Here is a 72,089-nt window from a genome sequence, read left to right on the forward strand (position 1 = left end):
GCAAAAGCGGAGAAATGTGAGTTCGAACAACAGAGCACTCAATTTCTGGGGTTAATTATCTCTGCAACAGGCATCAAGATGGACCCACAAAAAGTTTCCGCTGTTCTGGACTGGCCGGTACCCGTGGACAAGAAGGGAATTCAGCAGTTTGTGGGGTTTGCGAACTTCTACAGAAAGTTCATCAGGGGGTTCTCAGCCATAATTGCACCCATCACGCAGTTAACCAAACAAAATACCCGTTTTTCTTGGAACCAATCTGCCCAAGACGCCTTCGAAAATCTCAAAAGATTATTTACTTCAGCACCTATCCTCAGTCACCCTGAACCATCTCTACCGTTTATCTTAGAGGTTGATGCCTCCGAGATTGCGGTAGGTGGGATTCTTTCACAACGTAAAGGTAGCAAAGAGATAATGCATCCTGCAGGGTTCTTCTCCCGTAAACTCTCCCCTGCAGAGAAGAATTATGACGTTGGTGACCGAGAGCTTCTCGCCATTAAGACTGCACTGGAAGAGTGGAGGTACCTATTGGAAGGGGCTATGCATTCAGTGCTAATTTATACTGACCATAAAAACCTGGAATACTTACGATCTGCCAAGCGGTTGAAGCCTCGTCAAGCCTGCTGGGCTCTGTTTTTCTCACGTTTCTCTTTCCATATCATGTACCGCCCAGGTTCAAAAAATATTAAACCGGATGCATTATCACGTATGCATGACAATCCTAAGGACTTATCCACTCCTGACACCATCTTACCCGCAAACAGTTTTTTACTGCTACAAACAGATTTACTTTACCTGATTAAGGAAGCATCCTCTGAGTCAGCCAGGCCTACTGGGATTTCTTTAGTAAGAAGAGATGGTCTGTTCTGGAAAGGAAGCCAAATTTTCGTTCCTGAAGATATTCGGGTCAGGGTTTTGACACTTCTCCACGATCATCCATTGGCAGGCCACTTTGGAGTTCGTAAGACCCTGGACCTAGTACAGCGTACATTCTGGTGGCCCAATCTGAAAGACTTTTGTGAAAGGTATGTCAGTTCCTGTTCCATCTGCATTCAGAATAAGTCATCCAGGAATCGAGCTTGGGGCCTATTGAAACCGTTACCTATACCCGACAGACCATGGAAAATGATTTCTATGGATTTTATTGTGGAGCTTCCATGTTCTGAAGGGTGCTCAGCCATCTTTGTAGTAGTGGACCGTCTAACCAAAATGGCTCATTTTCTACCGTTAAGGGGAACCCCGTCTGCCACCGAAACAGCTTGCATATTTATCAAGGAGATCATCAGACTTCATGGAGTACCTGTAAACATAATTTCTGATAGAGGGGTTCAATTCACCTCTCGTTTCTGGAGATCCCTGTGTGAAACCCTAAAGATTGAATTGGCCTTGTCCTCGGCCTATCATCCTCAAACAAATGGTCAGACAGAAAGGACTAATCAGACCCTGGAACAATATATCAGATGTTTCACATCTTTCACACAAGATGATTGGGTATCTCTACTACCCTTAGCAGAATTTGCGTACAATAATGCCAAACATTCTGCTACCGGTCAATCTCCTTTTTTCGCCAATTACGGCTTTCACCTAACCTTTCTACCTGATTTCCTTTCAGAGTCTTCGGTTCCAGCAGTACAAAGTACAGTGGAGTTCCTCAGTCACAACAGCCGGTTGTTGCAGGAAACAGTGTCCAAGGCTCAGGCAGATGGTAAGAGAATCTTCGACCGGAAAAGAAGGGGGGAGCTGAACTTACAAATTGGAGACCAGGTATGGCTTTCTACCGTTAATATCAAATTAGCATGTCCTTCTAAGAAGTTGGCACCTAGATTCATGGGACCCTTTCCAGTTAGAAGGAAAATCAATGAAGTATCTTATGAACTGACTTTACCTGATTCATTTAAAATTCATCCAGTATTCCATGTGTCTCTGCTCAAACCTGTTGTACCTGATCCCTTTCCTGCTAGAGGGACAAGACCTCCTGAACCTGTTGTAATTAATGGCAGCGAGGAATTTGAAGTTGAGGCTATCCTTGATTGTAGAAGAAGGGAAGGGCAAAACCAATTCTTAATCAAGTGGAAAGGCTACGGCCCAGAAAGTAACTCGTGGGAACCGGACAGTAATGTGCATGCTAGGCGTTTAGTACGCGCCTATTTTTCCACTCACACCCGCGTTCGCGTCAGCGCCGGTTTGGCGCCATTTAGCACATAAAAGTTCTCCTGTTCCATGGGAACATCGCTGCTTCGTCTCAGCTCTGTGATTCTGCTTGAACCTGCATCTGATTGTCTGCTACCTGATTTGACCCGGCTTGTTTGACCATCCGACCTGCTCCAATCCCGACCCGGCTTGCCTGACCATCCAGCTGTCTGTATCTGCTACCGTTGCCGACCTCTGCCTGCTCACTGACTCTGCCTTTGCCTGCTGTGATTACCTGTGCCAATTACCTGCCAACCCGGACTGTCTGACTCTGCTTGTGCCTGCCGCTCTACTTGCTGTTGCACCTTCAGCTTCAGCTCCTGTGATCCCTCACCTCCAGTGTGTCAAGTCTGCTGCTGTTCCAGTCTCCACTCACCTGCAGTCCTGCCATCCCAGGAGGGATCTCTGCCTCTTCATCAAGAGCCTATACTCCAACAGGCACTCCTACCCCACTGCGCTCAGGAGACCACTGTCCCCACTCCAGTGGCTCCTGAACCAGCGTTGTATGAGAGGTCTTCTCCTACAGTCAGGCTCTCCTACCAGGTACCTAACACTGCCACCAGACAGCCGCCTGCAGTTCCCTTGGGGAGCCACATCCCGATTTGAATAATGTAATTATTCAGGTTGTTAATAATAATTCACAACCCGGACTGTCCGGGTGAATCCTGGATAGGTGGCATCCATTGTGTACAATTGTGTTGCTAGCTGTGATTGGTTGCAGTGATCACATGGTACAGAAAGAGCCAATTACAGACCATCTGTACCATGTGATTAGCTGTGGCCAATCACAGCTATTCACAACAAACCAACTGAAAACAAACTGAATGAATCAATTTCATTCAGTAAAATGTTTGTATATAGCACCCCCACACCAGTTATATGATAATGCTGTACTGCACTGGTGACTGTAGGTTTAAAAAAAAAAAAAAAAAAAATTTGATTTGACAAAAAATTATTACAAAAAATGACAACTTCAAAAACATTCCATGTTCTCTTACTAAATACCTTGGATTGTCTACATTCCAAAAGGGGTCAATTGGGTAATATTTGTACTGTCTTGACATTTTTCGGTCGCAAGAAATGCCGTCAGTACAATATATATATATATATATATATATATATATATATATATATATATATATATACACACACACACACACACGTTTGTGGACTCTATAACTTTCTTATAGACTAAATAATGAACACTGATTTGGATTATTTTCACCACACAAATGTAGCAGAATACATTTTGGCCTAAGAGCCCTTGCACACTGGGGCGGTTTGCAGGCGCTATTGCGCTAATAATAGCGCCTGCAAACCGCCCCGAAAGTGCCGCTACTTTCATTCCAGTGTGCAAGCCCCGAGGGCTTGCACACTGGAGCGATGCGCTGGCAGGACAGTAAAAAAAGTCCTGCTAGCAGCATCTTCGGAGCGGTGAAGGAGCGGTGTGTATACCGCTCCTTTACCGCTCCTGCCCATTGAAATCAATGGGACGGCGCGGCTATACCGCCGGCAAAGCGCCTCTGCAGAGGCGCTTTGCGGTGGTATTTAACCCTTTCTCGGCCGCTAGCGGGGGGTAAAACCGCCCCGCTAGCGGCCGCATACCGACGGTAAAACGCCGCTAATAATAGCGGCGTTTTACCGCCGACGCCGCCCCCCGCCCCAGTGTGCAAGGGCTCTTAATTTATGAATAAGGTTATTTATTTGCATAAATGTTTATAACAGAAAACAAATAATTTTTTTTTTTTAATTGTCAGTATTTTTTTTCATTTAGCAAAAAATAGAAACCCCAGTGGCAATTAAATACCACCAAAAGAAAGCTCTGTTTGTGTGAACAAAATGATTAAAATTTAGTTTGGGTACAGTGTTGCATGACCGCACAATTGTCAAAGAGCAACAGTGCTGAAAGCTGAAAATTAGCCTGGGCAGGAAGGAAGTAAAGTGCCTGGTATTGTAGTGGTTAAACAGTATAGGCAATTATTTGTAATGTTTTACATAGCTATACTTGCAAAGGGGGCCAGCATGAAATGATCTAGCAGGACTCAATTTTCTGAATAAAGTATCACTTTTAAGAGGAGGTCCAGCCCCCCCAGGAAAAAAATTAAAAGTCAGCAGCTACAAATACCTGCGAGAAGCACGCTGCTCTTTCTGGAAGGCCCGGCGGCGGGGGAAGGAGGAGGGGGACCGAACTTCAGGGGACCTCGCCGCATCTCGCTGCAGCCAGGTCTCCCGAAAGTGGGGACGGGTACCTGTCAAAACCAGGTATGCACTTGCAGAGGGCAACAGCAAAGGGGGCATGGTCTAGCGCCGCTCTAAGATGGATGCTTGAGAAGAACTCTCCTGCACACCGGAGCAGCTTTCACCAGCTTAGGGTTTCCACCTGTCCAGGATTCACCCAGACAGTCCGGGTTTTGAAACATGTGTCCAGGATCCAGACCCCCTGAAACCCGGACAAAATATTCAGACTGGACTGTGCCCCCCCCCCCCCCCCCAACTTAGGTGTGCCTGAGCACACCCTAATCACCCAGGGTGGTGCAGATTCCCCCCTGCTGCCTGGGTTGCACACACCTATGCTCCCCAACCAACCAAGTACCACAATCGCCAAGTGCATAGGCCCTCTTCCTCCATTCTCCCTCCTGCCTCTGAGCAAATGAGTGCACTATGGTAAGGGGGACTCAGATGTAAGGGGTGCTTTGCTAACTATGATTTAAGGGGGAATGCTGGGAATTCTGATGTAAGTGGGGGCTTTGGTGTAAACAGTCCACAGCGTTCTCCCTTATCTTGCCATGGGCAACCCTAAAGAACCGGGTCTGCAGTCGGTGGGTAATATACCCACCATGCTCCGTTTATCACAGGGAGAGGGCCATGCAGCTGCGGCCCCAGCACCGCCATCACAGCATGTAACACCACTTGGAGGCTCCTGTCCCCTCACAGACTCTGGACACAGCCCCACACAGAACTTCAGCCTGTCGGAGTTCCATATGATAGCCATGGACATTAAATCCACCCTATCAGCAACAATTACAGACCTCAGAGCTGACATACAGGCTATAGCATCCAGGATGGGGACAGTGGAGCAGGCCTCAGCACGCCATGCGGATGCCATCAGGCAAGTACAAAAATCCTCTGACATACATCTCTCACACATCATAGAGATACACAGACACCTAGAGGATCTCAACAATCGTGACTGTCGCCACAATATTCGCATTAGAGGAGTCCCAGAAGCAAATCGATCAAAATCCAATCAAGCAAACTGCTTCAAATATATTCAATGACCTGTTGGGCAGATCTGCAGATTCCCCTATAGTATTTGAGAGAATTCATAGAGCCCTTAGACAAAGAGGAAGGGACATAAAGTTAATGGGCACAAATCCGTAATCGGTTGGGACGTTTTTGAGCCAAAAAAAATTAAGGAATGAAGGTCAAGTTTGTAAATTTTCTGCCGAACGAATGATAAATTGAAATGGTTGAAAGGTTAATGTGTTTCCTGTCAAAACTGTTTGCACTACATATATGTGAAAAATCTAAAAAAAAAAAAAAAAGATTTAATTTATGTTCATTGAATGATTTATCTGTCATTACATGATGGAACTATCGAATAGTTGTTTTTCGAAAATGGGTTTTAACGAGTTTGAACAATTTTTCGTATAGTGTATGGCCAGCATAAGATAAGCATTTCATAATGTGCTAGTATGCATACTAGCCCAGCCCCCAAATATTCCACTCACCTGCTCGCATTTTGCGAGTGGAATTTGAGGGCTGGCGAGGAAGTGCTTCCTGGGAGCGGGGGGGTGGGGTGGCGAGCACCTGCCTCCCGAGTTCCAGATGACCTGTCCAAGGCTGGATCTAAACAGAAATTAAAATCTCCTGCTAAAATCACTTCCCCCTCTTTAAATTCCAACAAACTATTCAAGGTCCGGGAGAGATATTTAATTGGGTCTCTGTTCGGACAGTAAACTTTGGCCAATGTAAAGATCCTATCCCCTAGTTTTACCTTTAAGAATAAAAAGTGCCCCTCTATATCCACCCTCTTCTCTATCAGTGTAAATTTGGTCCGTTTCGAGAACCCGATAACCACTCCCTTTGCCCTTTTGATGGGTGTATCACAGTATATCCAGGCCAGAAAATTTATTGAGTCCAGCTTAATACCTTCCTCCAGCACCAGATGCGTCTCCTGCAAGAAAACGATATCTGCACCATACATCTGTAATTTTTAGTACTTTACGCCTTTTCCCAGGAGAATTTAACCCTTTAACATTATAAGACAAACACTTAACTTCCATCCCCACTGATCTTTAGTATTACTCCTGTATCCCTCGTGAGCGCCTCAACCTTTCCCCGTGTTTGGCCCAAAAACCTCACCAGGGAAAAAAAAAAATAGAAAACATCTGCGGGAACCCCTCCCCCCCTGCCAATACCTGACCTTGGGGCCGCGGCGTCCAAGTCACCACCATCACCGCCTGCGTCCCCCCGTGCAATAGGGTGGAGCTCTCACAGTGGGGCAAGGTGTTCCTCCCTCTTCCCCCTAAACCAGGGGAGGAAGGGAGCGGAGGACTCTTTTTACCATTCCCACCTCACCACCCGCCCCCACCGCCCCCCACCCCTCATCTAATCAAGGAATCGCCTCGCCCAAAATAGATGGTACCGCTATATTTAAATTCCTGCAGAAGTCCTGTAAGTCCTCTAATTGATTTAATCTACAGCTTCTCCCCTCTTTTATTACAATTAGTGCTAAAGGGTAACCCCAGCTATACTTCAAGTTAGCCCCCCTCAAAGCGTCCAGTAGAGGCCTTAGTTGTCTTCTCCTTGCTAAAGTTCTGGCTGATCGATCCGAAAAAAATTTGAATTTCACCATTGTTGTATTTCATCGATTGGACACCTCTCAATTTTCTCCAAATCTTTGCATTGTCCTCGGATTGGTGAAACCTTACAATAACGTCTCTGGGTGTATCCTCTCTTATGCTTGGGGGTTTTCTTATCCTGTGGACGCGGTCCAATTTTAGATCCTCTTCTAAATTTCTTCCCAGGAGTGGATTAAATATTTCTTTCATTTTGGAGAACAAATCTTCCCCTCTTTGCTCTGGAAAAGATCTAATCCTTAAATTCTGCCTCCTGCTTTGATTTTCCTGTTCCTCCAGTTTGAGAAGCAACTCCCGCTGACCTGACTGTAATTTTTTAACTTGACTTTTTAGCTCATCGATCACGAGCACTTGTTGTTCTGATACCTCCTCCACTGTTTCCACACGCTTCAGGAGGTGCCCCATATCTGCCCTTACATTAAGGATCTCTGCCTTTAGTTTAGTTCTCTAGTTTAGAAAATATGTCCTGCATCTCTGTTTTTGTTGGTGGTGCATCCATATTTACTTCTATACTTAAGTCTAGGTCAGGTCCCGGAAGAATCTCACCTCCGGGGGGTCCCCCCCAGCGCTCCTTTATGTTTTGTGGAATCTTTCTTCTTATCTTTTGTGCTTTGTTGCCTATTGTCCATAATCGGGCTTTTAGATTGCACTTCTTTTAAATATTTTTGAATGGTACTTGAGTTTAAGCTGTCTCTGGGTTTTTTAGCTTCAGCTGCCTTGTGTGAGCGTCCTTTCATATTCTTCATCCCCCCGCTCAGCGCCTCTCCTTTATTTCTTGCCTGTGGGACCTTTAAGCTAATGTACTACTCCCAGCATATGACCTCCAAGGTATACAGGCACATACTCTTTGAAATAAAATTCAACTTCAGCTGATCCTGCCTGGGGTCGTCCTGTCACCAGGGACAACAGGCAATGTTCCGAGCTTTTCACATGTGCAGCCAGAATGGCAGGGGTGATCTCTGGAGCGGCTTAGGGCTCAGCAGACTTCCGTATAGTCTCCACTCTGTGCTTGAACATGCGGCAGAGAGCAGCTGACCGTAGGTCTCTTTCCTTCTGCGTCTGTGGGTGAGAGAAGAAGGGGTGGGGGCGCGGGCCCGAGCAGGGACAGGGAGCCGAGACGCGAGCGGGGGCCGGGAGCCAGGCTCCGGGGAGATGTGTCCACGAGGAGTGTCAGTCCCCTCGAGGCAGGCCGGGAGCTTTACCATGAGCCTCCCTCCTGTGCTGTCTACATCCCGGATCGTACCCGCCGGCCTCCTCTTCGGATATACCGCTCCTGCCGTGTGGTTGTGGCGGTTTAACGGGACCAGCGCAAGCTCTCACCCCACGCTGTCCCTCCCGCCATCATCTTTCACTCCTCCGCTCACCTCCACCACCCCACCGTCAGGCCCCTCCCCCAAACCGAGCACGTCACATCCTGGGCAGATCCATCGGGCAGCCACGGACCCTGCCAATTTTTGTTTTTGAGTTAACTGCTGTAGGGCTAGTTCACACCACAATTCCACATTTGTTGTGCATTTCCACATACACATTTCCATACAGCTGTAATGTGTTTGCATTGCGTTCCAGTGCATTTTTCCCTTTTTTTTCAGTTCAATCTTCAGAATGATAATAGACACTTTGTGTGTATGTGTATTCCAGTGTGTTTCTGCATTCTGGTGCAAACAAATGCATGCTGCTAAAAACCATATATGTGAAAAACAATCAGCACAGTTATACATTTATATTTATCAATATTACCAAAAATATGATTACTGCTAAAACATCACCCAATGTTTTCAACTACACCTCTAAATACATATATCATACATCTAGATGTAGCTCCGGGGCTTTTTTTTCAGCAGGAACATGGGGGACTGCAGTTCCGGCACCTCCAGCACTGACTGTATGTAATGGGAAGAGGTGCTGGGGTGTGCTGCAGGGTCTATTGTTGCTGGGGATCTATTCTAGCTGAATGGGATCTATTTTTGCAGAGGGGTCTATTGTTGCTGGTGGGGGACCTACTGTTGCTCAGGGTTGGTCTTATACTGCTAGATGGGTGGTCAATTGTTGCTGGGGGAGTCTACTGTTGAAAAAGGGGTCTATTGTTGCTGGCTAATGGAGAGTCCATTGATGCTTTCTGTGGAGAGATCTGTTGTTGCTGCTGGAAGTCTATTGTTGCCAATGAGGGGAATTTTGTTGTGGGTGGTCCATTGTTGTTAAGGGAATCTAATGTTTCTGGCATGGGCCCTATTGTTACTAGCTGCAGAGGATCTACAGTATTTTACTGCTTTTCTTGTTATGACCAAATTCCATACAAATTACTTAGCACCACATAATGATAATTGGTTCTGTATTTTCTAAATTGCAGTACTGGGAGGTCGGTAGGGGGTGGAACCAAGGGATGGTGCTCAGAAGTGGGCAGGGGGCAGAGAAAAGGGGTGACTCAGAAAGGGGGAGTTCCTGCACCAATTCTCAGAGAAAAAGAGCCCATCTGTGGCACAAGCCAAGTACTGTAAACTTAGAAATAACACAAAAAACAAGAAGACAGAATGTCCTGTCTTTTAATGATATCACAAGTGACCATAAAAGTCCCCCACCAATGTGCCGTAATCTTAACGTTTTTTTAACGTTAAGACACGCTGTGCTAATGCACGGAGCCCAGTGCCAGGGAGCAAGCTCCAGCACTGAGCTTCAGTTCTCTGCCTAACAGGGCGTGTCAGCATGGGCACTCAGGACATCTGCCCTGCATCTCTTTCAGGGTGCCCGGTGTCTCACACGCCACGATTGCCCCCTCTATGGCAGCTAGCATGTCTCCCCGCCGACTTCCTGCACAGCTCACAGACCTCACTGAACCTGGACCCTGGCTCCGATGTTCTCCTGGATACAGAAAGGAGGAGGCGGGGTGGAGGAGTATAGAACTGTAAGAGGCGCGCTGCTGAGGTCTGTGATGTTTCACTGTATTTAGAGGAGGGGGACATTAGTAACTGGGAAAGGGGGGGGGGGGTGTAATATGAAAATATACCCGGAGGAGTGATAATTGGGTGGTAAGAGGACAATTGACACCACACCTTGTAAGTCCTGTCCCCTCCCAAAGCTCCCCCCCCAGCACATATGCTCTTACCCCTCCAATCAAAGAGATGCTGCCTGCCTTAGAGGGGGCAATTGCAGTGTCTGGACCCCTGGCACCCTGTAAGATGGGGGGAAAGTGCCCTGTGTGCCCACTATGAAAGGTTGAGGGGGAAGGGAGGATTTTTGCCACGCTGGTGTGGTGTTGAGTGAGGAAGGGAGATGGGGGGGTAAGATAATTTGTGCTGCAGAGAATTAGGGGAGTTTAGAGAATTTGTTCCAGGTTGAAAAGGACAGGGGTGTATGTACAGGGGTCACAATTGCAGCGTATAGAGGAGGGGCAGTAGGGATGGCAAACAAAGCAACCAATACCCTCCATTTTCCTCCTGCAGCTCTTCAGTGGCTTCAGGAGGAAAATTGAGGTGATCAGTTCCTCTAAATGCCACCCCACTGCCTCTCCTATCTACCTCCTGCTACCCCCAGGCCCCTGTGTACTCCCTTGCTCCCTCATCCCCCCGCAGTGCTGCCGTCTTCCCTCTCCTGTCTCCTGCCAACTGCTGTGGGAGATGTGTCAGGATGCAGAGTGGGGAAAGGGCCCTTTCCTTGTCTTAATGATTAGAGTCAGTGATCTGTATTGATCACTGACTCTGTATATTCAAAACTGAGGCATAATAAAATGTGTTTACTATGCTTCGAATGAATGGGAAGCCTCTGTACAGAGCTATTCCTGTTCATTCATTCTGTGCAGCAGAGATGGAGATTGAGGGCTGTGTCCTCGGTCTCCTTTCTCTGTCTCAAAGGTGAAACGTCAGAGGTCTGCTTAGACCCCTAATATCTCACCAAAGCCCCCCAACAGGGTTCCTAAAAAAAAAAAAAAAAATAGTAAAAAAAATAAATAAATAAAATTGTAAAAATAAATAATGGTCAAAACGAATAAACAAATAAAATAACAAAAATAAAAAACTTACACCATTGGTGGAACTACCAGGGTCACAAAGGTTGCGATCAGGCCCTGGTGTTTAGCCATGGCGGGGGGGCCCCGACCTGAAGTCAGGGGGGCCCTATATGATTTCTTGCACTGGGGCCCTGAAAGTTCTAGTTACGCCTCTGATCAAGGTCATAGCATGCTTATCACCCCGCCATGGGCTATAAGGCATCTGCTCTTCTGGCCTTTATTCTGCAACAGCAACACTCCATTCCCAGGTGGATATGGATACAAAAACAAAATGGGACAGAACATAGTGCTCTCTGTATAATCCTTTTTTATTAAAACTCCAATAAAAATATGTAACGTAGCTATATGAGTAGGTGACAATAATAAGGATAAAGAAAATAGGCACCAACATCCCTGTAATTAAATGTAGAAAAGGGAGATTTTTTTGGCGGGACTTTCAAGGTGCCAACGAGGAAAAAAAAAAAAAAAAGGCGTTTGAATCCATACGTGAGCATTTGAGGATGGCCATGTTAGTCAACAGCTCATTCCAATGTATCATTATTATTATTTAAATTCTTTGTATTGTGTTTTTAATCCATGCAACGTTCTAATTTTGGTTTGGTTTTATGCAGTGCTACAACTAATTCTTTTTTAATCATCCCCTGATGAGCCCAGAGGGGCGAACCATGTTGGGACCATCACTCCAACGCCATCTCCGAGTGATTATAAATTGTCATCTACTTTGAATTTTAGATGTATTTTTGTACTTGTGCACATAACTCATACCAAACCTTATCATGTTCTGTATATAACATTAATACATTTGTAATTTTTATACCTAGTATGGAATCAAACTCCTTGTTTTTTTGTTTTTCTCGTTGGCACCTTGAAAGTCCAGCAAAAAAATCTCCCTTTTCTACATCCAATATAAATAAACTCACTTAAAAAAAGCACCTAAAGTGCTATGATAACAGCATGATAAGATAATGCATCCACACAGATATATAGCTCACCAGTGTGGCACCTGCTCCTATACATGTTACGCTCCTATCAAGAGCCTCTTCAGTAGGCTACTGAATCTCATCATGTTGTTATCATCGCACTTTAGCTGCTTTTTTAACGTGAGTTTATGTATTTACTATGAGTTAGTCAGCATAGGTGTTAGAAGGGGGAGAGAACATTTTTAAGACTAATTAGGCCTAAAGTGGAACTAAAAATTCTGCTGTGACAAACAGTAAGCAGGTAGGATTTTATTGCAGAAGAGCATGTAATGCTTTGCAGTAAAAAGAAACAAAGAGATGATTCCCTCGTACAGAGCCCTGTGTTGATTGTTAACACAGGGCTCTGGGCTGTGATTGGAAACAGCCAATCAGCAGGCCCCAGCCAGTCATTGTTTGAGATCTGGGAGCAGGCAGGCAAAGGCATACGCGTGCACGCAACCTCGAAACATTCAGCGACATACAGGTATGTCGCTGAGCCTGTAAGAGCCGCCCCATCCCAGTATAGTACTGCTGTGGGTCGGAAAGCCGTTCATTCAGACAGACTCTAGATCATCTTATGTTGTGTTAACTACAATAATAGTCTTATTAGTTCACCATTTCACTTGGATCGCAACTACAGAACATGTTAAAGCAGGACTCCACCCAAAAGGGAAAGTCCTGCTTCAAGTCCTCCTCCCCTCCTTCTCTACCACATTTGTGATGACAGTGTGGCTCGCAAATGTGCAGTGGGTTGCCGGTTGTGAAGCTGGAAGCAGCATATCCTTCTGCCCACAGTTAGGATGTTAGCACCAGGAACCCAAAGGCTAGTGAAGATCAAGCCCTGGTGATGACAAAGCTGGATCCCTGGACAGGTAAGTGTCTGTTTAATAAAAGTCAGCAGCTACAGGAATTGTAGCTGCTGACTTTTAATTTTTTTTTTTCCAGAGTGAACCTGCTCTTTAACCACTTGAGCCCCGGACCATTATGCTGCCTAAGGACCAGAGGTCTTTTTCCAATTTGGCACTGCGTCGCTTTAACTGCTAATTGCGCGGTCATGCAATGCTGTACCCAAACGAAATTTGCGTCCTTTTCTTCCCACAAATAGAGCTTTCTTTTGATGGTATTTGATCACCTCTGCGGTTTTTATTTTTTGCGCTATAAACGGAAAAAGACCGAAAATTTTGAAAAAAAATGATATTTTCTACTTTTTGTTATAAAAAAAATCCAATAAACTAAATTTTAGTCATACATTTAGGCCAAAATGTATTCGGCCACATGTCTTTGGTAAAAAAAATGTCAATAAGCGTATATTTATTGGTTTGCGCAAAAGTTATAGCGTCTACAAACTAGGGTACATTTTCTGGAATTTACACAGCTTTTAGTTTATGACTGCCTATGTCATTTCTTGAGGTGCTAAAATGGCAGGGCAGTACAAAACCCCCCCAAATGACCCCATTTTGGAAAGTAGACACCCCAAGGAAATTGCTGAGAGGCATGTTGAACCCATTGAATATTTATTTTTTTTGTCCCAAGTGATTGAAAAATGACAAAAAAAAAAAAAAAAAAAAATATTTACAAAAAGTCGTCACTAAATGATATATTGCTCACACAGGCCATGGGCCTATGTGGAATTGCACCCCAAAATACATTTAGCTGCTTCTCCTGAGTATGGGGATACCACATGTGTGGGACTTTTTGGGAGCCTAGCCGCGTACGGGGCCCCGAAAACCAATCACCGCCTTCAGGATTTCTAAGGGTGTAAATTTTTGCTTTCACTCTTCACTGCCTATCACAGTTTCGGAGGCCATGGAATGCCCAGGTGGCACAAAACCCCCCAAAATGACCCCATTTTGGAAAGTAGACACCCCAAGCTATTTGCTGAGAGGCATATTGAGTCCATGGAATATTTTATATTTTGACACAAGTTGCGGGAAAGTGACACTTTTTTTTTTTTTTTTTTTTTTTTTTTCATAAAGTTGTCACTAAATGATATATTGCTCACACAGGCCATGGGCATATGTGGAATTGCACCCCAAAATACATTTAGCTGCTTCTCCTGAGTATGGGGATACCACATGTGTGGGACTTTTTGGGAGCCTAGCCGCGTACTGGACCCCGAAAACCAATCACTGCCTTCAGGATTTCTAAGGGTGAAAATTTTTGATTTCACTCTTTACTGCCTATCACAGTTTCGGAGGCCATGGAATGCCCAGGTGGCACAAACCCCCCCCAAATGACCCCATTTTGGAAAGTAGACACCCCAAGCTATTTGCTGAAAGGCATGGTGAGTATTTTGCAGCTCTCATTTGTTTTTGAAAATGAAGAAAGACAAGAAAAAACATTTTTTTTTTTCTTTTTTCAATTTTCAAAACTTTGTGACAAAAAGTGAGGTCTGCAAAATACTCACTATACCTCTCAGCAAATAGCTTGGGGTGTCTACTTTCCAAAATGGGGTCATTTGGGGGGGTTTTGTGCCACCTGGGCATTCCATGGCCTCCGAAACTGTGATAGGCAGTGAAGAGTGAAATCAAAAATTCACGCCCTTAGAAAGCCTGAAGGCGGTGCTTGGTTTTCGGGGTCCCGTACGCGGCTAGGCTCCCAAAAAGTCTCACACATGTGGTATCCCCGTACTCAGGAGAAGCAGCAGAATGTATTTTGGGGTGTAATTTCACATATTTCCATGGCATGTTTGAGCAATATATCATTTAGTGACAACTTTGTGCAAAAAAAAAAAAAAAAAAAAAAAATTTGTCTCTTTCCCGCAACTTGTGTCGCAATATAAAATATTCCATGGACTCGACATGCCTCTCAGCAAATAGCTTGGGGTGTCTACTTTCCAAAATGGGGTCATTTGGGGGGGTTTTGAACTGTCCTGGCATTTTATGCACAACATTTAGAAGCTTATGTCACACATCACCCACTCTTCTAACCACTTGAAGACAAAGCCCTTTCTGACACTTATTGTTTACATGAAAAAGTTTTTTTTTTTTGCAAAAAAATTACTTTGAACCCCCAAACATTATATATTTTTTTAAAGCAAATGCCCTACAGATTAAAATGGTGGGTGTTTCATTTTTTTTTTTCACACAGTAATTGCGCAGCGATTTTTCAAACGCATTTTTTGGGGAAAAAACACACTTTTTAAAATTTTAATGCACTAAAACACACTATATTGCCCAAATGTTTGATGAAATAAAAAAGATGATCTTAGGCCGAGTACATGGATACCAAACATGACATGCTTTAAAATTGCGCACAAACGTGCAGTGGCAACAAAATAAATACATGTTTAAAAGCCTTCAAAAGCCTTTACAGGTTACCACTTTAGATTTACAGAGGAGGTCTACTGGAAAAATTACTGCACTCGATCTGGCCTTCGCGGTGATACCTCACATGCATGGTGCAATTGCTGTTTATGTTTGACGACAGACCGCCGCTTGCGTTCGCCTTAGCGCGAGAGCAGGGGGCGACAGGGGTGTTTTTTTTTTTTTTTTTTTTTTCTTTATTATTTTTTTGCTTTTTTAATCTTACTTTTAAACTGTTCCTTTCATATTTTTTTTTTTTAATCATTTTTATTGTTATCTCGGGGAATGTAAATATCCCCTATGATAGCAATAGGTAGTGACAGGTACTCTTTTTTGAAAAAATTGTGGTCTATTAGACCCTAGATCTCTCCTCTGCCCTCAAAGCATCTGACCACACCAAGATCGGTGTGATAAAATGCTTCCCCAATTTCCCAATGGCGCTATTTACATCCGGCGAAATCTAAGTCATGAAATACTCGTAGCTTCCGGTTTCTTAGGCCATAGAGATGTTTGGAGCCACTCTGGTCTCTGATCAGCTCTATGGTCAGCTGGCTGAATCACCGGCTGCATTCTCAGGTTCCCTGTTGAGACAGGAGAGCCAGAGAAAAACACGGAAGACGGTGGGGGGGGGGGGGGCATTCCCTCCCACGGCTTGTAAAAGCAGTCTAGAGGCTAATTAGCCGCTAGGATTGCTTTTACATGAAAGCCGACCGCTGGCTGAAAAGAATGATACCAAGATGATACCTAAACCTGCAGGCATCATTCTGGTATAACCACTCAAAGTCGTGAATGGCGTACCTGAAGACAAAAAAATGGTTAACAATGGTTAACAATAAAGCACAGTAAACAGTAAAGTATAAATAATTACACACCTGAAAAACAAACATGATAAAACATAATAACAATAACAATAACAATAAAACATTGCAGAATAGAATACAGTAAAAAAGAGCAGAACAATAGAGAGAGAGAATAGAGAGAGAGAGAACAATAAAACAACAACTATTTTTTTTTATTTCATATTTTTTTTTTTTTTACACTTTTTTTGTAACTAACTTTTATAACGGTAACCGGTTCCAGGTTCGGGTCTCTCAAAATGCGATGGCATCTTGGGAGACCCTGTGAAAGCGTGCCTAGTCTGTGCAATGCTGTACCCTACGCTAATACTCAACTAGTGAATGGTAGCGTTCAAAACATTCACCAATGCAAAGACCAGGATTGTCAGGACAGGAGGGACAATAATAGCGGGTGTCACGCCTATATCCGCGCTCTTACTGCAGACACGACATCTTTTTTGGGGGGTTCGTTGGGTAGGGGTACTCGGGAGGACATAAAAATGCCTCTCATGCAGCCGACTGCATTTGGTTGGGGATGTGAATGGGGGAAGTACGGGCGCTGCAGAAGTGGTGGGTTCCCAATTAGGATTGGCGAATGCAGCAGGAAGGGCACTATGGGCACGATGGGCCTGTGTTTGTCTTTTTGGTGGCAGCGGGACACTACTTGTGCTTGCCACCTCACCAGCTTCAACTGCACTTATGGGACTCGCCACGTCACCACGTGTTACTGCAGTGCTGGTTTGACTACGACCGGGGTGTACTAGGCCGCTGGCGCTTGCCAGTTCACCAAAACGCTACCAAAAAACTGTTAGCGATCGCAGGGATCAGGCCTGACTCTGTGAACGCTGCAGTTATGCGTTTAGTGTTTTGTAAGTGTCAGTGATCGATCGATACTGCACTTGGGTGGGCTGGGCCGGGCCGGGCGGAGGGGCAAAACGCAGGTGCTAGCAGGTATCTGGGCTGATCCCGCTAACACTGCGTTTTTGGGAACCCTAAACTGCTGGTGACGCTAGTATAGATCTGATCGGATCAGATATTGATGCGATCAGATACTATACCACTAAGGGAGGTGTACGGTGCGTGCGTGGGTGTTAGCGGTACTGGCGCTAATCTGACGCTGCCTGGGGCTGGTGCTTGCCAGTTCACCAAAACGCTACAAAAAAAACTGTTAGCGATCGCAGGGATCAGGCCTGACTCTGCGAACGCTGCAGTTATGCGTTTAGTGTTTTGTAAGTGTCAGTGATCGATCGATACTGCACTTGGGTGGGCTGGGCTGGGCCGGGCGGAGGGGCAAAACGCAGGTGCTAGCAGGTATCTGGGCTGATTCCGCTAACACTGCGTTTTTGGGAACCCTAAACTGCTGGGGACGCTAGTATAGATCTGATCGGATCAGATATTGATGCGTTCAGATACTATAGCACTAAGGGAGGTGTACGGTGCGTGCGTGGGTGTTAGCGGTACTGGCGCTAACCTGACGCCTGGGGCTGGTGCTTGCCAGTTCACCAAAATGCTACCAAAAAAACTGTTAGCGATCGCAGGGATCAGGCCTGACTCTGCGAACGCTGCAGTTATGCGTTTAGTGTTTTGTAAGTGACAGTGATCGATCGATACTGCACTTAGGTGGGCTGGGCGGAGGCACAAAACGCAGGTGCTAGCAGGTATCTGGGCTGATCCCGCTAACACTGCGTTTTTGGGAACCCTAAACTGCTGGGGACGCTAGTATAGATCTGATCGGATCAGATATTGATCCGATCAGATACTATACCACTAAGGGAGGCGTATGCTGCGTGCGTGGGTGTTAGCGGTACTGGCGCTAATCTGACGCTGCCTGGGGCGACGCATATCACCGCCGGGCGATCAGGGGGCTAAACCTTTATTCGGTAATAAACGGCGGGTGCCCTGACACTATAAAAAATAAACGAACTAACCAGCGTCATCCGTAATGGTTATACGGTGATCAGTGGTGAAAGGGTTAACTAGGGGGCAATCAAGGGGTTAAAACATTTATTAGGTAGTATATGGGGGTCCCTGACGCTATAAAACGCTGACGGCGAACCTAAATATTTACCTCACTAACTAGCGTCACCAGCGTCACTAATACAGCGATCAGAAAAATGATCGCTTAGTGACACTGGTGACAGGGGGTGATCAAGGGGTTAAAACTTTATTAGGGGGGGTTAGGGGGGTACCCTAGACCTAAAGGGGGGTAATACTAACTGTCCCAACACTGTAAATGTCACAAACTGACACTATGCAGTAATCAGAAAAAAAAAAAAAAAAAAAAAAAAAAAAACTGCTGGTGTCAGTTTGTGACAGGGGGGGGGGGGTGATTGGGGGGGGATCGGGGGGCGATCGGGGGGGGGGGATCGGGGTGTTTTGTGTGCCTGGCATGTTCTACTGTGTGTGTGTGTGTTGGTGCACTCACATAGATGTCTTCTCTCCTCGGGCCGGAACGGAAAATACCGACCCGAGGGGAGATGACATCACTTCCTTTGCTGCTGTTTAGCATACAGCAGCAAAGGAGTGTTTTCATTGGCCGGCGGCGATCGCGAGGGGGGGGCCACGAACGGATGGTCTCCCCCTCATCACCGATCGCCGCTGGACTAAAGACGACCGCCTCGGGCACCGGGGGGGGGTCCGATCGGACCCCCCACCCGCGGAAGGCAAATCACGTACATGTACGTGATTTTGCCTGTCCGTGCCACTTTGCCGACGTACATCGGCGTGAGGCGGTCGTCAAGTGGTTAAAGTCTCCAATAAGGAGATTTAACTGCTCTTTTTTCCTGTTTACCATTATCATTGAGAATTGAAAAACAGAAATGTAGGGAAAATCTTCCAATGGGAACACTAGACTTGGTGATCCTGGTGACAACCACAGCTTCCCTCACTTTTGGAGGGAATTCCTCTCACTTCCCGTTTTGGGTATGGAACAGGAAATGAAGGAAAATCTCCCCAATGGGACACAGATGGCAAAAAAGGACAGGGGTTAAACCTCTATCCAAAATAAAAAAAAAGTTTTACCTTTAAATGGAGCTCCACCCAAATGGGGAATTTCCAATTTAAGCACTCCTCCTCCCCTCCTATGCCACATTTGGCATGTCATTTTTTTTGGGGGGGAGCAGGTATCTAGTTTTGACAGGTACCTACTCCCACTTCCGCTAAGACTGCCTTGGAGAGGGGAGGGAGAGAATTGATCGTTCGGGCGGCCACATCGCTGCATCCTGGGACAAGAGAGTGTGTGTTTTTTAAAAGGCAGCAGCTACACTTTTTGTAACTGCTGACTTTTAATTAACACAAAAATGACTGGAACTCCACTTTCAGTTCCACTTTTAGTATGGTTTAGCCAAACACAATCTCATAAGAACATATTTACACTTTTTTTTTTTTTTTTTCTTTTTAAATTAATTGTCAATATTCATAAATAAGTTCATAAGTTTCATAAGTTTAAAAAAAACAGTTACTTTCCAGGCATACAGGGAATGTAACTGTCACATTTGCTTGTGCTCTCAACCAAACCATCAAATGGCTAGAGTCATAACTGATCAATTGTGCAGCACCATGGCAGTTGTAAATCAAACAGAAGATGAAAGCTTCCATGGCTGAAAAGGATAGAAGGGTTTAGTTCCTCTTTAAATGTTGTGTTTCAACCTTCTAACTGACACTTTTTCTGGACAGCTTGGTCTGTTTAAAGGAAGTTGAAAGATAACAAACTTACAGAGCTCACCAGGTGAAAAGAAAAAAAAGATGTAATATAATAAAATTTTAGTTTTTGATTTTACTGCTTTAGGGCTAATTTAGATCACAAATTTACATTTGTTGCACGTTTCCACGTGTACATTTCCACACCTCTGTAATGTGTTTGTAATGCGTTCCAGTGCATTCTTCCCTTTTTTTTTTTCACTCAAATCTATAGAATGCTAAGAATCCCCCATGTGTTTATGTGTATTCTGGTGTGTTTGCAAGCATTCTGGTACAAAAAAAATGGATGCTGCTGTGCTTTTTTTTGAAAACCCTGGAACCGAACGCAGTGGTGTGAACTCGGGTGATTGGAGAACAATGATTTTACAGAAAAGCATCCTAAAAGCATCTGCTGCGAAAAAGCCTTTAAGTCCTCTCTGGATCCCACCAACATGAACAACTTAAGACCCATCTCATTGCTCCCATTCACTTCTAACCTTCTAGAACGCTTGGTCTACAACCGTCTTAGCTCCTACCTCAGTGAAAATAACCTTCTTGACCCCTTACAGTCTGGCTTTCGCTCGCAGCACTCCACGGAAACCAATGGTCACTACTCCATACTCTTACAACTAGACCTCTCTGTGGCCTTTGATACTGTTGACCACCTGCTCCTTTTCAATAAACTCCATTCCCTTGGCCTCCAAGGTTCTGCTTTATCCTGGTTCTCTGCCTACCTATCACAGCGCTCCTTCAGTGTTACCTGCAACTCTGTCTCCTCCTCTCCATTGCCCCTTTCTGTGGGGAACCCCAAGGCTCTGTTCTTGGACCCCTTATCTTATCTATCTACACCTCCTCCCTTGGTCACTTGATAACTGCCCACGGCTTACAATACCACTTATATGCAGATGACACCCAAATCTATCTGTCTACTCCTCACCTCACTCCTTCAGTCTCCTCTCGCATTACTAACTTACTAACTGAGATATCAGCATGGATGTCGCACCACTTCCTTAAACTAAATCTCTCTAAAACCGAGCTTATTAATATTCCCCCCCGCCCCGCCCGTGCCCCCCTCCATGACATTTCCATCAAAATCAACAATGCAACCATCAGTCCCTCTCCACATGCCAGGGTACTAGGTGTAATTCTAGACTCTGACTTGTCCTTTCAGCCTCAAATCCAATCGCTGCCAAAAGTTTGTAGAATTCACCTCCGTAACATCTCTAAACTTTGCCCCTTTTTAACAAATTAAACCACCAAGTTCCTCATTCACTCCCTTGTTATATCTCGCCTTGACTATTGCAACTCCCTTCTCATTGGCCTGCCTCTCCATAGGCTAGCCCCTCTTTGGTCTATCATGAATGCTGCTGCCAGGCTTATCCACCATTTAGTGTCTGCCAGCCTTCTCCCCCAATCCCTACACTGGCTCCCAATCGCCCAGTGAATTAAATTCAAAATACTAACCACAACATACAAAGACATTCACAATTCTGCCCCGAGCTACATCACCAATCTTGTCTCCAAATATCAACTAAACCGTCCTCTCTGCTCCTCCCAAGACCTACTACTCTCAAGCTCCCTCCTCTCCTCCTCCCATGCTCATCTCCAGGATTTCTCCAGAGCCTCTCCCATACTCTGGAACTTGCTACCTCAACCTGTCCGGCTATCCCCTACTCTTGCTACGTTCAGGCGATCCCTGAAAACTCATCTCTTCAGGGAAACCTATCACGTCTCCAACTAATCTTTTACCATTTCCATCAACTCATTCCCCAGTTACAAACTTTTGTACCACCTGCCCCACCCTATTAGATTGTAAACTCTTCTGAGCAGGGCCCTCTTAATCCTCTTGTATTTTATTGTATTATAACTTTATTGTCTCCCTTTTATATTGTAAAGAGCTGCGTAAACTGTTGGCGCTATATAAATCCTGTATAGTAGGGGTGCAACGGATCAAAAAACTCACGGTTCAGATCGTTCCTCGGATCAGGAGTCACGGTTCGGATCATTTTCGGATCAACAAAAAAAATATCTCCCCCACTGTAATATCCACAATCTCCCCCACTGTAATATCCACAATCTCCCCCACTGTAATATCCACAATCTCCCCCACTGTAATAATATATTAGCAGGGTATGGCAGAGTATTGCAGGGTATTGGCAGAGTATTGGCAGAGTATGGAAGAGTATTGGCAGTGTATTGGCAGAGTATTGGCAGGGCATTGCAGAGTATTCTCAGGGCATTGCAGAGTATTGGCAGGGCATTGCAGAGTATTGGCACTGCTGCCATCCGAACTCTCCCCTCCACTGTACAGATCAGTACACAGAGGGGAGAGAGGAACCGGCGTCATGACATGACGCTGGTTAGTTACAAGTGATTGCTCCGTCATTTGACGGAGCGATCACGTGGTAAATGACCGCCGGGTGTACCAAGATGGCCGCTGCTCCGGAGCTAGGCCGAAGCCACGGCCTTTCCTATGGCCGACACCCGTGATCCGCGGAGGTTGATCCGTACGGATCACGGATCATTGACGATCCGTTGCACCCTTACTGTATAGTAATAATAATAACCACTTGCCTATAGGGCATTTTCACCCCCTTCCTGCCCAGGCAAATTTTCAGCTTTCAGCACACTTTGTATGACAATTGCACGGTCATGCTACACTGTAACCATGTGAATTTTATTTAATCATTTTCTTCACATAGAATAGAGCTTTCTTTTGGTGGTATTTAATCACTGCTGGGTTTTTGGTTTTTTATTCTTTATTTTGAAAAAAAAAAAGTTTTCTTAGTTTCTGTCAGTAAATTTTCTAAATAAGTAATTTTTCTCTTTCACTGATGTGTGCTGATGAGGTGGCACTGATAGGCAGCACTGGTGGGCATTGATAGGCAGCAGATGGGCACCGATGGGCAGCACTGATAGCCAGCACTGACTGGCATCACTAATGGGCACTGATTGGTGGCACTTGTGGCGCTTTATTGTAATCAGGGCACTGATGATCAGTGCCCTGATTACATGTTTTGATGTCCCCTGTGAGCAGATGCCGCTGATCAGCTCTCCTCGCCACACACTTTGCCATTGCGAGGCGATGAGAGCCGATTACCAGCATTTCCATGTTTACATGTGACCGGCTGTGATTGGACACAGCCGATCACATGGTTAAAGGGCCGTGGCTGTGACTCTTTACAGAGATCAGGGTCACGCCATGTCCTAGCAACAACAGACCTTTGCACAGATCTAAGCTTAAAAGACTTTGTGAATGAAACCTTACATAATGTCCTTTCTATAGGAGTAGGCCATTTATGTACCTCCCAAAGCCCAGACAAAAACTCCCAGAGATGGCATCATCCCATTATGCCTTGTTGCTAGGACTTTGCTAAGACATTTCCAGTCCATTCAAACCCCTTTGCATTCGCTCGCTCTCTCCTCCCTGTCGTAGTAGCTCTGAGCTCAGAGATGCTGTAATGGGAGTAAGTAGTTGCCCACACATCCATGGGGGTTTGAGAGCTCACTTCTGTGAAGGTGGGGATGAGCAGCAACAGCTGGTAGTGTCTTAGCAACATCCTAGCAGCAAGACAGGATGGGATGATGCCATCCCTGGAAGATTTTCAGCCAGCTTTCTGGAGGTACTGTATGTAAATGGACAGTACTAATGGACAATACTTACCTATTTTCAGGCTGCTCTGGTCTGGTGACATGATCTTCCCTGTGTCAGCCAGCGCCAGCCGCAGGGGAGAGGAGAGAGCGTTGGGTAAAGCCTGGAGCGGTGACATCACCCATAGGCTTCAACGGCCCATCTCTTGTCGCCGCTCCCTCCTCTCCCCTGCAGCCACTGCTGGCTGACACAGGGGAGCCAGATCACATGACTTGACCAGGGTGGGCTGAATATAGGTAAGTATGTAGATCTTTCTTGCACAGGTTAGTCAGCATAGGTGTTAGGAGGGGGAGAGGACATTAAGTCTAATTAGGGTGAAAGAAGAACTAAAAGTTTTGCTGTAACGAACAGCAAGCAGGCAGGATTTTTTTTGCAGAAGAACATGTAATGTCTCTTCTGCAATAAAATCCACCCACCTGCCTGGGCTTGCTGTCTTTTCCAGTGATGTAAACTGAGCCTGCATGAGTAGGAGTGATGTCATCCTATGTCAGCCAAAGAAGACGGACGAAAACCGGCACCCTTAAGATGCCGACCCTGGTGAGGAACGTGATGGTTAGGTGAAAGGTAAGTTTTCATGCTTTTAGTTTAGTTTTAGAGGGTCATATCCACCTTTACCAAAAAACTGCCTATGCAGATCAGGGGTGACTAGATAAAAACAAAACTGTGCAGCTCTGACTAAAGATGAATAATGCCGTTGCTATAGGCCATTTACATATCTTCCAAAGCCTGACTGGAATACTTCCGGGACTTTGCTAAGTGAGGCCTAGTCATCACTGCTCACCTCCACCATCACAGGAGTAAGATCTTTCGCTGATTCCAGGGGCGTTGCTAGGTTGCAAAAAGACCAGGGGCTTCAGCCCGAGGTCCGAATCCAGCACCGGGGGGAGTTACCTACCTAACGTGCACTGACCCACACACTGACCTACCGTCAAATGAAGAGCCTTTGTGCCTGTCAAATGCAGCCATCATGCCCATGAAAAGCAAGAAAATCACTAGAGGGAGAGAGGGAGGGGGAGAGGGAGAGGGGGAGAGGGACCCCAGAAGCACCTTAATAGCTTTATCTTCTCTTCTGTCCCACTCCCAGCCACCTCGGCTGTTTCTCCCGCTGGCTGCTGCCCATTATACACAGCGTGAGGCAGCAGGGGGCATTGCCGCGCCGGCTCCATACAAGGGAAATCGAGCGCCGCCGTTCTCCTAAACTCCTGCAGCTTTCCTCAGACCACAGCAGCATATGACTCCACCATTAATATTGCAGTGGGCGGCGCCGCATTAGACAGCAGGAAAAATGCGGCCGCCACCGCTGCTGACTCTCGGGGCCATTGAGCCCACATTCGGGGCTCCAGCCTCAATAGCCCAGTATTAACAATGCCTATGGCTGATTCAGAACAAAATATTACAGCGCACACATGCAAAAAAGACATTTACCTCCAGCAAGGCTATTTAAAACACCTAAACATTTTCAAAAAATACAGGGATTTAGTCACACCATATTGCTATATGGTGCTTAAGCCCACTTACTGCAACAAAGTACCCCATAGTTAGTGGATCCTATGCTATCCATAGAACAGGAGATCCTGCTTCTCTGAACCATGGGAGCAATACACTCCTCTATATGGGAGAACTAAAGGACTCCACCTATGACACAGGTGGACACTAATGAGATGCAATGATTAGCGAGTGGGGTGCTCCAGCCCAAAAGGATTTGGTCAGAATCCCTACAATAGACAAACAAGATATTTGGGGGGCACACCCTAAAAGATGCATTAAAGATGGTGCAGCCATAAGTCCATAGAACAGAACAAAATATTACAGCACACACATGCAAAAAAGACATTTACCTCCTGCAAGGCTTATTCAAAACACCTAGACATTTTCAAAAAATATGGGGATTTAGTCACACCAAATTGCTATATGGTGCTTAAGCCCACTTACTGTGACAAAGTACCCCATAGTTAATGGGTCCTACACTATTCACAGACTGGGAGATCCTGCTTCTCTGAACCATGGGAGCCATACACTCCTCTATATGAAAGAACTAAAGGACTCCACCTATGACATAGGTGGACACTAATAATATTATTATTAGTGTCCACCTGTGTCATAGGTGGAGTCCTTTAGTAGGACCCACTAACTATGGAGTACTTTATTGCAGTAAGTAGACTTACTCACCATATAACAATATGGTGTGACTAAATCCCCGTATTTTTTGAAAATGTTTAGGTGTTTTAAATAGCCTTGCAGGAGGTAAATGTCTTTTTTCATGTGTGCGCTGTAATATTTTGCTCTGTTCTATGGTCTTATGGCTGCACCATCTTTAGTGCATCTTTTAGGGTGTGCCCCCCAAATATCTTGTTTTACTTTCTCTGATTCAAACCCCCTCACATACTCTTTCTCTCCCCTGATGCAGTAGCTCTGAGTTCAGCATTGAAGAGCTCACTCCTGTGATGGTGGAGGTGAGAAGTAATGACTAGGCCTCACTTAGCAACATCCCAGAAGTATTCCAGTCAGGCTACGGGAGGCATGTAAATGGCCTAAATCTAAAGCAAGGCCATTATTCAACTTGAGTCAGAGCTGCACAGTTTGTTTTAGCTACAGATGCCCCTTATCTCCATAGCAGTTTTTTTGGTAAAGGTAAACTAACCCTTTAGGGCCCTTAAACACGGCTGTCCAATCAGGTCCACCTATCAGTTTTTCAGGCGGACCTGATCGGATCCTTCAGTCTCTCCTATGGAGTGGATGTGTCTGCTGACACCCGCCTCCATCCGATCAAATCCCGCCTGCAAAAAACAGACAGATGATGGTCCTATTTTCCATTCGTACAGCGGATCAGATTGGAAAGGACAGGCGGTCTGTTTCCATCCAGATAGAGGAGAGCAGGTCTAGGTCTGCTCTGCATAGCGGAGCGGACACAGACCTGTCATCCGCCTGTTCAGCAGGAATCAGCAAAGCACTCCCCCACTGAGCAAGCGGAGTCCGCTACATGGAAGTGCCTGTGTGAAAGGGCTGGAATTCCACTTTTATCGGTGCAGCGCGTTGCAATGTGGTGTGGAATCTCACAACGCGCCAAGAAAAATGTATCCTGGCTTACTTTGTTTCAGCTCACACCGATGATGTGACATGAGGCATATGGGACTGGTATATATGAGGTACATGGTCTTGTCTCTATGGGACTGGTATATATGGGGTACATGGCCTTGTCTCTGTGGGACTGGTATATATGGGGTACATGGCCTTGTCTCTGTGGGACTGGTATATATGGGGTACATGGCCTTGTCTCTGTGGGACTGGTATATATGGGGTACATGGCCTTGTCTCTGTGGGACTGGTATATATGGGGTACATGGCCTTGTCTCTGTGGGACTGGTATATATGGGGTACATGGCCATGTCTCTGTGGGACTGGTATATTGGGGTACATGGCCTTGTCTCTGTGGGACTGGTGTATATGAGGTACATGGCCTTGTCTCTGTGGGACTGGTATATATGAGGTACATGGTCTTGTCTCTGTGGGACTGGTATATATGGGGTACATGGCCTTGTCTCTGTGGGACTGGTGTATATGAGGTACATGGTCTTGTCTCTGTGGGACTGGTATATATGGGGTACATGGCCTTGTCTCTGTGGGACTGGTATATATAGGGTACATGGTCTTGTCTCTGTGGGACTGGTATATATGAGGTACATGGTCTTGTCTCTGTGGGACTGGTATATATGGGGTACATGGTCTTGTCTCTGTGGGACTGGTATATATGGGGTACATGGCCTTGTCTCTGTGGGACTGGTATATATGGGGTACATGGCCTTGTCTCTGTGGGACTGGTATATATGGGGTACATGGCCTTGTCTCTGTGGGACTGGTGTATATGGGGTACATGGCCTTGTCTCTGTGGGACTGGTGTATATGAGGTACATGGTCTTGTCTCTGTAGGACTGGTATATTGGGGTACATGGCCTTGTCTCTGTGGGACTGGTATATATTGGGGTACATGGTCTTGTCTCTGTGGGACTGGTATATATGGGGTACATGGCCTTGTCTCTGTGGGACTGGTATATATGGGGTACATGGTCTTGTCTCTGTGGGACTGGTATATATGGGGTACATGGCCTTGTCTCTGTGGGACTGGTATATATGGGGTACATGGTCTTGTCTCTGTGGGACTGGTATATATTGGGGTACATGGCCTTGTCTCTGTGGGACTGGTATATATGGGGCACATGGTCTTGTCTCTGTGGGACTGGTATATATGGGGTACATGGTCTTGTCTCTGTGGGACTGGTATATATGGGGTACATGGTCTTGTCTCTGTGGGACTGGTATATATGGGGTACATGGTCTTGTCTCTGTGGGACTGGTATATATTGGGGTACATGGCCTTGTCTCTGTGGGACTGGTATATATGGGGTACATGGCCTTGTCTCTGTGGGACTGGTATATATGGGGTACATGGTCTTGTCTCTGTGGGACTGGTATATATGGGGTACATGGTCTTGTCTCTGTGGGACTGGTATATATTGGGGTACATGGCCTTGTCTCTGTGGGACTGGTATATATGGGGCACATGGTCTTGTCTCTGTGGGACTGGTATATATGGGGTACATGGTCTTGTCTCTGTGGGACTGGTATATATGGGGTACATGGTCTTGTCTCTGTGGGACTGGTATATATGGGGTACATGGTCTTGTCTCTGTGGGACTGGTATATATTGGGGTACATGGCCTTGTCTCTGTGGGACTGGTATATATGGGGTACATGGCCTTGTCTCTGTGGGACTGGTATATATGGGGTACATGGCCTTGTCTCTGTGGGACTGGTGTGTATGAGGTACATGGCCTTGTCTCTGTGGGACTGGTATATTGGGGTACATGGCCTTGTCTCTGTGGGACTGGTGTGTATGAGGTACATGGCCTTGTCTCTGTGGGACTGGTGTGTATGAGGTACATGGCCTTGTCTCTGTGGGACTGGTGTGTATGAGGTACATGGCCTTGTCTCTGTGGGACTGGTATATATGGGGTACATGGCCTTGTCTCTGTAGGACTGGTATATTGGGGTACATGGCCTTGTCTCTGTAGGACTGGTATATTGGGGTACATGGCCTTGTCTCTGTGGGACTGGTGTATATGAGGTACATGGCCTTGTCTCAGTGGGACTGGTACAGATGGGCCCTGACTGCTCTGTAAGGCACCTTGCTGGTGAACAAGGTGGAGCCTTTATGAATACAGCATGTGACTATGTGTAATGCACTGTAACCAGGGAACATTTCTCCATCTTTGTACAGCCAGGTGCTGCAAGCTCTCGAGGAAACAAAGAAGCCTTCCCCCACCCACACGCTATTGTCCATCTCAGTGTTCACCTCCTTCCGCTGACAATAAAGTTGCGTGAAGGGCAGGCCGGTGGGAGGGGACTGAGCTCTCGCGAGACTTCCCTGTGATCACGCCCCCCGGTGAAGAAGAGGCGTCGCGGCCTTGTGAACTCTTTCCTCGCGGACGGCGGCAGTGAACGGAAGACCTATCACAGCGGAACCATGGCGGACATCGACCAGCAAGATTCCCAGGACGCCCTCAACAATGGCAGCGACAACAACAGCGAGTGCGACGACCAGTGTGACGCCAGCATGGCGGAGGAGAGCCATTCCAACGGCATGAAGAAGTAGGTGTGAGAAGAGGGGAAATGGCGGCCCCTGGAAGGAGCGGGGGAGGGGGTCAGTGAGCGGGAAATCTTCCCTCAGCCGGGTGTGCGGGGACGGTGAGGAGGAGAGCTCGGGGGCCGCTTTACTTCCCGCCATCCTCACAGGCCGCACTGGGCGCCATTGTCTGTACACAGCCCGGGAACCCGCACCGCCTGCACTACAGGCCCCAACCGATCACTCCTCCCCTCCCAACCACACAGAAGAGCCCGATACATTGTCTGAGTAATTCATTTCTGTAGGAGTAGAAATCAGACATCTACAATCTGATGCAATATACAGCAATCGTTTGCAACAATACACTAGGCAACCAGATTGATGTTGGAGTGGATTGTCCAATCTGATTGCAGGATATAGGAGGGGAATACTGGAGCGGATTGTCCAATCTGATTGCGAGGACGTGGGATCGGATTGTCCAATCTGATTTAGATTCAAAATGAGATAATGAGTCCGGCCTAAACAGCCCATTCAATAATATCCAATCAGGCAGGCCTTTACAATGCCTAGTTCTTGGTAGATCCAATGGAGATTGTATGATCAGGTTGTAAAGTGTGTGTTAAGAGAAGGTTGACAATCTCCTTAAAGCGAAGTTCCACCCATTTAAAAATCGGCAGCTACAAAAAAGTGTAGCTGCTGACCTCCCCTCCTCCTCCTTCCTCTTTTTTTTTTTTTTTTCCCTTTTGGACATTCACCTGTCCCAGGGTCTAGTGATGCGGGGGAATGAAGCTCCTCTCCCTCCTCTCCTCGGTGCCGGCATTGTAACCGTGGGCGCCCGGCTTTGGCTTCACAACCCGGCATGCACTGTGAACAGAACAACGAAAAAGTAGATCCTCTTGCACACAGGTGTGTTGATTAGGTTATCCAAAGATCAGAGTGGACAATAGCTTCCAGCCTTGCTGCCCTCCAGGATAGGGATATCCTAATGATAGACAAAAACAAAGAAAAGAGGGCACACCAGCCTTGTGTATTATCCTTTAGTACAAAAAAAAAAAAATGTGAATAAAAACTACTCGCAAAAGGTAGAAAGAAAATCGCGCTTGTAACAATCTTTGGTATATAGCAGTCTGTCAACTGATGGCAGTCTCCAAGTCTTAAAGGGGAGGACATGCGAACCGCTGCTGGCTAACGTGTTTTGAAGGTTAAACCTTCTTCCTCAGCCTCTGAGGAAGGTGGTTTAACCTTCAAAACGCGTTAGCAAGCAGCAGGAGGGGGGATGTCCCCTCCCATCGCAGAAGTTGCTGCTTCTGTGCAGTTGGTTTTGCACAGAACAGCCCCGATCCTCCTCTTCTCTGGTCCCTCTTCGGCGCTCCTGGGCCCTCCCTCCTGTCACCGTACAGATTGCTCTGGGAGCCCCCAAGCAGTCTGGTTCCCGAGCCGCGGCTCCGCGTGTCCATTCACACAGCTGCGACTCAGGCCTCACAGGTCACATTCATTCCTGACCTGTAGGCAAAATGCCTGCACTTTGTACATGCAGTATTTTTAACCACTTCAAGCCCACGGACATCATATGACGTCCTGGGCTTTGAGCGGGTATATCTGAATGATGCCTGTAGTTACAGATATCATTCAGATATTGCCGGTTTCAGACGGCGAATCTCTACACCATAGGAACGATCATAGCGGCCGTTCCGCCGTTTGATCGTTCCTATGGGAGGCAAGAGGGGACGTCCCCTCCCGCCGCCCTCCGGTGCTTGCTCCGACTCACCGTTACGATCGGTGAGGCGGAGAGTGGATGCGCCGGATGTAGATCATAGAGATTTCCGGCGGACCAGATGGTCCCCGGAGTCTCTATGATCGTCGGAGGCCGGGCGCGATGTTATGACGTCACGCCCGGCCTCTCCATTCGAAAAACGGTGCCGCTTCGGCTGGGAAGCGGCGATCGTTTTTTTTTCTTTCTTTTTTTTTTTTTTTTTTTTTTATTTCAGGCTTCCCAGCCTAGTGGTGAGATATGGGGTCTCACCACTAGGTCTTATTGACCCCATATCTCACTATTAAGAGCACCTGACGTGTCATATTGCTATTACAAGGGATGTTTACATTCCTTGTAATAGGAATAAAAGTGATCAATTTTTTTTTTTAAAGTGTCAAAATAAAAAAAATAAAATATAATTAGCAATAAAAAAAAAAAAATTTTTAAAGCGCCGCTGCCCCCGTGTGCTCGCACGCAGAAGCGAACGCATACGCAAGTCCCGCCCACATATGAAAACGGTGTTCAAACCATACATGTGAGGTATCGCTGCGAACGTTGGAGTGAGAGCAATAATTTTGGCCTTAGACCTCTTCTGTTACTCAAAACAAGTAACGAGTAAAAAAATTTCAAGCGTCGCCTATGGGGATTTTTAAGTACCCAACATTGGCGCCATTCCACGAGCGTGTGCAATTTTGAAGCGTGACATGTTAGGTATCTATTTACTCGGCGTAACATCTTTCACAAAATGCAAAAACATTGGGCTAACTTTACTGTGTTTTTTTTTTTTTTTTTAACACAAAAGTTTTTTTTTCCCCAAAAAAACGCGTTCGAAAAATTCCTGTGCAAATACTGTATGAGATAAAAAGTTGCAACAACCGCCATTGTATTCTCTAGGGTCTTTGCTAAAAAAACATATATAATGTTTGGGGGTTCTATGTAATTTTCTAGCAAAAAAAAGATGATTTTTACATGTAGGAGCAAAGTGTCAGAATTGGCCCGGTATTGAAGTGGTTAAAAAAGGTCGGGGACTTTTCCCTGTGTCTCTTGTGGGTACATCTGCCGATTTGAGATGGATTGACTGTTGTACCTGTGATGTGCAAATGCACATATAAGTGTGAGCCTAGCTTTGCATCTACCATTAACTGTTTAGTACTTGGGTCTGCCTGATTGTCTACAGAGTGATGGTTCAGGTTTGTCCTCCATTATGTAGTTGTGGTGAAGGTAAAGGGGGTTGTACGGTGTATGGTCAGCCTAATGCTGACGATACATTCACCTTCAGTTTTAACACAACTGTGTAATAGGAGGACAAACCTGAACCATATGATCAGGCAGGCTCTTGCACTACATAATAATTGGTAGATGTAAAGCAGATTGGAATGTGTGTGGTGAGCTTTAAGGGATAAGGTCACCTTTGGAACATGTTGAATGTTCCACTGGTTTTTAAGGGCATGTAACATGTTCCAGCATCTACACCCCACATGGAATATTTACACCCCCTGCCCTGTGGCGTTTAGTTTCTTGTGAGTGAGTAGACTACAAGTACCATCAGCCATTGCAGCTGACGGCTTGTCTTTCTCAGTGAATTACAAAGGTTATCTTAAGCATCCTCATAGTCCTTTGACATATAAAAATCTTCTTTATGGAGGGATGAGGGGTCAATAAGACCCCACATCTCTCCACCAGGCTGGAAAACAGGAGATCAAAAAAAAATTTCCCAATCCCACACTTTCCAGCCGCGATTGCGGCTTTGTTTACAAGCCCGGACGTGACGTCAACGTCACGCCCGGGCCTCCGACGGACATAGAGATGGCTGGTGACCGCTTGGTCACTGGAAATCACTGATCTTAATCCAGCTGCAGCCAATTCTTTCTCCAAGTCCCTGATGGCATGGGAGACCCCTCAGAAGCCCTGGAGGGAGGGGGGAAGTCCCCTCCCATCGCCTGTAACAACAATCTAGCATCTGAACTGCTGCTATGATCGTTCTCACGGTGCACAGATTTGCCGGCTGAAAAAGAGGATATCTGAATGATGCCTGTAGCTGCAGGCATCTTTCAGATATTCCCACTGAAAGTCAAGGATGTCATACGACGGCCTTGGCCTGGAAGTGGTTCAATCTTCTTGGCAGTGTTTACATCTGCCAGAGGTTGATGAGGTCATGGCATCACTTCTGGCCTCCGAGGGACATAGAGCTGGCCGGCGACCAGATGGTAAGACCTTTATGGTAAACCGCCAGTGTACTCATTCTCAGGCTCCCCGATTGCACAGGAGAGACCAGGGAAGCGGCAAACAATCAAGTGGCTAAACAGACGCTCAGGTGGCTTTTACATGTGAGGGAATCGCTGGCTGAAAAAGATCTGTATAATGCCTGTAGCAGTGTTAATTTTGGCAGCAAGTTTCGATTTAGTTTTAGTCTTGGGACTAAAATGGCATTTTAGTTTTAGTCATGGTATTTTAGTCAACTAGAATCAAATGTGCGCAGTACACAGCCCCCCCACCCTCACCCTCTGCACAGTACACCGCCAGCCTGCACTCCCAGGAGACCCCCAGTCTCCTGGGACAGCACTGCCAGCATACTCAAGTTAAGAATAAATCCCTGGCAGTGTCAGCCCTTTCTCATACACCGCGCCTCCTGTGTCACACTCATTGTAAATCAAAATCTCTAAATACCTCAATAGTTCTGTTCTTTCACTGACCAGGTCACATGACGGCTCTGACATTTCACGGATGGTCATGTGATCGCTCTCCTCCAATGTAAAGCAACACTAGGAGGAGGAGAGCGGCCGACAAGAACGGAGCAATTTAGGTATTTAGAAGCTTTGTTTTACGATGAGTGATACAGGATGAGCGGTGTAGAAGGGGCTGGCAATGATTTTTTTCTCCAAGCGTCTTCCAGGACAGCCCTTAAGACCTTGGGCTCCTCCTACCAGGACAGGAAACACATCACCCCCACCAGATAAAAGGGCGGTCCTCCAGGCCCATGTCAGTTATTTGTGTTTCCTCCGGACGGGGGGGTAACATGTTCATGGAACCTGCTCCCATAGGCCTTATAAGCAGGGGCTTTGTATGGCTATTTTTGGGGGCATATCACTTACCTCTTCCTCTGCCAGAAGCAGCACACCGCTGGGGAGGTTGGCTGTGCTGCTGGTCCCTGTCCTCAGTGCCTGGAGAGGGCCAGGACCAGTGCGAAGTCGTGCCCCTAGCGCAGTGCATTGCACTATAGCTCAGCTGAGCTTCCGTTGTCCTTCCCTGTCGACAGCGTGGCTGATCTGAGCAGGGAAGGGAGGAAGCCGCAGCGCTCGAGGGGGCAGAGCTATTGCGCTCCAAGCTGGCCCACAGGAAGTGCCTGGAGAGGGTTACTTCCGGGGCATATGACCTCATCATCGGGCGCCAGAGACGAGGTTCCAGTCTTCATAAACGGCGCGAACAGAGAACGCTGGCTGCTGGTGTTTCTTGGTGTTAAGCGGCCAGGCTGTGGATGACCAAGAGGGGCAGAATGGATCCTCCTGCAGTACCTGCACAGGCAGCGGATGCAGTTCCCAACACCAGCACCTCACAGGTAAGCCTGGGGTGTTCTGTCACCACCTTGCTATCCCTGTGAGTGTTCCCTCCCCCTCCCCCCTCTGTAGTAGTGGATGTAAGGGGACACATTTCCTCCCTCCTTCACGTGGTGTTACGGAGTGATTGGGTGGCTTTAATTACATTGTGGGTCATTTTATTTTTGTCTTGCAGACCAAGACTCAGGACAAGGCCCAAGCGCAGCCACTTAAAAGGAAATGTGCGGTTTGCGCAAACAAATTGAGCTCCTCATGGAGCAAAGCAGTTTGTCGCACCTGTATAGAAGGCCTAGTAAAGGATGACCCGGTTGCCTCTTGCCAGAAGATGCTTACTTCTGTTAGGGATGAGCTTGCGTTCACCTTCAGTTCCTTTAGAACGCTTATTGACAAGCTCCAGACTCCAACAGAGAGTCCGTCTTCACTGAAGGCGTCAGTAAGCACTCCGCAGCAGGCAGAGAGTGAGGACTCTGAGGCTGAGGTCAGATCTACCCGTTCTTCTCTGGAAGAATCAGGGTCAGATACAGAGCCCAGAGATAGAGAATCCACTCGAGGCTCAAGATTTAAGTTATCTGTTGAGGATGTAGATGACTTATTAAAGGCTATCTATACTACCCTTGAATTAAAAGAGGAAGAGGTTCAGTTATCCAAACACGATCTTATGTATAAAGGATTGCATAAGAGAAAATCGAGAGTTTTTCCAGTTCATAGTTCTTTGGTTGATACTATTAAACTGGAATGGGATAATCCTGAGAGAAAACCATTCTTCTCTAGTAACCTAAAAAGGTTTCCTTTTGATGAGGACACTGCGCAGCCATGGAATAAGAATCCCAAGTTAAACGCACCTCTTTCAAAGGTTTCAAAAAACTCGGACCTGGTGTTCGATGATATGGGTACGCTTTAGGATCCGATGGACAAGAGGGGGGATATCCTTCTCCACAGAGCCTGGGACTCAGCAGTTGGAAACCTGAAACCAGCTCTGGCTTCCACTTGTGTGGCGAGAAATCTGGAGGTTTGGTTGACTCAGATTCAGTCATATCTGTCAGCAGGTACCTCCAGAGAGCAAATTTTAAAGTCTTTTCCTCTCCTATTTCAGGCAGTGGGTTTTTTGGCAGATTCTTCCGCTGAGTCGGTAAGAATGTCAGCCAGGACTTCGGCTCTAGTGAACTCGGCCAGGAGAAGCCTTTGGCTTAAGATCTGGTCAGGGGACTCGGCCTCCAAGTTGCGCCTTTGTGGCCTTCCTTTAACTGGCGATCATTTATTTGGCCCAGGTCTACAGGAGGCACTGGAACGCACGGCTGATAAGAAAAAGGCGTTTCCAGAGAAAAAGAGTTCAGACAGCCAGAAAATTTTTTTTGTGGCCAAAGCAGGCAACAGAGTCCTAGAGAAAAGGACAGCAGGCCGAAAAAGCATTGGACTGGGCACAAAGGCAGAGGCAAAGGGGAGTGCTGTTTAACCCTCCTCAACAGCCCGCCAAGCCGCAGTGACTTGTGTTCCCCGGTGGGAGGGAGATTGAGGTCCTTCATCCCACAATGGGCAGCAGTCACTCTGAGCCCCTTCGTCCTGGACCTAGTGACCAACGGGTACAGGCTGGAGTTTGTTCACCAACCACCAGAACGTTTGTTGGTCACATTTCCTCCACAAGATCGGGAGAAAGCGGGGCTCTGGGTCTCCAGATCGGAGACTTATTAGATCAAAAAGTACTGATTCCTGTTCCTCGATCGGAGCAGGGCACGGGATTCTATACCCATGTATTTGTGGTCAGAAAGCCGGCAGGAAAGTTTCGACTTATCCTGAATCTCCGGACCTTAAACAAGTCCATCAGATACAAGCATTTCCGTATGGAGACGGTTTTTACAATCAAAAACCTACTATACCCAAACTGCTTTATGGCCACGTTGGATTTAAGGGATGCTTATCTTCACATCCCTATCCATCCAGCCTTCCAAAAGCTTTTGAGATTGGCAGTGAAGACGGGTATGGGGACCCGACATTTTCAATTTCAGGCCCTCCCCTTCGGTCTTTCCTCAGCCCCACGCATCTTTACGAAGGTGTTGGGGGAAGCGCTGGCTCCACTAAGATTAAAGGCAATAACGGTTATCCCTTACTTAGACGACCTCCTGATAGTGGCAAAATCATACCAAAGGCTGTTGGAGGATCTCCAGGCTGTACAGGACTTCTTACAGTCCCTAGGCTGGCTAATAAACAAAGAAAAATCGTCCTTGATTCCGGCCCAGAAAGTATCTTATCTGGGTTACGATTTTTGCTCAGTGAACCAAAGAGTTTTTCTTCCTCAGGAGAAGATTGCCAAAGTGTTCCAAACTATGTCAGCATTGCAGACCAACCAGTCGGTCTCTCTGAGACAGGTGTCGAGGGCAGTGGATCTTATGACCTCATGTTTTCCCGCAGTACCATGGGCGAGACTCCCTCAGTGTCCGTTACAAAGGGTTTCTTTTAAGAAACTGGGACGGGGACGTAAGGTCCCTGGAGTCAAGGATCTGGCTTCCCGACAGGATAAAAAGCCTGTGGTGGTGGAGAGCTGGTCAGCACCTAGCAGGAGGTCTCCCATGGTCCTTTCCCATTTCCCGAAGGATTACCACGGATGCGAATTCCTGGGGATGGGGGGCCCACCTCAGCAATGCAGTAGCACAAGGAGAGTGGTCCCCAGAGGAGGCAAGGGCCTCATCCAATCAAAGAGAGCTGCTTGCAGTCCAGAGAGCCCTCCAGTCTTTTCAGATGGAGATCAGGGGTCACAACCTCCAAATTCTGTCAGACAATATAGCGACAGTCGCGTATATCAACAAGCAGGGAGGCACGAGAAGCCAGAGGCTTCAGTCCATTGCCCAGGAGATCCTTTCATGGGCAGAGGGGAATCTAGCCTCTATTTCTGCTGTACACCTGAAGGGGACAAACAATTGCCTGGCAGATTAGAGATGGGGTTATCCCGTAGCGGATTTGTTCGCAAACCGCAAGACGGAGATATTCTTTTCCATGAACCCGGCAGACCAAGCCTTGGGGATCGATGCTCTGGCAAACCCGTGGCCTCCAGGCCTATGTTATGCCTTTCCGCCAATCAGACTGATTCCAGAAGTCCTCCGGAAGTTTCGGCTGGAAGAGACAGATCTGATTCTAATTGCCCCATTTTGGCCCAAGAGGCCATGGTTTTCCCTGCTACAGTCTCTGGTTTCAGAGCCTCCGTGGTGTCTTCCGAAAAGGGAAGACCTATTATTGCAGGGTCCAGTATCACACCCTCAGGTGGTTTCCTTAAACTTGACGGCCTGGTATCTGAAGAAAAGATACTGAGCGCCCAAGGGTTCTCTGACAAAGTAGTCAGGACTCTCGTTAATTGCAGGAAGCCGGTTACTAGAGCCATATATTCCAAAGTTTGGAAAAGGTTTAACTCATGGTTATCTGAAAATGATAGATTAACTCATGATATTCCGTCTATTTTGGAATTTTTCCAAGAGGGTGTCGACAAAGGTCTTTCTGTTAGTACCTTAAAGGTACAGGCGGCAGCTATTAGTGTGTTCCTCCAGTTTTCTCTCCTGGAAAATCCCACTAGAGCCAGATTTTTCAAATCTATCTCTAGGGCCAGACCAGTAGTAGTGAGAAGTTGTCCAACGTGGGATCTGTCCCTAGTACTTCAAACTCTGGTAGAATTTCAGTTTGAACCTCTGGAAAGTATGTCAGTTAAGTTACTTACATTAAAAACTGTGTTCCTTATAGCTGTTGCCTCAGCTCGTAGGGTAAGTGAGTTACAGGCCCTATCAGTAAGGGAGCCCTTCCTAGCAAGTACATTCCACCGATCTCAGAACATTGTATTGCCAACCTTTTGTAGTTTGCCACAGGGCGACTTAGAAAGAAAATTTAGTTTTCTAGATGTAAGAAGGATTCTCTTGGTCTATCTTGGTCACGAAGACCTTTAGGAAAACTGATGCCTTGTTTGTCCTCTTTTCTGGAGTTCACAAGGGGAATAGTGCATCTAAAGCCACATTGGCTAGATGGATAAAGCAAGCCATCTTGGAAGCTTACAAAATTAGGGAGGTCCCTACACCTTTTGTTACTGTGCACTCAACTAGAGCCTTGTCTACGTCTTGGGCTGAGAGGGCTGGTGCCTCACCGGAACAAATTTGCAGGGCTGCCACTTGGTCCAGTTACTCGACCTTCATTGAACATTATCGCCTGGATCTCCTATCAGCTCAGGAGCAGGCGTTTGGTCGTAAGGTCCTTCAGGCAGTTGTCCCTCCCTAGACTGGTAAGTTCTGGCTCATCGTCTCATGGGCTGTCCTGGAAGACGCTTGGAGAAAAGCTGAGTTAGACTTACCGGTAACTCCTTTTCTGAGAGTCTTCCAGGACAGCCGGATTCCCACCCGGTATTGTCTGAAGTTATGTGTATTATGCATATGTTTTGCAGGGTCCTACGGTTCTTGAGAATACTGACATGGGCCTGGAGGACCGCCCTTTTATCTGGTGGGGGTGACGTGTTTCCTGTCCTGGTAGGAGGAGCCCAAGGTCTCATGGGCTGTCCTGGAAGACTCTCAGAAAAGGAGTTACCGGTAAGTCTAACTCAGCTTTTTCCTAACGTTAGACTTTGCTGGCAGTGCTGTCCCAAGTCCAGGAGAGGCGGGGCAGCCAGCCTGACACCCCTAGCCCCAACCCCCCCATGTGTGGCACCACCCAATCCCCGACCCATTGTTGGTAAAAACAAATATCGGTGTATAACACGCATGCACTTTTATACGCCGATAAATACGGTAGTTCATGAGGGTAAACGCCCCTCGTCATTTTCGTCCCATTTTCATTAAGGAACAAAAACTGATTTGGTTTTCGTCAGTGAACGAAAATGTACTGTACTTTTACTTTAGTTTTTGTCACTGTAAAAATGCCACTGACGATATCTTTGACAAACATTTTAGTTGACGAAACTAACACTGGCCTGTAGCTGCAGGCATCATTCGGTTATCTCCACTCGAAATCCAGGATGCCATATGACATCCTATGGGCGGTATGTGGTTAAACTCGCATGAGTATTGAAAGAAATGCTTGAACATTTATGAAATGCTTTTAGTTGGTGCACTTCCTTTTTTTTTTTTTTTTTTTTTTTTCCTTACTGCATTTGGATTGGGAAGGTGAGGTGAGGTGGAGCACCGTCTGGAAACAGAAGGGCTCTGATCTCTTCCTGGAATTTAAGGAAGGATCCAGTCCGTCCTGAAGCTCTGTATAGCACATGAGCGTTCACCAAAGTCAATTGAAATAAGTATACAGACACTTTCTTGTACCAGCATCTGGCCTTATGGGCAATTAGGTACGGCGCCAACACAGAGGGGTTTCTCCAACACCAGTCGCTGTAGGAATTTGGACCGTCGTGTCTGCATGAAGGGAGGAATCAACCAAAACATTCTTCTTATCCCTCCACTTGACAGCGAGCAAGTTTTTACACTTCAAGCAGGCTCTCTCCCCCAGCCTAAGACAGGAATCTACAAGCCTCTAGGGTAAGCCCCGGTGATTAGGTCGCACGGTGCCACATGCTCCAATCTGATGATCAAACAAGTGACTAAAAAGTGGCACGCTTGTGTAATGTCCACATACAAATTGTACCCCTTTCCGAATAAGGGTGACACCAAGTCCCACACAGTCTTGCCAGCGCTTCCTATGTAGTCAGGGCAGTTTGTTGGCTCTACGTGGCTATCTCTTCCCTCGTAAACCATAAAACTACATGTATAGCCTGTGGCCCTGTCACAGAGCTTATACATTTTGACTCCGTATCTGGCACGCTTGCTGGGAAGATACTGTTTGAAAGACAAGCGGCCTGAAAACTTAATCAGGGACTCATCATCGCAGACAACTTGATGGGGAGTAAACAAGTCTGCAAAACGTTGGTTGAAGTGCTTTATGAGGGGCCGAATTTTGTAGAGCCGATCGTATCCAGGGTCTCCACGAGGACGACAGAGTTCATTGTCATTGAAGTGCATGAACCGCAAAATCTGCTCGTATCGTACCCTGGTCATGGAGGCAGAGAACACAGGCATATGGTGAATTGGGTCAGTGGACCAATATGACCGCAACTCGCTCTTTTTAGTTATGCCCATGTCGAGGGATGGGCCCAGAAAGATCTTGAATTCGGAAACTGTAATTGGTTTCCGATCTCTGGCCGGGGAGGACTGGGGATTAGTGGCGATGTGTTGACCAGCATACTAATTGCTTTGGTCCACAATAGATCTATAGAGATCTTCGGTGAAAAACAGAATAAAAATGAAGTGACGTAAAATCAACTGTTTCCACCTAAATGCCGGGTTGGCCAGTGAATGGGGGAAGTACGGGTGGGCTCCCAATTCGGATTGGCGAATTCTGCAGGATGGGCACAACGGGCCTGTCTGTCTTGGTGGCAGTGGGACACTACTTGTGCTTGGCACCTCGTCAGCTTGAACTGCACTTATGGGACTTGCCACATCACCGCGTGATACTGCAGTGCTAGTTTGACCACGACCAGGGTGTACTAGGCCCCTGGTGCTTGCCAGTTCACCAGAAGGAATAGCGGCGCTAGTACTTCTCTGCTCCATAGGAGAGCCCTGCAGTTCTAGCACCTCAACAGCAGAAGAAGATTGGGGTGTGGTACGCCTGACCTTGGCAGGGACCACAACTCCGTCGTCAGAGCTATCTGTCATGGAGCCGCTGTCTACAGGATCGTATTCTGAGCCTGAATCTGACAGATGAGCGACTTCCTCTTCACTATCTGTCATACTCAGAAACGTGTAGGCCTCTTCACTAGTGTACCTTCGATTTGTCATTTTGGGTTCTAAATTTACTGGTAAACTAGTGAGACTGTTAGAGATTGCAGGGATCAGGCCTGACTCTGGGAATGCTGCAGTTATGTGTTTAGTGTTTTGTAAGTGACACTGATCGATTGATACTGCACTTGGGTGGAGGGGCAAAACGCAGGTGCTAGCAGGTATCTGGGCTGATCCCGCTAACACTGCGTTTTTGGGAATCTTAAACTGCTGGGGACGCTAGTATAGATCTGATATTGATCTGTTCAGATACTATACCACTAAGGGAGGTGTATGCTGCGTGCGTGGGTGTTAGCGGTATTGGCACTAATCTGACGCTGCCTGGGGCGACGCAGACCCTATCTGACCCTAACATATCACCCACCGGGCAATCAGGGGATTAAACCTTTATTGGGTAATAAATGGCGGGTATAAAAAACTAACCAGTGTCACCTGTAACACTTATATGGTGATCACTGGTGAAAGGGGTTAACTAGGGGGCAATCGGGGTTAAAACCTTTATTGGGTAGTATATGGGGGTATCTGACGGCGAACCTAAATACTTAACTTGCGTCACCTGTGACACTAATATGGCAATCAGAAAAAAGATTGCTTAGTGACACTGGCGAAGGGATGAAAGGCATTAACTGGGGGTTAAACCTTGGTTAGGGGGGGTACCCTAGACCTAAAGGGGCCCACCACTAACTGGCATAACACTCCTTACAGTCACAAGTGACACCAAATGCAGTGATCATTAAAAAAATAAACGCTGTGAATGGGGGTGACCGGGGGGGGTGGGGGGGGTTTATGTGCCTATGTGTACTGGTGTTAGTGTCGTGTTGGTGTAACTCACATTGATGTCTTCTCTCCTCGGAAGCCGGAATGAAAAGGCTGCACAAGGAGAGATGACATCGCTTCCTCTGCTTCTGTTTACAGTTCAGAAGCAGAGAAAGCTTCTCACTTTGTCAGGAGCGATCGTGAGGGGGTGGCCATGAATCTGTGCCCCCACCCCCTCCCCCCCAAGCACAGATCGCTCCTGCAACGAAACCGACCGCTGCAGGCACCGGTGGGCCCAGTTGGGTCCCCCGCCCTCTGGGAGGCAGGGATGTACAGGTATGCCCATATGCCTGCCCCTACCATTCTGTCGACTTACATCGTCGTGTGGCGGTCGGCAACTGGTTAAATGTACTCATTAATAGCGACCCTTTTAAGAACAGAACTGTTTTTATGCATTTATAAACATAATGTCAATGCATTTTTCTTGCAGGGAAAATGAAGACTCAAAAGAAGAGAAATCCACACTTAAAGAGAAATCTGGAAATAGAAAGGGAAGCAGATTCCATCCTTATGGAAAAGAGAAGGGCTCTGGGGAGAAAAAGGGACAGAGCCGGAATAGGGTGTTCATCAGCAATATTCCGTATGACATGAAATGGCAAGCCATTAAAGACCTTATGAGGGAGAAAGGTAAGCTTTGGCTGCAGTCATTATTGCAACCATATATAGCAGTCCCCTTTCTTTCCCTTTCCTCTCAAGCTTTTGAAATTCACACCTTCATACAGGTACCCTGGTTTTCACAGGTAAAGTTTTTTTTTAATCTAGTACATAGATTATTATACCTGTTTACCAGGGAAGTGTTTGCATGCTGTTAAGTGCAGCTGTAATGTGGTTTTTACAGGCCAATAGTATAACTTGGAGATGTATTTACTGACCTTTAGTATAGTATAACTTGGAGATGTCTGGATACATAACTGCTGTTTCCAAGCAGTAGGTGCTTGTCTTGCACAGCAGACAACTATTGCAGATAGAGAGTAATTTTGGTGACCTTGTGTTTAATGGCAAAGACTGTCTTGCAGTTTTTGTTTAGTGCCTGTTCTTGTGAAATTGACTTAATATCCAATATTACAAAATTGGACTGGAGACTTAATGGTTTTCACTGGAAATCACTAAAGTCTAAAATGTTCCCCTTGGTTTCATGGTAATGTGTTCTTTTATTTTAAATTGTAACATTTGTAATAGTCCTTGGTGTCTCTGTTGTAAGGTGAATGACTATGGTTTTATTCACTGTATTTCTTTGTAGCCTACTGTGAAACACATTGACTTGTTAATTTGGATCTTAAGACAATTTTACTAATTGAAGACATTCAGGTAGAAAGTCACCTTAAACCAGCTGTTGTGAGTTGGATGGCCAATCTTTATTTTATCGACATGTTTTAACTATTCTAACGAGTTGATTAAGGTACTAGCTGCATATCTGAATGTGTTCAACTATATCCTATTCATATACTATATCTGGTATTTAAGGAGTAAAATGGTATTAGTCTATTGCTCTTGACAATGTGGCTGCTTCACAGTCCTGAAATTGAGCAAAATGAGGTAGCCATTGATAGGTGCTATGTCGGTTCTGTGTTTGATTGTTGGTGAATTATAGGTCATTTTTGTTTTTGTAGAGCTGTGCACAGGGCACAGTAAAGTTACTGGTGTTAAATGCTTTGTCTCTTGGTATTTTCCCTTTGTATGTCTTATGTAGTTGGTGAGGTTACATACGTGGAGCTCTTTAAGGATTCTGAAGGAAAATCAAGGGTAAGTGCCGTGGGCAACCATCTGCTTGAGGTGTAAAGTGCCTCCAGTAGTCTTCTGTATCACTGTACAAGTATATTGGAAAGTAAGTTTCATTTTCTTACACTGTATTGCAGTCTGAATGTTCCAAGGCTCACAGTATGCTACTTTTCATCCAAATTACATGAGGGTTGAAAGTGACTGAATTTCTAAACATTTGCTTGCTCACTTCTTGTAAGTTTGCTGCTAAAAGCTCAATGCAGATGTCAGTCAGGTTCGGAGTACAATTCACTGGCACGTCTGACAGTATTCCTGGGATTGTACTGAATTTGTCTCGCAATATTTTTTTGAATTACCTGTTGTGGCGTGCAGGCCTGCTCCACTGTCAGTGCTGTGAACGTTTTGAGTCATTGAGCTAGACTCTTAATTAGAAACCGAATTATCTGGTTAAGGATTATATATAATACATTTTTTTTCCTGATGAAACAAGTGAGTCATTGAGCATGGTGACAGAAGTCTTAATTCGCGGTTTACGGTTTTTTTGGAGATTAATATTGAAGACATTTTTTTTGGTGACCAAGTTGTCCTTCCACTGTATGATGGCTATGTTTAGACAGTGTATCCAGTCTTGGGTGTCTTTTTATAAATGTTTTCAAAAGATTCCTTGAGGGTTCACTTTTTGTTTTTTTTCTGATTGAATCCAATTTGAAAAAATGTGTGAATCCTGGTTAAGTTGTGTGAAAACATTTTAAATAGACCCCGTAATGATCTCTGATCTAAGTAATTGGTATTCAAGCTAACACTTTTCTATTTTTATTTTATTTTTTTGGATTCTTTTCGTGTGGCCACGTGGATTTAGGGCTGTGGGTAAGTCTCTTTGATACAGCCTTCCTATGCATATCTTAATTTTACACATTTAAAATATTCATCAAACCCTTTTTATTGTAGTGTGGTGGAGTTTAAAGACATGGAATTTGTACAAAAGGCATTGGATGTAATGAATAAGCATGATCTAAATGGAAGACCCCTTAACATCAAGGCGGTAAGCATCATTTAGTCTTAAGCTAGTTGTGTATCACTATGACTGCATTCACACTTCAACGTTTTGGATCGCGGGCAGATTTGCTACGATTCAAAGCGCAGATGTGTGACAAATCGCGCAACTCACATTTGAGATTCCATTCATCTGACTCATACCTATAATCACAGGTGGGGTGGGGGTCTGCCGTGATAGTCACGCTGTAATTGCGGCAACCCGCATCGCATGGAGCTTGTCGCCCCAAAAAGCTCAGGAGCTACTTTTGGGCGACATGCTTCACACGATGCGGATTATAGCGCGATTTATTGCGTGAGAACCGCACCATGATTTTTAGGCTTCAATTGGATGAATGCCATCTCAAATGTGAATCCCGCCACATTTCCAATCCAATACGCTGAAATGTGAATGCAGTCTATAACACTCTGCACGCTTTATTTTCTGGATTAATTCAGGGCTGTTAGGAGTGTTAAAATGTATCCGAGTACGAGTAACTTTAAATTTGGGGGGCAAAAACACTTGATACTCTGTGTGCGAGCATTCATATGAGATTTTAATTTTGTTTCTTGAATCTGTATTTCTTTTAATGTGTGCATGTTTATGCAGGATCCAGATGGAGAGCATGCACGAAGAGTTCTGCAGCGTAGCGGAGGCCAGTTCCCTGGGAGCCATAACGCTGATGTAGGCCCTGCAATTGTAAACCTCCCACCTTCAATTCTCAATAACCCCAACATCCCTCCAGAGATTATCACTGCTTTAAGAGCTGGGCGACTTGGAACAACAGTCTTTGTTGCTAATGTAAGTTTTAACTTCTTTCTAAAGAAGAAAAAAGTATCGACGCAGTCCTACTTAGGCTTCATGTACACGGGATGTTTTTACAACCTCTCCTAAATGAGTTAACTTGGCTGATAGTAACCCACGTTTAAAACACCTGTTTTTCTGCTTTTACATGCCGCGTTTAGCTGCGTTTGCGTTTAGAAGCATTTTTAAAAAGTGTTTTTTTTTTTTATAGCCAAAAATGGAAAAACTCCTGAAAACTAAACGCGAGCTACTGTGTTTAGAAGCATTTGGCACGTGAAATGCCTCTAAACTCAGCTTCTGAACCCATTTGTTTGCGTTCCAAAAAAGCCTCTAAAATCAACTGCCTAGAAATGACTGTAAAACGACCCTGTGTACATGTACTGATGACAGAGGAGAGTTCAGGAGCAGTTTAAGAAAAATGCCCAACTGCTCCTAAACGTCCTTACAGCAAATGTTGCTGCCTAGAGGGACCATTTCGCATTCTCTAATCAGTACATTGATATGATGTGGGTGGGGGGAGGAGAAGATATTCTGTCAGCCTTTGAGTTGGGCAGTTACTCACGTTGGTGTTTTCTGCCTCCAGTGCATATCAAAAACCATGGTATCACTATTGCAGTCCATAGGAACAACCCAGATCAGGGTGGATATTTATAGCCGAATATATGAAGATTAATATAATCTGCATAATATAGATGAAGACGAATGTGTAGTAATGTATAAGGTTTGGTACATTAAGTGTGTGTGTGTGTGTGTGTGTGTGTGTGTGTGTGTGTTTTGGCTTGACTTTTTTGTTTTATTAGCAAGCTATGGGATTTACACGGATTTATATATATATATATATATATATATATATATATATATATATATATATATATATACACACACATGTATGTATGTATGTTTATTTATTTTATTTTTCTCAGCTGGACTTTAAAGTTGGGTGGAAGAAACTGAAGGAAGTGTTTAGCATTGCTGGAAATGTGAAGAGAGCCGACATTAAGGAAGATAAAGATGGAAAAAGTCGTGGCATGGGAACGGTTACCTTTGAACAAGCCATAGAGGCAGTACAAGCAATCTGTATCCTTTTTTTTTTTTTTCCTGCAACTTTAGGTGGTTTTATACCACTATACCGACAGAGCTTTATTCATAATGTTGTCTTAATAGTATGTATGTGTGTGTATATGTCCTGAAATGTGCATCTGGGTACAGTACTTTTCATTTATATATTGACGTTATGCACAAATTAACACATAAGTGTACAAAGCATATAACTGTGGTACAAAGTAAAAGTGCTGTCATGTGTACGTCTAGGAACATGGCAAATGTTTCCTTGTCCTTGAGGCCCCTTTCACACTTGTACGACTTGTCCTATGATTTGGGACTGCAAAGTCGCATGACAAGTCGTTCCCCGTGATTTCCAATGACTACCATTCATATTAGTACGACTTACCGCACCCATGTTGAGGGCATGCGGCCTGGTACGGTTCGGGGGGGCGGCATGCCGGTTCCCACCCCCACCCCCTTTCCTGACCTACCGGGCTGTGTGCTTGGATAAGGGTCTGGTATGGTTTTTGGGGGGACGGGACCACAGTTGTGTGTGGTGGGTTTTTTTTTTTTTTTTTTCGGTGTGGGGGTTCCCCTTAAAATCCATACCAGACTGCATTTTAGTGTAAATATGATATCTGAGGTCTTTTTTTTTTTTTTTCCCTAGATCTCATATTTTAAGAGGTCCTGTCATGCTTTTTTCTATTACAAGGGATGTTTAGATTCCTTATAATAGGAATAAAAGTGTCACAATTTTTTTTTTTTTTTTAAAGTGTAAAAATAAAAGGTAAAATAAGAAGGGGAAAAAAACGTTTTTAAACGTGCCGAGCTCGCGTGCAGAAGCGAACACATACGTGAGTAGCGCCCGCATATGAAAACGGTGCTCAAACCACACGTGAGGTATCTCCACGGTCGGTAGAGCAATAATTCTAGCCCTTGACCTCCCCTAACTCAAAACATGCAACCTGTGGAATTTTTTTTTTTTTTTTTAAACGTCACCTATGTAGATTTTTAAGAGTAAAAGTTTGTCGCCATTCCATGAGCAGGCGCAATTTTGAAGCGTGACATGTTTGGTATCGATTTACTCGGAGTAACATTCTTTCACAATATAAAAAAAAGTATTGCAACGACTGCCATTTTATTCTCTAGGGCAGTGGTTCTCAACTTCGGTCCTCAGGACCCACTAACAGGCCAGGTTTGCAAGATAACTGAAATACATCACAGGTGATATCATTTGCTGCTCAGTGATTGCAGTATTCTAGTCTGCATCTCCCCCAAGGTAATACTTAAAATCTGGCCTGTTGGTGGGTCCTGAGGACTGGAGTTGAGAACCACTGCTCTAGGGTGTCAGGAAAAAAAATGTATAATGTTTTGCGTTCTAAGCAGTTTTCTAGCAAAAAAAACTTTAACTTGTAAACACATCTAAAAAAGAGGCTTGTTCCTTAAGTGGTTAATGTATAGTTTCATTAATTCGAATTGGTGAGGTAGGGCCTGCAGTGGGAGTCGCTCACTTGAGCTAGATTCCTGGAAAGTAACAAATATTTGGAAACTAGAGACATTGAAATGAGGAGAAAGGTGACCTCACTGGTCTGCTGACGCTCCATAGCTGTCTAATCAGCAGGGTAGTGTTGGTATTGCTTAAAAGTAATTGAAGCTGTCCTCTGCTTTGTGTAAATATCAGGACTGAATAGATAGAAATGTGAAATTCTTTAGCATATCCTATTAATACATTCTGATTTTAGAATATTAAACAACCCAGAATGGTACTGATCCAAAACTTAATGGTATAGTTCCTTAACAATGATTTCTTACAGCTATGTTTAATGGGCAGTTCTTGTTTGATAGACCTATGCATGTGAAAATGGTAAGTAAACAATACTTGTGCATATTAGGTTCCTTAAGTGGAAAGCCTTTGTGCTGCTATTGGCAGTAAAAAGCTCCCTTCACATCTGCACGTTCCGTGAATGTGCAAAAAAAATGTCTTTAACAGCACCCCAAATGTAGCCCACATTTTTAAATGAATGGGCTACCCTATATGTCCTGAGAAAAACGTGTGGTCACATTATATGGAGGTGTAAATGGAGTGTTGGTGATTCTGCTTACTGTATTTGTTTTGCTTGTAGGATGATAAGTCTCTTCCCCCAGATGACTTTCATGCCATGGAAAAACCACCTCAGTTACCTCGTAAGTACAAGGCATAATTTTGTATGACAAATCTTTCTTTAATATGGTGTCTTAATTGTTGGTAAGCCTTTCTCTCTAGCAGTTTTAAGTGCACATACTTTTTAAGCTCCACCAAGGGTTTTCAATGTGTAGGCTGCCTTGCGCCACACAGCCTCTTCTATAGAATCCTCCAGTTGCCCTGTATTCTAATATTGAACCATACTGCTTGACCTTTTTACATGCTCTGAGAACTAAAACATAGGTTCCTTTTATTTTATACCTGCACATATCCACCAACTTTCCAAAGGTGATGGTAATTTGGTTATGTACATGGGGGTTCATTAGTTCTGTTGCTTAACTCCCTGTCTCCTGTAGCTGTTTTTGTTACACTATATCACTCAAGGCCAAAAAGTGGGTATTCATTCAGTTGTAATCGGGAATCCTTTCCTGAATCATCTTTCTGGATGGCTTACCCCAAAATTATAAACACAACACCTGTTTGCCCCTATTTATCATGAGCTGAACTCAAAGATCTGACTTTTTCTATGTACACAAGGCCTATTTCTCTCAAATATTATTCACAAATCTGTCTAAATCTGTGTTAGTGAGCACTTCTTTGCCAAGATACTCCACCCACCTCACAGGTGTGGCATATCAAGATGCTGATTAGACAGCATGATTATTGCACAGGTGTGCCTTAGGCTGGCCACAATAAAAGGCCACTTTACAGTAAAATGTGCAGTTTTATCACACAGCACAATGCCACCGATGTCGCAAGTTTTGAGGGAGCGTGCAATTGGCATGCTGACTGCAGGAATGTCCACCAGAGCTGTTGCCCTTGAATTTAATGTTTATTTCTCTACCATAAGCCGTCTCCAAAGGCGTGTCAGAATTTGGCAGTACATCCAACCGGCCTCAACCGCAGACCACATCTAACCACACCAGCCCAGAACCTCCACATCCAGCATCACCTCCAAGATCGTCTGAGACGAGCCACCCACTGCAACAATTGGTTTGGATAACCAAAGAATTTCTGCACAAACTGTCAAACAATCTCAGGGAAGCTCATCTGCATGCCTGTCGTCCTCATCGGGGTCTCGACTTGACTGCAGTTTGTTGTAACCGACTTGAGTGGGCAAATGCTCCACATTCGATTGAGAGGTGTTCTCTTCACGGATGAATCCTGGTTTTCAATGTACAGGGCAGATGGCAGACAACACGTATGGCGTTGTGTGGGTGAGCGGTTTGCTGATGTCGACGTTGTGGATGGAGTGGCCCATGGTGATGGAGTTATGGTGGGGGCAGGTGTATGCTATGGACAATGCACACAGGTGCATTTTATTGATGGCATTTTGAATGCACAGATACTGTGATGAGATCCTGAGGCCCATTGTTGTGCCATTCATCCACGACCATCACCTCATGTTGCAGCATGATAATGCACGGCCCCATGTTGCAAGGATCTGTACACAATTCCTGGAAGCTGATAACATCCCAGTTCTTGCATGGCCAGCATACTCACCGGACATGTCACCCATTGAGCATGTTTGGGATGCTCTAGATCGGTGTATACAACAGTGTGTTCCAGTTCCTGCCAATATTTAGCAACTTTGCACAGACGTTTAAGGGGAATGGACCAACATTCCACAGGCCACAATCAACGACCTGATCTTCTCTATGTGAAGGAGATGCACTGTGTGAGGCAAATTGTGGTCACACCAGATACTGTTTTTTCGAAACGCCCCCAATACAGTAAAACTGCACATTTTAGAGTGGCCTTTTATTGTGGCCAGCCTGAGGCACACCTGTGCAATAATCATTCTGTCTAATCGGCATCTTGATATGCCACACCTGTGAGGTGGATGGATTATCTTGGCAAAGTGCTCACCAACACAGATTTAGACAGGTTTGTGAACAATATTTGAGAGCAATAGGCCTTTTGTGTACATAGAAAAAGTCGTGGATCTTTGAGTTCCGTTCATGATAAATAGGGGCAAACACAAGTGTTGCGTTTATAATTTTGCTGTGTGTGAGATATAGAGATAGTTATAGATATAAATAGATTTATATATTTTGTAGACCAGACATTCAAGGAGTTTGGATAAAAAGGGGAGCAAGGAGATGGGGCGTAAGTTAAGAATGGATGGGTCCAGTGAGGGCTTTTTAAGTATGGGGCTGACAAGTGCATGTTTTAGGGAGTTGGGGAAGATGCCAGAAGAGAGGGAAAGATTGAAGATGTGGGTTAGAGTGTAGAATCTGCGAGTCAACAGGATCCAGAGGGCAGGTGGTAAGATGGACATTAACAAGTAGTTTAGGAACCTTGTCTATAGTGGTGGGGTTGAAAGAGGGAAGTAATGATTGTACCTGTGGGCATGAGGTGTAAAGCGTGGAGGGTATCTGAACAGTAGAGCTCTCCTTACAAATTGTATCAATCTTCTGTTTGAAGTGATTGGCGATCTCTTGGGCAGTGAGTTGGGTGGAGGACGATGTAGAGAAGAGTTGACGGGACAGGATAAGTTAACTTGTTAATGAGAAGTCAAATAGGTCTGCTTGGCAGTGAGGAGGCAGGAATTGTATTTTTGGAGGGCAGATTTACATTGAACCCGGGCAGCTTAGTCTCTCCTGCAACAATGCTGGATCAAGTTGGGCCTCATGAAAGTATTAGTGGGGCTGCTGCACACTTTATTTTATCTGAATGCATGAAGATTAAAAAAAACCTTCTGCCTTTTACTATCGCTTTGAGCAGCCTGTTCAAAATAACTGCTATAATCCAGCTGCATTTTTTATTTTTTATTTTTTTTGCAACACCTAGGTGTTTGCTAAAATTGGAGAATGCAAAATATGGTGCAACCGTGCATGGTAGCCAATTGGCTTCTAACTTCAGCTTCAATTGGGCTTGACAAAAAAAAACTGGAAGCTGATTCATTTCTATGCAGAGCTGAGCCAGATTTTACTCTCCAGTTTTAGTAAATCAACCGCGATGTGTCCTATAACATAAGTGTGTTGGGAGCCATTCATAATGGCACCAAACACTCTTAAAGGAGAAGTATGGGAATGCAGAAATGGGTAGTGCATGCTACCCTCATACCTGCATTGAATTACTTTCTTTCCCCAGTCCTTTAGTTTTCACAGAATAACCTTTTGAATATCCCAGAATTGGCCTCTAATGGTACTTTCTCAGTTCAAAAGTTTCTATGGGGTGGAAACATCTCCACAATCCAGCCCCTCCTTCACTCCCTCCCTTATGTGGGTGTGTTTGAAGAGGTGCACACCCAGGCTGCTATCTTGAACGAGCATGTTCTTCACGTGCCTCTGTTTCCATGGCAGCATGTCCCAGCTAAAACCCAGTAGCAGGGACGGTGTGATAAAGTCCTCACTTTTTTTTCTCTGGCTGTTATCTGCAAGCTGTCTGCGAGATTCCCACAACTCTCCCCTGGGCTTTGATGTTCCTTCCTGTGTCCTCCGAATCCCCCCCCATTCAAAACCAGAAATGAACACGGGTAATCTCTCTACACATAGCACTGTTATTTTAGAAGAGGAGCATAGTGACCAGTGCTCTGTTCTCTGAAATGTACACAGTGCTATAGTGCGATGTGCAGAGAGCATACCTGTGTACAGTACATAGCAGGGGAAACTAACAACTCCCCCATATGTCCCCAGAGTCTCCTTTATTGTACATACAAATCATCCCTCTGTCACTGTACTCCTATACAGTCCCATTATCCCCATCCCTATACATGTGATCCTGTAATACTCTATTTACAATGAAGGGAACAATATTGCTATAGGGGTACTAGGTAATACACCAATTATGGGGGTAGCAAAGCTCTGTTCATGTCTGCGGAGCTCTGGGCTTCAGTATGAAAATAAAAGTAGATGTGAATGAAAACGGTTTAATTGTCTCATAAAAATCCCAGTAATGCATGGCATGCCTGTGTGCTGTCACATCCATATGTGTATTCTGGCTTCCAAATCTATTTTCACTCTGGTAGATAGTGCTGTGTATGTTAATGTCCTCTTCATATTACTATCGGTGACTTCTCCTACCTAAATCACTGACTGAAGTGCTCTTATCTTGTCGGTATTATACTGTATGAAAGTCTGTAGCCCCTCCCACAGGTATTTAGCTTGATTTTTAACAGAATGAGGGCACTTCTGAGAGGGCTGGAAATATTTTTAGATAGCAGCTCACATAGAATAGATGTAAGCAAAAAAAGGAAACCCATACTTCTATGAACTAGCCCTTAAGCTAGCATGTGCTAACCTCTTGCCATTTAATCATGCAAAAGTCATACATTTTAGTTCTGATGCAGTTGGCCTGAATGTTTAATAAAGTTACAGTGTGTAAAATAAGTTGCCATTGGGTTGATTTAAAATGTAAAAATATCAGACGCTGTGCCCCCATTACTTGTCCAGCATATTCAGTCTCTGGCGTGCTCTTCAGACAGTTGAGGGAATCTGTGGCACCCCATAGGCTTACAACAGTGGGAATGGATCTACAAAAGCCTGCAAGTAGCCATTCTCCTATGGAAGTATGCATGCATATGGTATAGAGCAGGGATATGCAATTAGCAGACCTCCAGCTTTTGCAAAACTAAAAGTCCCATTATGCCTCTGGGTGTCATGCTTGTGGCTGGTATAGAGCATATCTCCACTTTTTCAGGAACTTGGGAAAGAGAATGATCTGCAACTTTTTGGTTAAACAGTTGTAGTTTAACATCAGCAAGTTTGTTTCAGATGTGACTCTTAACATGACACGCAATGCTTTTTGGCATTCTAAATTTCCAAGTAAATACTTTATACAAAGTTTGATGCGTTGTTTTACACACGTTTTTTGATTTTATTTTTTTCCTTTTTTAATTCAGGTGGACTTGGTGGAATTGGAATGGGTCTTGGACCAGGTGGACAACCTATCAGTGCAACACAAATTGGAATGGGTAGTGGAATGGGCAGCATGGGTCCATCAGGCAAGTGTTAATGAAACCTTTAATTGTCAGTGCTCAAAGCCCACCTAGTACGGTGTGAATAACTTTTTATTTATATTTTTTTCTGTCTAAAGGTATGGATGGACCTGGCTTTGGTGGAATGAGTAGAATGGGAGGTAAATGTTTATAATATTGTCATGTCTTTTAGTCTGTAAATATATGGCATTGAAGCAAAATTTATCTGACTTTTTTTTTTTTTTTTTTTCACACCAGGAAGTGGATTTGGTGGCATGGATGGACTAAGTAGCATGTCAGGATTTAGCGGAGTGAGCCGAATGACAGGTATGATCGGGGTCTGTGTATAAAAACGCTTATGCCCTGTACACACGGTCGGATTTTCTGATGGAAAAAGTGCGATCGGATTGTGTTGTCGGAAATTCTGATCATGTGTGGGCTCCATCTGACTTTTTCCGTCGGAATTTCCGACACACAAAGTTTGAGAGCAGGCTATAAAATTTTCCGACAACAAAATCCGATCGGTTAAATTCCCATCGTGTGTACACAAATCTGACGCATAAAGTGCCACGCATGTTCAGAATAAATTAAGAGATGAAAGCTATTGGCTACTGCCCCATTTATAGTCCCGACGTACGTGTTTTACGTCACCGCGTTCAGAACGATCGGATTTTCCGACAACTTTGTATGACCGTGTGTATGCAAGACAAGTTTGAGCCAACATCCGTCGGAAAAAATCCATGGATTTTGTTGTCGGAATGTCCGATCGTGTGTACAGGGCATTCGTGTTACCAAACCCACAACAGTAAAATCGATGTGCAGTAAATATACTCACTGTGGAAGCTAAGGGGTTAATCATTAGTCTGCATTCTGTCAAAAAAATAATCCTGTCTTCTCTGATCCTCTTCCACTGGCTCCAGGTGCACATGCTCAATTTAGTGTATTGCTAGGTTTTTTTTTTTTTTCTTCCCTCTTTGGCCCTGTGCTGATCACATGCACTCTTCCCAATCAGCGCTGTCCAGACAGGGTCTGGGGTCCTGTATCCTGATAGGACAATCATGGGAGAATCAATTTCTCCTCCAGGCTTTAACCAGGCACTGATATAAGTCACAAGACTGCTATATATTGCTGATGAGTAAAGGTATTTAGTAGTTTACATTTACTAAAATGATTGCATTTCTGTGTACTATGGGAGATGAGCTATAGTGAATGCAGGGTCCTAGGTTTAGTAACACTTTAAACAAGCTGCCTTTCAGATTTATCTTTGAGTTGCATTACTAAGAATTTTAAGTAGCATATAAAGTATACTGTTCATAGCAACTGGATTGCTTTTACAAGCAGTGGCTGGGGACTTCCCCACCCTGGAGACTGGAATGGCGCCGGTCAGTTTTATGGGCTAGGGAACCATAAGTGATGAGCATTTCATCACTTCTGGATTTGCCAGATGTAAATCCTTAGTGGTTTGAAAAACCATTGGCTTGTACTGATCTTGGTATAATTCGAAGCTTTGAAGGGCAGAGGAGTGATCTCTCAGTAAAGAGTACATGTCACTGCCTATTGCTATCACAGGGGATATTTGATCTTTCCTGTGATAACAATGAAAGTGATTTAAAGGACAGTGTAGAAAATGTCAAGCTTGTTTGGCTGTACTTCTAAACAGGTCACAGGAGTGCTTCACTCCTGTGACCTGTTTTCAGCAGACAGCGGGCTGAAGGCCACGGATGTCAGTTGGACCATGCTGTGGAATTGCGACAATATGGTCGAATCTGCCCTCAACCCTGGACCGGCATCTGGCTCAGCCTCTCGGCGATCCCCTGAGCCAGCCACTTTCACCCTTTCCACAGCTCAGCACTACTAGCAAGTATCTGGGCTTCCCGCTAACACTGAGTTTTTGGGAACCCTAAACTGCTGGGGACGCTAGTATAGATCGGATAGTGATCCGTTCAGATACTATACCACTGAGGGAGGTGTTTGCTGCGTGTGTGGGTGTTAACGCTACTGGCACTAATCTGACGCTGCCTGGAGCAATGCAGACCCTAACTGAACCTAAAACCTAACTGATATTACCCACCGGGCGATCAGTGGGTTAAGCCTTTATTGGGTAATAAACGGCGGGTATAAATAAACTAACCAGCGTCACCTGTAACACTTATACGGTGATCATTGGTGAAAGGGTTAACTAAGGGGCAATCAAGAGGTTAAAACCTTTATTAGGTAGTATATGGGGTACCTGACACTATAAAAAGCTGACGGTGAACCTAAATACCTACCTGGCTAACTAGTGTCACCTGTGACACTAATATGGCAATCAGAAAAAAGATCGCTTAGTGACACTGGCGACAGGGGATGATGGGGTTAACTGGGAGTGATCAGGAGGTTAAACCTTTAACTGGGTACCCTAGACCTAAAGAGGCATACCACTAACTGCCCTAACACTTATAACAGTTACAAAGGACACCAATGCAGTAATCAGTAGAAACAAACTGCGATTACTGTGACGGGGGTGGGGGGGTGTTGTGCCTATGTGTGCTAGTGTTGTGCAGACTCACTGTAGATTTCTTCTTTCCTCGGAAGCCGGAATGAAAAGGCTGCACAAGGAGAGATGACATCACTTCCTCTGCTTCTATTTACAGTTCAGAAGCGGAGGAAGCTTCTCATTCGCCAGGCGCGATCGTGAGGGAGAGGCCATGAATGGGCCCCCCCAGGACGGATCGCTCCTGGAACAATGCAGACTGCCTTGGGCACGGGGGGGGAGGGGCGGGCGATCGCGCTGCCCGTTGAGGGGAGTAATGTACCCTTACATTACTCTGCCTGCCCGTGCCATTCTGCCGACGTATATCTTTGTCAGGCGGTCGGCAAGTGGTTAAAGTAATTTTGAGATTTTGCAGAGTCCTACAGTATTCATATATAAAGCCAAATAGGGAGCTTTAAAGATTTTTTGTAATAAGGCCGTGCAGTTAAATATTCAATTCAGTTTGGAGATTTTAACTGCTAAGGAGTGTAAACAGAAGTCTTCATGTACATGTAACTAATGTACTTGGACCCCTCCTGAATTTTTATTTATATATATTTTTTCCCCCTCATGTTGCTGAATGTTTCTTTGCATAGGAATGGGTGGTGTAGATGACTTCAGAGGCAGTTTAGGCTCTGGCATGAGTGGAGGCATGTCGAGCAGCATGGCGAGCATGGCAAGCAGCATGGGAGGTAAGCTGGCAAAACACATTGCTGTCATCTATTTGTCCAAATGCCCTGTGCTTGGATTTAACTTTTCTTTAATTTCGATTTAGACTTGTACAGAGGAGGAATGGGAAGCAGCATGGACAGAGAATTTGGTCGCAGTGAGCTTGGATTAAGTCGTGGCTTTGGAGATTCATTTGGAGGAATGAGTAAGTGCGGTTGTTTGGTGTGGGGTTTTTATTTCTTTATTTTTTTGTATCTGAGAGCAGCAGTAGGTTAAATGGCTTGAGAGGAAAAAAAGGCATATGGCTCATTTTATAAGTGGTCAATCTTGAGGACTTGTAGGTACTTGGCATCAAATACAGAATTATTTATAGTGGTATAGGTTTTCAAATGATGATACCCGCAAAAAAAAAGTTAATATTGCAGCTTGCCAGTTACTAGATGTGGTGGCTGTGTGTGGTTTTTTTTTTTTTGTTTTTTTTTTAACTGCCCAGCCCCCACATTTTGAGAGCTTTTTATTTTGAAAAACCGACTTGCTGGCCAGATCACCAAATGAAAAGGAAAGCACCTAAAAGATAACTAATGCAGCCAAGAATTGGTTGGCTGCAATATGTTTGCTTTTGGGTTTAATACTGCTTTAAGTTCAGTAGTAGTTTAGTATTGTTAAATTCTTGCTGATACAATACAGTGTGTAAACCTATATATCAAATCATAATTTCTTTATTGTAGTCTTGTCTTGTGACACGTGACTAACATAAAGTCGTTCTAGAAATATGCATTTCCTCCCCAACCCCTTCTCATAGCCCCCCAATACCCGATCACAATCCAGCGATGTATATGAGAGCAGCTACTCTCCCTGGTCTCTACTTCCTCATTGCTTGCTGCTGTCAATCAAGCCAGTGAGGAGGCAGCAAGGGTGGAGCTGAGCCCCCTTTTCTGTTTTTATGGACACAGTGGGGCTTGAGAATGGGCATGCACGAGTGCCCTCATAGCAAGTGGCTTGTTATGGGGGCACTCGGAGAAGAGTAGCCAAGAGCGCTGGCGGGGGACCTAAGAGGAGGAATTTCATGGCTGCTATGTGCAAAACCACTGCACAGGGCAGGTAAGTATAAGACGTTTGTTTTTAAAAAAATAAATTTTCCTTTTTTTTTTTTATATCACTTTAATGGGACACTCATGAGAACTAGCATTGCGTGGACTCTGGAGGGGTACATATGTGAAATTTTTTGAAAATGCAATAATGTTACGGATCTGTAAATGACAGGCTGCCTGCTATGGCTTCTGCACTTTTTTTTTTAAATTGCTATTCTTTTTACCTAAATAGGCAGCGCCATGGTTGGAAGTTTTGGTGGAATGGGTTCTTCTTCTCTTGGCCCTTTGGGATCTGGAATGAGTAAGTAAGGTAACTTTTTTTGTAGAATGATGGTTCATTGGATATTGCTTTTATTGTAATGTGAATGTTTCTCTCGTAGGCACTGGAATGAGCGCAGTAAATAACATGAGTATGGGCCTTGGTATGGACAGAATGAGCTCCAGCTTTGACCGTATTGGTGGAGGCTTGGACAGAGCCATGGATATGGACAGAGGTTTTGGAGGGTTTGGTTCCACCCAGTTGGGAAGTGGCTTAAGAGAACGAGGAAACAAAGGATGCCAAATATTTGTTAGAAATGTAAGCATCGCACCTTTACTAATAACTTTAGAGGGATTCATTATAACCATCTTAATTCTGTTTCTTTTATTTTCCCCCTCTTATAGCTCCCATTTGACTTGACATGGCAGAAATTGAAAGAAAAATTCAGTCAGTGTGGTAAGTGTTTTGGTTTTTGTGGGTTCATAAGTTCTGTTTGTAGGAATTGTATTTTATTACCATGATTTAAAATGCTCACCTACAGCTGCCTGTAGGGGTTTTTTTTTTTTTTTTTTTTTTCACTCCACTGTTAGAGGTTGTAAAACCCTGTAAGACACAGGCATAATGAGCTAGTAAAATGGCATACTAGCTCATTAAGATACTGACCTTGGAACTAAGCTGTTGCAGCTGAGACCGCTGACGTTTTCCCTGGAGTTCCTTCCGGGTTCCTGGGCTCTGGCGCTGCGAAGACATCACTCCCACGCGTGCGGGAGCCGCCATTCATGGCACAGGGCTCAGAAGGAACGGCACTTGTGGCTGTTCAGAGTGCATGTGCCAGTGATGTCACTGGCTGCATGTAATGTAAATATCTCCTAAATGGTACAGGTTTAGGAGATCTTTCACTACCTATAGGTAAGCCTTATTAAAGGCTTACCTATAGGTAAAAGTAAGCAGAGGAGGTTTACTTTCTCTTTTAATATGATCTATGCTCGTCATTCTCACTGCCACGCTTTTCAAAACATATATCTGACATTGAATTGCATACATGGTCACTGATTATTTATTTTTTATTTTATTTGGTACTTATATAGCGCCATCAATTTACGCAGCGCTTTACATATACATTGTACATTCACATCAGTCCCTACCCTCAAGGAGCTTACAATCTAAGGTCCCTAACTCGCATTCATACATACTAGGGACAATTTAGACAGGATCCAATCAACCTACCTGCATGTCTTTGGAGTGTGGGAGGAAACCGGAGTACCCGGAGGAAACCCACGCAGGCACAGGGAGAACATGCAAACTCCAGGCAGGTAGTGTTGTGGTTGGGATTCGAACCAGTACCCGATTATCCCACTGACTTCTAGATTTGCAGAGATTTTCTTGTGGAAATTACCTATAAAGGGGTAATTGTTCATTCAGATATCAACTCGTACATTGCCCAACCTTCCCAAATGGTGTACCCATTCTGAGCCGAGGCTTGTCTAATACAAACTAATAGTAGCCGTTGTGGTTTTACTTCTGTTACAGGTCGAGTAATGTTTGCTGAAATTAAAATGGAGAACGGAAAATCTAAAGGCTGTGGAACTGTGAGATTTGATGCCCCAGAGACAGCAGAGAAGGCATGCAGATTAATGAATGGCATAAAAATCAATGGCAGAGAAATTGACGTCCGCTTAGATCGCAATGCATAATTCCTTATTTTTAGTGACATTCCCACATTTGATCATTCTTTGTTAAATGGTAACAGTGATAGAACTGTAAAGGCTAACTTTTTAGTTTTAAGCCTTTGATAGTGTGGTGTTTAATGTATTTTCTTTTTTTTTCGTTGTAAATCGAGCTTGGTTTTTAAACACCATGTCTAGTCATTCAGTTTAAATGAATTGACATACTGTTTTTAATAAAGCCTGTTTCTCACAGCTAGTTTGAAAGTCTGTGTTGGCGTTTTAATGCTGTATTTTATCCTGAAATATTGTATTACTTGAATGACACAGATGAAATGCCTAGAAATGACAATAAACTGGTCTTAAATGGCTGAGTGAAAATGGTAAATGCTGGTTTGTTTGAAAAAAGTGACCTTGCTATAGTTCTGACGCTGAAAACATGCGTTTGATTTGTTAGATTGGAACCAGATTTATTTTTTACAGGTTTGGTTAGCAGCAAGTGTGATACTCACTGGCCACTTTGTTAGGTACACCTTGCTAGTACCAGGTTGTACCCCACCCACCCCCCACCTTGCCTTCAGAACTGCCTTTTATGCTTTGTGGCATAGATTAAACAATGTGTTGGAAACATTCTTCAGATTTTGGTCCATATTGACATACCATCACGCAGTTGCTGCAGATTTGTTGGCTGCACATCCATGATGCGAATCTCTAGTTCCACCACAACCCAAAGGTGCTCTATTGGATGAGATCTGGTGACTGGAGTACAGTGACCTCATTGTCATGTTCAAGAAACTAGTTTGAGATGATTTGAGCTTTGTGACATGGTGCATTATCCTGCTGGAAGTAGCTATCTGAAGAAGGGATGGACAATGGTCAGCAACAATACTCGGGTAGGCAAACTATGATTCATTGGTAATAAGGGGCCCAAAGCGTGCCAAGAAAATATCCCCCACACCATTACACCACCACTAACAGCCTGAACAATTGATGCAAGGCAGGATGGATCCATGCTTTCATGTTTACACCAATTTCTGACCCTGCCATCTGAATGTCCCAGCTGTAATTGACTCATCAGACCAGCAACTTTTATTTATTTTATTTTTTTTTCCAATCTTCTATTGTCTTATTTTGGTGAGCCTGTGTGAATTGTAGCCTTAGTTACCTGTTCTTGACTGACAGTAGCACCCAGTGTGGTCGTCTGCTGCTGTAGCCCATCTGCTTTCAAGGTTTAATGTGTTGTGTGTTCAGAGATGGTATTCTGCATACCTTGGTTGTAACAAGTTTGTTATTTGAGTTACTGTTGCCTTTCTATCATCTTAAACAAGTCTGCCCATTCTGACATCAACAAGGCATTTTTGTCCACACAACTGCCGCTCACTGGATATTTTCTTTTTCGGACCATTCTCTGTAAACCCTAGAGATGTTTAATACTTGAATGATCTGGTCTGGCAACAGGATTTTTTTATTTCAGCAGAATACCTTTCACTTTACAACCAGTTTCATACTCTTGCAACCATGGCAGCATTAGTCTACAGGTATTCGTAGATTTTTTTTTTTTTTTTTTTTGCTGGGTTTTGTATTTAGAACAGTAATTTGGGTTTCAGCATTAGAAATCTACTGCAGTAATCATCTTTGTCTTTAAAAACATTTGCAAGTCTGCAGCCTGTGGCGGAAGTTAACCAAGACCTTTAAAGTCTGGGCAAAGCAGAGCCGGAGGACCATGCCATCTGGCTGTTCTGGAAAGCGTTTTTTAAGAGTAATTAGAATTTCTCATTCTCTGTAAAGGCCCATACACACGATCGGACTTTTTGACAACAAACATGCAAATTAGCTGTTTTAAGGCAACATCCAACCGTGTGTACGCTCCATCGGACAAACTTTTTCAATTTTCATTGGACAAATGTTGGCTGTGCGAACAAACTTGGCAGCAACAAAAGTCCTACATCGTCAAGTCCGATCGTGTGTACACAAAACCATCGGACTTTAGTACAAACATGCATGCTCAGAACCAATGCAAAAGATCAATCAACAATACAGAAGTTGACCAAAGGGTGGTGTCGGAGAATTGAACGTCCTCTTTTGAAGTGTCGTCAGTACGTTGACACGTCACTACGTTCGTGTTTGTTGCCTAAAAAGTCCTGCCGTTTGTATGCAATACAAGTTCACGACCAACGCCCTTTGGACAGAAATCCACGGAAAAGTTTGTTTAAAGTCCGATCGTGTATGTACAAGGCTTTAGATTATATAGAACAGGCATGTCTACCTGAGAAGAATCTGATTTGCTCAAGCGTTTCTGCAAGAAGCAAAGGAGGGTGCAGTGAGGGCGAACACTTCTACTGGACCATTCTGGGATGCGTTCTTCCAAAAAGCAACTGAGTAAAACCACACTAATGCCAAAAAGGCCAGAAACGAGTGATGCCTTGGGAATCCAAAAAATGGTTCTTTTCACAAGGGAGAAGCAAAAGTCTACATCTCTGGTCTGTAAGAACTGGACCCCTAAGTTCTCCAATTCCAGAAGCGAATCTTTAGCACAGTGAAAAATGCATTAATAAATATATACACACACATTTTATTTGTCTCAAAGGCTTATTTATAAAATACCTAATAATTTATCAGATACATTTTAATCAACTAAACCCCTTTGCCCTCCATGTGTAGCATCTTAATTGGTCTATCTCCAGAGAATGGGGTGTGCTTATGTGAGCCAATGTTCTTCATAATTATTTAACAGTAGCCATATAGTTAAGGGAGAAGTACAGCCCAGACTTGTTTGGCTGTACTTTTCCTATGGATCACAGGAGTGCAGTTTTTGTTTTGCACTCCTGTGAACCGTTTTTAGAAGACAGTGGGCTGAAGCCTGCTGACATTTGGAGCCGGTCTATGCTTGGCCAAGATCAATACAATGAAGTTTGGATCCGCCAACATGCCTGGACTGCCACCCCTCTTAGCAAGCTGCTCCTGCCCCCTCCACAGCCGTGAGATCGGTGTTGGATCACTTGGCTCTCAGTGTTAGAGCCAGTGGGGGACAGGTGCTGCATCCACCTAGGTACGTATGTTTTTTTTTTTCTTTTTTTTTTTTTTTTCCCCTAAAGGTTTATTGGGGGGGGGGGGGGGGGAATACATAGATTGATAGATATATAGATAATTTGACTGCCTGTTGTAACACTGACTTGTTATATCAACACTCAACCTGTGGCATTGTTTTAAGGTGTAATGGATATATATATATATATATATATATATATATGTATGTGTGGTCCTAGACATCATGGTGCTTTTATAAAGGTTAAACTGTTATAGAGCATAAAGCAGTTCCGCTGTACCTCCAACACATGTAACTAGGAGTAGTGTTGCATTGGCTTGTCTATTGAGTAGAGCATTACATTTAGTGTGTGTGTGTATATGTATGTATGTATGTATGTGTATATATATATATATATATATATATATATATATATATATATATATATAATACTGAGCTAGAGTGTATACTCTTAGCTGTTGGATAAGTATTTCACCTTATTACCTGTCTTTATTTGGCCATCTGACTCCTTCAAAGACAACCTATGGTTACCTCCAATTGCACAAATCCTGAGCACATGGATTTAATAATGCTAAACATACTATTCATTTTTGAAGGGGAGTTGCACTCGGCAAAGGATTTTTCTCTATTGCCTAATGTGGGGAAGCTCTGCTGATGTCCATTATCCAATCGTGCAAGCTTAAAAAAAAAAAAAAAAATTTAATTTTTGGCAAAGAAAGTTCTGTGGCAAATGCGCTTGCACAGTGCAACGTCCTCTTACAAAGTGAACAGCCTCCTTGCCTTTAGTAAATCGACCCCACTGCCTTTTTCCCCTAATCGTCTTTCAGGACAGCCACCTGAGAGACCTTGGCTCCTTCCCTCTGTAGGAAACACCGCGCCAGCCTACTTCTAAATTTCCTCCTCCCCTGCTGGCTCCTCAGTTATTTGTGTTTCCTCCAGAGGGGAGACACCAGTGGAACCAAGTCAGGAGGCTCAGGCAGAGGCTCCTTGGGCAGACTGGGGGGGGGGAATCTAACCTGGAAGAAGATTTGTCACCCCCGCATCCCTGAGTGCAGGCAGAGGTTTGGGGGGGGCGCTCCCTTTTTAGTACCGAGCGCGGTAGCAGGAGGTGCATGTCCAGCCGTCCCATAGCCTCAAACAGCGTATAGCACTGGCAGGGTAAATCACGCTGGGTATTGAGACTGCATGGTGCCAGTGGCGGGTGAAGTCACATCCGGCAAAAGGGGCATGTACTTCTGGGTTTGCTGCTTCCGGTATCGGCCATGAATCATGAAAAGGAGCCAGGCATGGGCTGGAGAGGAGCTGCACATGCTGTAGAGATAGCAAGGGCTCTGGTGGTGACACCATAATGTTGGACACAGAAGGAAGGGACCAGACTGCTCCAGCCATGTTAAGGTAAGTACAGGATAAAGGAGGGGTAGGTGAAGGTCCCTCTGCTGTCAGAGGGTGGTTCATGGGGCCCCTGGTGAGGTAAGCCCACATGAAAATGCTGTGCACCTGCAGTTTTGCAGGAAAGGATTATGGTAGTGTTAATACTGTGGGGTTTTCTTTTTTATGTCTTTTCAGAAAACAGACAAAACCAGGCCATCTCACAACCCTGAGAAGGTGCCCTTCTTGTAAAAGACACTTAAAGATTCCTGGGGGAAAGCATTATGTAAGGAATGTATTAACAAACTAGTACAGGAATATTCCACTGAGCAGGGCAGTGATTTAGCGGCATCTGTTAAGGAACTGTCTAGTACCTTTTCAATCCTTTAAAACCTTCTTTGAAGTGTTTCAGATCCCACAGCTGCAGACTGCTCCTCCTTCAGTACAAGCAGCACTACCAAAAATACAGTGGCCCTTCAGCAGCCCCTAGGGAGGAGCCTGACAGCGCAGCGTCTGGCTCCCAAGAATCAGAGAGTGAAGCCCTGGAAGGGGATTCCAGAAAACCCTCCCAATACAAACTCTCTTTAGAAGAGGTTGACCATCTTCTGGGAGCCATTCATTCCACATTAGATATACAAACTGAAAAGAAACCTTTATCCCTGCATGATCAAATGTATGAGGGTTTAGGAGAACAGGAAAAGAAGAATTTTCCTGTTCATGAAGTTCTAATAGAGGCAATTAAGAAAGAATGCAGGAACCAGAAAGAAAGCAATTATTTTCTAAGACGGTTTCAATTTTCAGATGGCGAATCATCAGTATGGAGCAAAAGCTAGATGCAGCCTTCTCCCAGGTTTCAAGGCACATTGATTTAGCTTTTGAAGATATGGGAGTCTTATCTGAAGTAATGGATAAGAGGATGGACTTCCTATTAAAGTCATAGGACTCTACAGTGGGAAGCCTAAAGCCAGCCATGGCAGTCACAGTAGTGGCCAGAAATGTAGAGTTCTGGTTGAACTAGATTCAGGTACACATTGAGGAAGGAACTGCAAAGGAGCAGATTTTATCCTCTTTCCCCCCCACTCTTCTGTGAGGCATCGCGGATGCATCAGCAGAGCTGGTATACATGGCAGCCAGATCTTCGGCACTAGCCAACTCTACAAGAAGGGCCCTATGGCTAAAAACATGGCAGGGTGACTGCACATCTAAAGCCAAACTTTGCGGGATCCCTTTTACAGGGGACCTGCTGTTCAGGCCAGGGTTAGAGAAAGTGCTGGACCGTACAGCGGACAAAAAGAAAGCGTTCCCGCTGAAACGCAAAGCAACCTGGAGTCAGCCTCACCAGAATAAAAGGAAGCAAAGAGGGGGACACAAAATCCCATTTTTCAGCACCCAAGGCAGAGAACCAGAAAAGACCTTGGGTCCAGAGAGGGAAAGGCAAGGGAGGAGCGATTTTTCTTCCTCCTGAGCAAGCCAGAAATAAACAATGACAAAGTAGTCTCAGTGGGAGGAAGACTGGGGCCTTCCTCTCGCAATGGAAAAGGATATCCTCCAATCAGTTTATTTTGAGAACAATAAGAGATGGGTATTACCTAGAGTTCTCAAGATCCCCCCCAAGCAGGTTTTACACCACCAAGCTTCCAAAGAACAGAGAAAAGACCAGAGGGTTAATGAGTTCCATAAAGGATCTCAGGAAACAAGGTACCAAAGGAAGAAAGAGGGCAGGGCTTCTAATCCCATATATTCAGGGTACAATTACCCTCAGGAAAGGTCAGACCAGTCCTCAACCTCAAACCCTTAAATCTATCCATAACTTGCAAAAGAATGGATTCCATATACTCAATGAAGGCTCTGTTATCACCAAGCTGTTATATGGTTTCCCTAGACTTAAAAGATGCGTACCTACACATACCGATACAGCAAAGTTGTCAGAATTTTCTAAGGTTAGCAATAGAAATAGGAAAAGAAACCTTACACCTTCAATTCCGAGCTCTACCCTTCGGCCTCTCTTCCTCACCCAGAATTTTTACAAAAATTCTGGCGGAAGCTCTGGCACCATTACGACTAAAAGGCATATCCATCATTGCCTATTTAGACGACCTTCTTTTTGCAGACTCTCCTGGGAGATAGCTAGAAAACCTTAAATACACATGGACTTTCTTGGAAAGTCTAGGTTGGTTGATAAGTGTAGAAAAATCCAATCTACAACCCACGCAACAGTATTTGCGATATATAATAGACTCAGTTCAACAAAGAATATTCCTACCCAAGAAGAAGATAGAGAAAATTAAAAAAAGAAATAAAAACAATACAGTCCAATCTACCATGTTCAATAAGAAAAATCAAGTCAACGCTGGGGTTGCTAACATCTGCAATCCCAGCAGTACAATGGGCAAGCCTACATTTTTGGCCACTGCAGATGTTCCTATTAAGGATATGGGATCACAAGCAGGAATCACTGGATACACAGGTATTAATACCAGCAAGGGTAAAAAAAAAATAAAAAAAAACCCTATGGTGGTGAAGAGCAGAAAATATAAACAAAGGAAGGCTATGGATCCTACCCATTTTCCGAACCCTAACCACAGACGCAAGCGGCGTAGGGCGAGGAGCACATTTAGACTCCCAAATAACACAAGGGACTTGGGAGAAGGAGGAGAGGACGAGAGAAAGAGTTGAAGGCAGTATGGTTTGCGCTTCAGTCCTTCCATAGAGTGTTGAAAGGACATCATGTACAGGTCAGGTCCGACAACTCATCGGTAATCGCCTACATGAACAGACAAGGAGGAACAAGAAGCGGAACCCTGTGGTCTTTAGCAAAGGAAATCTTGAACTGGGTAGAGGAAAACATACTCTCTTTATCAGCAGTCCACTTAAAAGGGGATTTAAACAAAGTGGCAGATTTCCTCAGCAGGAAGAAAGTGATAGAAGGCGATTGGGTACTAAAACAAGAGGTATTCGAGCAGATTACAAAAAAATGGGGAACACCTCAGATGGACTTATTTGCTTTGAGAGAAAGCAGGAAGGTTCAAGAGTTCTCCCTGAGAAGAGAGGATGGAGCGCTCTGGGTAGATGCATTAGCACAAAAGTGGACGTTCAAAAAAATGTTATGCCTTTCCCCCGCCAGTACTACTACCAGCGGTGATAAGAAAATTGCGTACAGAGAACACATCACTGATTCTCATAGCACCTCACTGGCCCAGGAGACCGTGGTTCTCTATGCTCAAAGAACTCGCCATAGAGCCCCCCTGGTTGTTACCAATCCAGGAAGATCTACTCTCCCAGGGCTCTGTGTACTGTCCCCAGGTGGAATTTAGCCACCTGGTATCTGAGGAGCAGCTGCTAAAAGCAAAAGTGTTCTCAAGCCGTTTAATAGAGACACTGCTGAAAAGCAGGATGGTTGAGACACGTAATATCTACCAAAGAGTATTGAAATGTTTTAGCAGATGGTGCACAGAAAACAACTTCAAAGCTCAGTGGCAGTCTTAGTCCTTTATCTACACCACTCTGTAGAAACTCTAATTCTCAGTACATTAAAGAGTCAATTATCAACATTATCTGTTTACCAGGCAAGAAGTTTAGCATCAAAACCATAGATAATCAGACTCTTTAAATCTGTGAGCAGGCAGAGGCCGATACAGAGTACAGCCTTTCCAAAATGGGACCTGCCATTAGTGTTGGAAACTATGACAGCAGAACCCTTTGAACCATTAAAAAATTGCAGCCTGAAGATGCTGACACTTAAAGCAATCTTCTTGGTAGCAATCACTACAGTCAAAAGGGTCTGCGAGATAGGAGGCCCTATCAATTAGACCCCCCTTTTGTCATATTTTCCCTGGTTGCATAGTCTTTAAAATGGATACGGGATTTCTGCCTAAAGTGGCCTCAAAATTTCACAGAGGCCAAGACATTGTGTTACCATCATTTTGTCCAAATCCTTCTAAAGAACAAGAAATAAAATTTCATAATTTAGACGTCAGGAGATGCGTCTTACATTATTTAGAGGTAACAAAAAACACTTAGAAAGACCGATTCTTTATTTATTTTATTTTCTGGAGCTAGGCAAGGGCATAAGACTTCAAGAAGCACTATAGCCAGATGTCTAAGAGACGCCATTGAAAAGGCGTACAAGTTAGGAGGCATGCAGATCCCAGAGGGTATCAGGGCACACTCCACAAGGTCAATGGCAGCGTCACGGGCAGAGAGAGCTGGAACAACGCCGGAACAGATTTGTAAAGTGGCAACCTGGTCCAGCTTTGCCACTTTTGTAAGACATTATAGAGTGGACCTGTTGTCAGCCAAAGATCAGACCTTTGGATGCAAGGTCTTATAAGCTGTGGTCCCGGCCTAGGGGTAAGTGCTTGGTTATCCTCTCAGGTGGCTGTCTTGAAAGACGATTAGGGGAAAAACGAAGTTACTTACTGGTAACGTTCTTTCCCGGAGTCTTTCAGGACAGCCGCGTACCCACCCGAATGTATATTAAGACATAAAGATTTCCTTACAGGAAATGTGATATAGTTGACTGTGTATCATATGTTCTTGTGTCTCCCCAGCGGACTGGAGGTGCTCTTCAACGAACTGAGGAGCCAGCAGGGGAGGAGGAAATTTATAAGAAGGCTGGCGCGGTGTTTCCTGCAGAGGGGAGGAGCCAAGGTCTCAGGTGGCTGTCCTGAAAGACTCCGGGAAAGAACGTTACCAGTAAGTAACTTCATTTTTTTTTTTTTGTTTTTTTTTTGTTTTGCAGCTTAAACCCATTAAGGCTCCATTTACACCTGTGTGTTTTGGGATCATGGCAGAATCGCTGCAATTCTGCCCACAATTGCAAAACAAAGCTTCAGGTGCCATTTTCAATGACACATAAAATGTGGTGCAGCTTTTGCCTCACATGGGGGTATTTGTTGGCGTTCAGGCTGCCTCACATGGGGGTGTTTGTTGGCGTTCAGGCTTCCTCACATGGGGGTGTTTGTTGGCGTTCAGGCAGCTGGGTCCTGTAGCAATGTTACTATCTCTGAACTGAGTGGAGATATTAAGCCAGCACATAGAACAATATATTTTTCCAGAACATAAGATCTATGAGGTGCTAGGGAGTTGAAAAGTCTATTTTCTTGTAAGTTCAAGTGCACATTGCAAGTAAAAAAAAAAAAAAAAAATACTGCCAATTTTATCATTTTTAAAAGCCCTTTTAGATTTTTCTGTTTTAACTGCAATTTAAGTTGCGACAGGATTTTTGTAGCTGTTAGAGGGGTAAATAAGTAGTTTTATGTACTTTGCACCTTTAGGAATTGCAGGTGACCCCTAACGTTATCTAGCTTTAACCACTTGACCTCCGGAAGATTAACACCCCCCCGCCCCTTCATGATCGTTTTTTGCGATATGGCGCTGCGTTACTTTAACTGAAGATTATGTGGTGACACAGTACCCAAATACAATGCGTTTCTTTCTCCTTCCCCAGAAATGGCTTTCTTTTGGTGGTATTTGATTTCCACTGCTTTTTTTTTAATTTTTTGTGCTATAAGCAATATAAAAAAATGACCATTTTGAAAACATTTTTTACTTTTGCTATAAAAACACAAATTTTGGCCAGTATGTATTCTGCTACATGTTTGTATTTTGGTTAAAAAAAAACAAAAAAAAACATTCCAATAAGCATATATTGATTGGTTAAAGCATCTAAAATCTATGGGATATATGTATGGAATTTTTATTTATACTAGTAATGGTGGCGATCAACGACTTATAGCAGGACTGCACCCCCATCCCAAAGCACCTTGCCCCCGTGTTGATGGGGACAAAAGCCTCTTCCTGACAACCCTGGCCGGTGGTAGTTGGGGTCTGCAGGCAGGGGGCTTATCAGAATCTGGAAGCTCTCTTTTACGAAGGGGGACCACCCCCCCCAATGCGAGTGGGTATCGGTACATTGTACCCCTACCCATTCACCCAAAAAGCAGTGAAATGTAAAGAAAAACAAGAGCCGGTTTTTGACAAGTCCTTTATTAACCACTTATCGACCAGCCGCTGTCATACTGCAGTAGGTTGGCTCTCTTGCGTGAATCGCAGTAGCTGTATGTCAGTTTGTGCAATAGATAAAGTGGGCATGGAGCAAATGCACATGACTGGCGGCCATGATGTCTGCCGGTGTTCTATCAGATAGCCGCTACTCGGCCTATTGCGCAGCCGTAGTGATGTTGCATCTCGGCCATCTTGGTATACCTTCACTCGTCCGCAGTAAGCCTAGAGTTAGTCGGCAAGTGGACATCTTTATACACCCACCGGAGTCTTGCTTTTGCCAGTTATTTTTACCAGTAAACTCAGCTTATATAGTGAAATGCAGTATTTAAAAGTCTACAACACTGTTTTTTTTGTTTTGTTTTTTTGATGAATTTTAAAAAGCAGCGGCAAGTCTGCTGATCGGTTTGCTGATGTGACCGAAAAATAAACATAATAAATAAATTAAACATCAAAACAGTGTTACGGACACTATTGGCTGAGTTTACTGTTTTTTTTTTTATCAAAAGTTTTTATTGCGCACAGAGTCAAAATTTATACATTACATCTGATAATGACGTGACATACAAATCATAATAGAGGCGTACATTGAACAAATTTAACCTTCATTAGTAAAAAATATATTTCCATGTTCATACATGTAGATTCCTGAGTTCGCCGTCCTTATCACTCAATCAGTATATGTGCATTTTTTAAACCAGAACAAAAAAATAAAAACAACCAGCATATTACAACCAGCAACTTCTCCCCTCCCTCCCTCACCCACCCATAAGTCTGTCTTTGGTAGAATGGCCCACAAAGTAAAGCGAACCAGAAAAAAAGGAACAACCACCCTCTCATCAGCCCAAACAGAAAAATTGAGCTCACTATCATCCGTCCTTTGCCTATTCACTTTCCTGAAATAGGTAAAAAAAATCCAAAAAACATCCTCCCCGCAAAATATTTATCCCTCGCCTTCCAGGGTATCAGCAGAGTCAACCCATCTAAACCATACTTTTTGAAATTTTTTTGAGGCCCCCCTAGCTTCATAAGTCATTTTATACATCAAGACATCAGAGTTAATTACTTTTTTCCACATCCCCAGTGTCAGCGGTTCATCATGTATCCATCTTCTGGCAATAAGCTTTCGTACTCCAAAAAATAAAATTCTCAGAAATAATTTTGTGTGTGTACTCATTTGTTCTTGTCCAAACACCCCTAGGAGACACCTTAAGGGAGAGCAAATATTTGGCAAATCAAACTGTTCCGAAATGAATTCTGTCACCTGCGACCATAATGGTCTTACCTTTACACATTCCCAAGTCATGTGTAAGAAAGTACCCTCCGCCCTCCCACACTTATGACAAATAGCCGATTCCCGTCTATGCATTCGATACAATCTAGTAGGTGTATAGTACTGTTGATGTAGGTACCGGAATTGAATCATTTTATCCGTGGAAGAGACTACTGATATTAGATATGTATCCAACACCTCCTGCCACATTTCTTCCGACAGCTCAGGGACAATCGTGACCCAACGTTCCATAGATCTAGAGGTTGTAGTCCCCACCCCTGGGCCCACCGCCCCATAATATCTAGAAATTCTTTTTTTCGGGTCCGGATCCATCAGAATCCTCTCTAAGTCAGTATTCTGAACTATAATTTCATCAGCGCCAAACTGCGCAAGCGCAGCATGGTGTAGTTGGACATACCGAAAGTACCAGTTCCTCGGTATTTCAAAATTCTCTCTCAGCTGTGCAAATGTACAGAAGCGATTGTCCTGATATA

The 72,089-nt window shown here is 44.6% G+C and overlaps 1 protein-coding gene across 1 annotated transcript; it reads left to right on the forward strand.

The window, feature by feature from the left end:
- The first annotated feature begins 28,865 nt into the window (after window positions 1-28,865).
- On the forward strand, window positions 28,866-60,172 carry MYEF2 (myelin expression factor 2). The gene is made up of 18 exons (XM_073618671.1): window positions 28,866-29,125; window positions 42,438-42,634; window positions 43,698-43,750; window positions 44,586-44,593; window positions 44,675-44,768; window positions 45,369-45,560; window positions 46,487-46,640; window positions 48,422-48,471; window positions 48,731-48,791; window positions 53,636-53,737; window positions 53,830-53,871; window positions 53,969-54,037; window positions 56,819-56,914; window positions 56,998-57,096; window positions 58,215-58,283; window positions 58,363-58,559; window positions 58,646-58,697; window positions 59,772-60,172. Exons 1-18 carry the CDS (start codon window positions 29,001-29,003, stop codon window positions 59,933-59,935), a joined length of 1,824 nt encoding a protein of 607 aa, XP_073474772.1. The 5' UTR covers window positions 28,866-29,000; the 3' UTR covers window positions 59,936-60,172.
- Window positions 60,173-72,089: the final 11,917 nt, after the last annotated feature.

Source organism: Aquarana catesbeiana, linkage group LG03, assembly GCF_042186555.1.
Source record: "Aquarana catesbeiana isolate 2022-GZ linkage group LG03, ASM4218655v1, whole genome shotgun sequence".
In the NCBI taxonomy this organism is placed as follows: domain Eukaryota; kingdom Metazoa; phylum Chordata; class Amphibia; order Anura; family Ranidae; genus Aquarana; species Aquarana catesbeiana.

Bases quoted from the DNA above. Each gene is read 5' to 3' on its own strand.
- MYEF2 (XM_073618671.1), top strand. From the start codon at position 29,001: ATGGCGGACATCGACCAGCAAGATTCCCAGGACGCCCTCAACAATGGC. The intron at 42,635-43,697 runs GTAAGCTTTGGC...TGTCTTATGTAG, and splicing joins AGACCTTATGAGGGAGAAAG to TTGGTGAGGTTACATACGTG. The intron at 53,738-53,829 runs GCAAGTGTTAAT...TTCTGTCTAAAG, and splicing joins GGGCAGCATGGGTCCATCAG to GTATGGATGGACCTGGCTTT.